Source organism: Gorilla gorilla, chromosome X, assembly GCF_029281585.2.
Source record: "Gorilla gorilla gorilla isolate KB3781 chromosome X, NHGRI_mGorGor1-v2.1_pri, whole genome shotgun sequence".
In the NCBI taxonomy this organism is placed as follows: domain Eukaryota; kingdom Metazoa; phylum Chordata; class Mammalia; order Primates; family Hominidae; genus Gorilla; species Gorilla gorilla.
Window position 1 is genome coordinate 51,172,325 of NC_073247.2, and position 60,825 is coordinate 51,233,149.

Consider the following 60,825-nt stretch of genomic DNA (forward strand, 5'->3'; position numbering starts at 1 on the left):
ATGACTGCCTCCTGTTGTCAGAACCCAGCTGCAACCCAGCTGCCAAGGGAGTCTGGGAAATGTGGACTGTAGGCTTCCAGCCCTAGTGGTATAACACAGAAGGTTAGTATGGAGCTGAAGGACAACAGACATCTGGGATAGATGATCAGGTGAGTGCTGATTCCACTGAACCCCCTGCAGTGGAAGAGGTACGTAGGAGAAGAGCTGATCTCCACATTAGAACTTTGCTGCAGTCCCATCTTGGGGTCTGAGGCAGGAATTGCCTAGCAGCTGTCAGTCCTGACCACTTTGGAATAGCAGAGCCAAGTGGAGGCAGAGTTCCCTAGTCCCATCAACAGTCACTGATGCCTCCTCACATGAGAGCCTGGGACTCTAGGGTGAGTCATCACCTCTTTCCTCGGAAGTTCATCACTTCAGTTAAAAGGCAGAGAGAAAAGTGGCAGATGGGAACACAGCAGGTGCAGTAATCCCAACCTACTGAAAATGTAAGTTCAAACCATTTAGCAATTTAGACCATAATGATCTTTTACTTTGCCCCCTTTCTACTGTTTCTGAGATTGGGAAGGTTGGCATTTATGGAGTGAATCTGGGAAGTGGAAAAAGCTGGATCTAATCCCATCCATATTTATTGAGCGGAATTATCTAGTCTGGTTGTCTCTACATAGCTTTATCTCATGAGATAACAATTACTGCTTTCCTTGACACTACTCATATGGATGTGGCTTTGTGGAACCAATTGTCTCTTGCTAAAGCAGTGGTAGACGCAGGAGGAAGATAAGGGAAAGGGTACCCAGAGAACCTGCGACTGGCCTGTGCCCTGGGAGAACAGGGTGGAGCCAGAGGAAGTTTACCCTGTTTGCAGTGGGGAGGAGTCTGGCCTCTTCAGTTCCTGTGTGGTGGCCTGGGATTCAATCTGTGAGGTGGGGGGCCTGTCAGCAGGACTCCATCTCACTTTACTGGGTTGTTTTTTTTTTTCATTTTTTCCCTTTTCACCCAATAAAATCCTGCTCTACTCACCCTTCAATGTGTCCACATGCCTAAATTTTCCTCGTTGTGGGACAACCACCTGGTTTTAGCTGAACTAAGGAATAAAGTTCTGCAACAGTGGGGCAGGGAAAGCAGAACTAGGTATGGTTGCTCTGGCATTGACAGCAGAGATAGTTTTCCCTCTCTGTGTCTGCCTGTTGCCAAGCCTTGAACATAGGCTACAGAGCCCAAAGAGATTATGACAGAGCCTGGAGCAGTATGTGACCAAGACACCCTTATTTGTCTTTGGCATACACCATTTTTGAAATAAATGAATAAAAAGAGATTTGAATTCCCCTCCCTTAACCAGAAATGTTTTACTCTGGTCTGTCAAGAGAGAAAAAAAAATGTGTAGGCCAGGTGCAGTGGCTCATGCCTGTAATCCCAGCACTTTGGGAGGCCGAGGCAGGCGGATCACAGGTTCAGGAGATCGAGACCATCCTGGCTAACAAGGTGAAACCCCGTCTCTACTAAAAATACAAAAAATTAGCTGGGAGTGGTGGCAGGTGCCTGTAGTCCCAGCAACTTGAGAGGCTGAGGCAAGAGAATGGCATGAACCCAGGAGGCGGAGCTTGCAGTGAGCCGAGATCGCACCACTGCACTCCAGCCTGGGCGACAGAGTGAGACTCCGTCTCAAAAAAAAAGATGTGTAAATTTCCTTGGCAGTGTCTTTAGTCTACATGGAATTGATTTTTGTGTGTGGTGTGAGATAGGAATACAATTTATTTCTTTTTCTTTTACACACAGAGATCCAATTGTCTCAGACAATTTATTGAAAAATGCATCTCTTTTCACTGATCTGAAATAACCACCTCTGCTGTATATTGTGTTTGTGATTGTGTAGGCCTAGTTCTAGGCTTTCTATTCTGTTCCATAATCTCTTTATCTGTAGTACAATACCATACCGCCTGAATTACTATACCTTTATATTGACTTTTCATCTGGTAGAGCAGTTCTCCTTGCCTTGTTTTCCTTTGGGAATAATTTTGATATTCTTGTCCATTTGCATTTCCTTATAAATTTTAGAAGCAGCTTCTCAGATTCCACAAAATGCTTCTTGGGGTTTTGATTGGGTTTGCATTGAATCTAAAGATCACTTGGGGAAGAAGTGACATCTTTACAATATTAGTCTTCTAACCCATGAACATGGTATATTTCTCATTTCATTTAGATCTTTAATATTTCCTAATAGTTTTATAATTTTTTTCCACAGAAAATCAAAACATTCTATTTTCTTTAATGTTCCCTGAAGTTGAGGTATACTTCCTGTTCACCTTTACGTTAAAGGAATAAATTCTTTGGGTGGGGGCTCCATATTGTTTCACTCCAGAAAGCACCATATTCACATTTTCAGTGAACATGTTGTAGACTACAGTATGAATGGAGGTGCTTTCTATTGTTCTATTGTTGGGCAACATGGTGGTACTGCCTGTAGGGTCCCAGTGTTATAGAAGAAGGGTTTCCTATTCAATGTTCCACTTTGTGTGTGCCCTGATCATAGTCATCTCTTCTTTGCACTCCTTGAGACAAGAAGTTCAAAAAATTAAGTAATGTTGTTATAACAAAACTTCTTTCATTACTATTACTATTTACTTATTTATGTGGATAATTTTTCTCAACACTTTCATCTACAAAAATGAAAAATAGGGATAATTGATGTTCAACATGTCTCATTTTAGCAATAAATACTAGTCATCCATGGATACATAGACTATTAAAAAAGCCCATCCAACTTATAAGCAATGTGTTTTAAATAAAGGTTTAATAATTAATTTTTAAAATCTATAATAAATTTATGTAGTTTTGATCAACTGGGTATGACTAATTATTGTAATGATAACTTAATCTAGAAGAACAAGTATTTAACACTTGGAGCCTTTTGATCACAGAAAAACACTTATTTTAATTTTCAATATATCTATATTTGTATATACCTATGTACACATACATGTGTAAACACATGGTTTTGCTTTCATAGAAGTATGATAGGATGATTAATAAAAGTTTTTTAAACCTAAAATATATTACATTAGCATAACATTTTGTGGAGGAGGTGAAATAGAATTATGACTTCTAGGAGAGAAAGGAATAATATAACATATCCAGCTGTTAAAGAAGAGCTTGTTCGAGTATTTACAAAAATTGACAATGGTGGATATTAAACCACTACAGAATTTAGTGGTGGATATTAATCACTACAGAATTTAGCAACCATTGGATACATTTGATAAAATGATGTATATTTCATTTTAAAATGTTGGAAATTGTATCCTGTGATGGAAATTGCTGGCTGTCCCCCAAAATCTATTCTCTCCATTATAGTAACTGATATACGGCTACCCAAGTAGGGACTAAATTTCCTAGTCTCCCTTTGTTACCAATGGAAGGCGTCCAGGTTCTTGGAGTTTTGAACAAAGAATTGGACAAAATACACAAACAAAGCAAGGAAAGAATGAAGCAACAAAAGCAGAGATTTCTTGAAAATGAAAGCACACTCCACAGGATGGGAGTGGGCCTCAGCAAGCATCTCAAGGGCTTGGTTACAGAATTTTCTGGGGTTTAAATACCCTCTAGAGGTTTCCATTGGTTACTGAGTGTACACACTATGTAAATGAAGAGGATGAAGTAAAGTTACAATGTCATTTACTTGGTGTACAACCTAGGTAAATGAAGAGGATAGTTCCTGTCATAGCTGACTTGGTCTTAGACAGTTGGGGTTTTTCCGTTTAATTTAGTTCTAGGAAGTCCTTAGGTTCCCTGACCCCAGACCCTATTCTCCTGCCTCATTTCCCCCCGAGAGACATGATCCCCATAAATCTTCATGGGACGCAGAGGGACCGATCGTCTTTCTTCTGCAACTGCTTCATGCTGGTTTGGAGCATAGTCCCTACCTACTGGGGATCAGGGAACTCTCACCCTGCTCTGTCTAGTGGAGATAGGGTAGCTCCTTGATGGCCAGGGGTGGTGTCTTCACCTGGAACTGGTGATCATCTGAAGCTTGATGGTCTCCAGGCGGGAGGAAAGCAATTTGGTTAAAAGATTTAATGGGGGCCAGGCACGGTGGCTCATGCCTGTAATCCCAGCACTTTGGGAGGCCGAGGCAGGCGGATCACCTGAGGTCAGGAGTTCGAGACCAGCCTGACCAACATGATGAAACCCCATCTCTACTAAAAATACAGAAAATTAGCTGGGCGTGGTGGCGGGCACCTGTAACCCCAGCTACTCAGGAGGCTGAGGCAGGAGAATTGCTTCAACCCAGGAGGTGGAGGTTGCAGTGAGCCAAGATTGTGCCACTGCACTCCAGCCTGGGCAACAAGAGTGAAACTCTGTCTCAGGAAAAACAAAACAAAAAAAAGATTTAATGGGAACTTCAGGGGTTGGATACCTATGCTGTCAGGAATGTTTGTTATAGAGATTTGCAGGAGAAAAACAACCTGGTCTGTTCTAGGATCTAAGTGTTTCCTTAAAGTCTTAGCACAAGTGACTCCACTTTGGTTTGGTTTGTTGGGGCCTAATGTATGAACTCAGTACAAAACAATGGCCTCCCAGAATTTTGTTTCAAAAAAATTGCCCCTTTTTGGTCAGATTCTCACTTGGGCGAGAGTGTGACCAAAACTTAGGGCCTTAGCATCACTCTCAGTTACCATCGTTTTGGGTTTCCCAACTCAGCATGTCATTCATAGGTTACAACGTCCTCCTGGTCACACATTTCTTTCAGCTCTTGTCATTCCAGTTGAAGAAAGACCAATTTGACATTCTAGACATCTCTAGAATGCATACAAACATTTAAAACCTTTGAGAAAATACAGCTAACAAGGGAGACTATTATTATGACTATCAGGAGGATAATAATAAGAGTTTGGAGTTTGATCCTTACCCAGGGTCCCCATAATCCAAACCATCTAAAATCAAATAGATCAAAGAACGAGCTAGATAAAGAGTCTACTCACTTAACTAAGCAATCTCTTCATTAATCCCCTACCACTGAATCTATAATTTTCATTTGATGTATATCTCCATAGGCCACAAGTGCCAGCAGCTGCACAGATACTTCTTTATTCAGCCAATTCTATCATAACTTTCACAAAAGAATTTAAAGTCTGTTGTGTAACTATAGCCTTTACGGTAGATGTTCTCAGAAGATCCACTCTTTGGGTTTGAGATTGTGAAGGGGTTGATTGTCCTCCATGAACCACAAAAACCTTTGTTTACCTGGTGAAAATACAAAGTAGCATAATAATCTACTGTTATAACATCAGCCAGAGCGAGACTCCATCTCAAAAAAAAAAAAAAAAGAAAAAAAAACAGAAAATGACAATTGAATGAAATCCCTTTGTAAATGTTTAAGTGGCCCACCCATCAGATAGCCAAATGTACCTGAAGCTTTGATTGTCTTCCCAGGAATATGGATTTGACAAACCAAACATTGGTTATAAACTATTTTAGGCTGCGTATGGTGGCTCACACCTGTAGTCCCAGCACTTTGGGAGGCCAAGGTGAGTGGATCACTTGAGGTCAGGAGTTTGAGACCAGCCTGGCCAACATGGTGAAATGCTGTCTCTACTAAAAATACAAAAATTAGCTGGGTATGGTGGCACATGCCTGTAATCTCAGCTACTCAGGAGGCTGAGGCAGGAGAATCACTTGAACCTGGGAGGTGGAGGTTGCATTGAGCCAGGATCATGCCATTGCACTCCAGCCTGGCAACACAGTGAGACTTCACCCCTCCACCAAAACAAAAAACTATTTTGGCAACTTATACATCACCACACCAATATGTATTTAATTTGGAACCTTTAATAACAAAAGTTTCAGTGGCTGTCCTGGTTCTCCATGAATCTATGCTTAACATTGGACTTACGTTCACTTGAATCACTTGCTAAAATATAACCTGAAGAAGATTAAATATTATTTTTTATTTTGACAATGCTTCCCATGTAACTTAACATGTCAAATAATCCTGCTTACCTCTCTTTTGGATGCTTCAGGGGCCCTCTGTAGCATCTCAAAGTTAGAGGTCAGAAAATACAATCTTGAAGCTGAAATTTGATTTTGGGAAGCCTATTAAATATGTTAAATGTTTAAAATACTTCATATTATGACATATTGAGATGAATTAAGAATATTCACAAATAGTTTACAAATTTTGGAGAAATTAGGCAGAGAAAGAGAAATATGACACAACTTCTATTTACAAAAGTATACTTAATCCTTAAGTCCAGCATTATCACCATACATCCTGTGCAATCAAGAAATTCACTCTAGGCACATGACCAATAAGTACTACAGTGCCAGCACTATCCATGCAAAACAGTAAACATAGTGTGAAGCAATGCAAGCATGTATGTGAAATTTGGCTCCACACTTAGTGGAGCTGGCTTCATGCTTAACTATATTAAAAAAAGAATTGCCAAACTGATGATGCATTTCTTTACAATATTTCTTGTTTTACTTTAATCAAGACTAAGAGGTTTAACTACGAAAATGTTAATTAGCCAAATGTCTCCAATTCTTTATCAGGTTTTAAGGAATATTTTATTATCTAAACTTTTTCCATAATTTTAGAAACATATTTCCCCATATTGCAACCCTTTTTTTATTGGAAATTACCTTGATATTCAATGAGCATCAAAAATAGTTTCAAGATTATAACTTACACAAAAAGTTTACCTAAAACATTTATCTCATTTACCATACTCAATTCTTTCATTTTTAACAGTTTATCTAGATTACTTCTATAAACTGAAATATTAGACACTATCATTGTTTTTAATAGCCATTGAACATCAGGTGCTCACCTAATCCTAAGTTAGAGTCTCAAAGTTAAATACATAGGTATTTTTGCCAGTAACTCAGAAGATTTAGCTAACATTAAATTACTCTCATTTGTCAAAAAAAAAAAAAAAGGGCATGCAAACCAAGATAATTTCGTTTTGACTGGGTTAGTAGCTTTATAACCTTCTATGCCCAACATTGACATCTCAAAACACTTAGCAAAGACAAACATAAAATCCAGACAAAAATGTATGCTGACAATTCTGAAGGTATTTCTATTTTTATTTTACCAATAATTTTAAAACCAGCTTGTTTAGTAAAGTTATACTTAAGTCACATGAACTTGAAAATTGCTTAGACTTATTTACTTAATTTATGAGTACTCTTACTTATAAGCCAATTTGGTAGATGCAATATATAACAATAAGTGTACATACAACTAAACACATCTAGACATGTATACACACACACACAAATAAAGATCCAATAGCTTTTACCTTGGAACTCTAGCCATGAGATAGCAATACAGGCTTAACAGTTTTACTTTGTTTGCCCTAATAGATAATCCAATAAAGGCTCTGAACCAAAATTTTGGGTAAAGCAGTTTCCATGGCAGTTTGATTTTTAAAGGCCAAACCTCCCCAGACTGCAAAGAACACTGGGGGCAAATAGTACCAAAGGAGAGCATCACACATAAACCAGGCCCTGCTTAGAACAGCAGCACAAAAGCCTGGATACATGCAACTCCATCCCACTTTCCATTCAAAAGCAAATTCCAGATTCTAAACAATATGGGAGCCAAACAATATTGCAACTGTGAGAGAAAATTCTAAGGAGGGCTTAGTACTAGGCCTCAGAATCTCTGCCGAGGGCATCCTCTTTGGGGAGGTTGAGATCTGGAGGATCCCCTGGGGTGTCCCCCTTTGGGGTCCAATTTTCTAGTGTCAGAAATCGCTAACCTTAGGTGGGGTGGGCACTGGTGCCACTTTGCATGCGTTCCCTCCAGAGGGAACGGCCTACTATGAGCTTTCCTTTGGTTCCTGGGTGTAATCCCGACTTTTAGCATCCTTATAATTTGATAAGGCCACACTTTCCCGTGTTTCCCATTCACTAGAGTGATAGCCATGAACTGTAATGACAGGAATTGGAGGCTGGGTAAGTTTCCTTTGTCCTTAGCCAATTGAGTAGCGGAAGGGAAGAATTTAGCATAAGAAAAGAAGGTTTAAGTCACCTGAAATGCGTGTGAGTTCCCCGCCGGGGGAGCGACTCCACAAGTAGGGATCAGGGACCAAAACTGGAAAAGTCAGAAAAGAGTCCTTCCCCTTTCTGGGCAGGGCAACTACCCTGTTTCACTCCTTGGCCTTCAGGCAACACTGGAGAGTGGCCCCAGCCAGAAACCTGCAGTTGCCTCCATGTTTAGGCGCTGCCCACCAAGGGTCCTGAGTTGGAAAGGAAGAGAGAGAGAGAGATTCCCCTGTACAGAGCAGAAAGAAAGAGGAGAAAAATAAATCCCACACTTTGGGCTTATCTCCTGGCTGGCTCACTAAAATATGTACCAGTGGAGGGTGTCCAGGTTCTTGGCGTTTTTAACAAAGAATTGGACAATACACACAAACAAAGCAAGGAAAGAATGAAGCAACAAAAGCAGAGATTTATTGAAAATGAAAGCACACTTCACAGGATGGGACTGGGTCTAAGCAAGCAGCTCAAGGGCCTAGTTACGGAATTCTCTGGGATTTAAATACCCTCTAGAGGTTTCCACTGGTTACTTGGTATACGCCCTATGTCAATGAAGAGGATGAAGTAAGTTACAAAGTCATTTACTCCGTGTATGCCCCCTATGTAAATAAAGAGGATATTTCCTGTCGTAGCTGACTTAGTCTTAGAGAGTTGGAGTTTTTCCATTTAATTTAGTTCTAGGAATTCCTTAGATTCCCTGCCCCCAGTCCCTATTCTCCTGCCTCACCTTGAAACTAGATGTTGAAAAAGAAAAGAAACTTTTTATCTGAGGAATATGAGCCCCTTTAAATTATCAAGTCCAGAGAGGCAGTGAAATATGACAGTAGTCACATCTCACTCTGTTTGAGATAAGTAATCACCTCTTGAAGTCACTTGCTATGTGGGTTCTAGACTGACGGATGCCAAGTAGCCATAAATTAACCTAACAATGCCATATTCTGGACACCATAACTCATACCTTGTAGTTCAACAATGTATAGCTAATTACTAATCAATGTTATTTCTGTAAACCAATGAGATTCCTATCAAACAACTTTATATCAACCCACTCTTTGTTTCCTTTTGCCTTTAAAATCCTACTTGTAACAAAATCGAAACAGAGTACTTCCCAGTGTTTCCTGGGCCACAGTCCTCAACCTTGGCCCAAATAGACTCTCTACTTGTATTAATTTTGCTTGAGTTTATTTCTTTAGGTCAACAATGTGACCATAGGTCTGAGTTCTCATCAGCAGAATTTGAGCAGAAATAATGAGTACAAGTCTATTGCTTAAGAGACAGTTCCTGGCCCTGGATGATTCCTCCTTCTCCTGTTCCACTGGCTAGAATGAAAATGACTACAGTGACCTTGGAATTATCATATTAAACATGGCAGATCTGTCAGAAGCCTGGATCACTGTCTGACTATGTGGAAACCTAGAAGCCTCAGGTTACAATGTGACATGAGAGAAACAGACTTCTTTGTTTTTTAAGCCTCTAAATTTGATAGAGCCTTTTTGTTACAGCAGCTAGGCCTGCCTTAACTACCACGACAGTTGGTACCATGAAAGTGGACCACTACTATAACAAAAACCTAAATTTTACAGCACTTGCTTAATTCTCAGGCAGTGAGTGATGAAGAAATAGTGTGAGCCAGAAAGCTGGGAACCTCAAGATAACTGGTAAAACTGTTACCTATATTATTTAATAACTTAGAAGACAGACCACATGCCTACCAGTAGCTCTCTGGTAAGATCCTGAATGCTAACTGGTAGTGGTTTAGCAAGGTATTACAAGAAAGAGATAAGCTCAGGCAAGAATTGGTCAGTTTGCAAACAGAAGTGAAAGAGAATACAGAGAATCTTTATATTAAAAGCCTGACGGGATTGGAAAATCTAATTGTTTCTGGACCCAAGAGATAAGCCTCTTATTCAAAGTTTATTTCAATACGTAAGCAAAATATTTATGGGGGAAAAAAAGAAAACAAAGTTCATTAGGTTGGTGCAAACGTAATCGCGGTTTTTGCATTGTTGAAATTTGCCATTTGATATTGGAATACATTCTTAAATAAATGTGGTTATGTTACACATCATTTTAAGGCACTTTTTTTTGCTTTTTTTGGTAATGACTTACTGATTGCTGTTTATTTAATATTTATTTTAGACTATGAAAATGATGTTAGACAAAAAGCAAATTCGAGCAATTTTATTCAAATGGGTCATAAAGCAGTGGAGACAACTCACATCAACAACGCATTTGGCCTAGGAACTGCTAAGGAATGTATAGTGCAGTGGTGGTTCAAGAAGTTTTGCAAAGGAGACAAGAGCCTTGAAGATGAGGAACATAGTCACCAGCTATTGGAAGTTGAGAACAAATTGAGAGCAATCATCGAAGCCGATCCTCTTACAAACTACACAAGAAATTGCCAAAGAACTCAACATCGACCATTCTATGGTCGTTTGGCATTTGAAACAAATTGGAAAGGTGAAAAAGCTCAATAAGTGGGTGCCTCATGAGCTGAGTGAAAAAAAAATCGTCGTTGTGAAATGTCATCTTCTCTTATTCTATGCAACAATGAACCATTTCTTGACCCGATTGTGATGTGCGACAAAAAGTGGATTTTATACGACAACCAGTGATGACAGCTCAGTGGTTGGACCAAAAAGAAGCTTCAAAGCACTTCCCAAAGCCAAACTTGCACCAAAAAAAGGTCATGGTCTCTGTTTGGTGGTCTGCCGCTGGTCTGATCCACTACAGCTTTCTGAATCCTGGCAAAACGATTACATCTGAGAAGTATGCTCAGCAAATTGATGAGATGGACTGAAAACTGCAATGCCTGCAGCTGGCAATCGTCAACAGAAAGGGCCCAATTCTTCTCCACAACAACACCCGACTGCACATCACACAACCAATGCTTCAAAAGTTGAATGAATTGGGCTATGAAGTTTTGCCTCATCTGCCATATTCACCTGACCTCTCACCAACTGACTGCTATTTCTTCAAGCATCTCAACAACTTTTGGCAGGGAAAATGCTTCCACAACCAGCAGGATGCAGAAAATACTTTCCAGGAGTTTGTCAGATCCCGAAGCATGGATTTTTATGCTACAGGAATGAACAAACTTCTTTCTCGTTGGCAAAAATGTGTTGATTGTAATGGTTCTTATTTTGATAAACAAAAACGTGTTTGAGCCTAGTTATAATGATTTAAAATTCATGGTCCGAAACCACAATTTGCATCAACCTAATATTTCAAGACTCATTGAAACCTCCATGTCAAGCTTAAGACAAACAATGGATCCAGCACTGAGGTAAGAATCAGATTATGATAATCACCCCTCCCCCCACAGAGTCTATTGTTTCATATCACATCAAGTTAGCTGCCTTTAATAAGAGATGAGAGTCATGGAAACAATAAGGAAGCAAAGAGTAAAGCAGATCTAAGAATTATGTCCAGGAAATTACTTTGATTGTGGATCCTGCCATATAAAAGTGACTGGAAGCAAACTAAATGGACACCTACTTTCATATTTCATCAATTTTAAGACACACTTTTTTTACATTTTAACATTCTAGAAAACAGGAGTATTTTACAAGTGATGGTGAATTACAATCCCTGTTCATCAAGCATCTGTCCTGATGTGTTTGTTGAAACATACAGGAATTTAGCCATAGCAATTCATATTGTCATCACTTAAGTTGAATTATATGTACTGTTGGCTGGGCACAGTGGCTCTCACCTGTAATCCCAGCACTTTGGGAGGCTGAGGCGTGTGGATCACTTGAGGTCAGGAGTTCGAGACCAGTCTGGCCCACATGGTGAAACCCCATCTCTTCTAAAAATACAAAAATTAACCGGGTGTGGTGGCACACAACCTGTAGTCCCAGCTACTCGGGAGGCTGAGGCAGGAGAATCACTTGAACCCGGGAGGCAGAGGTTGCAGTGAGCCAAGACTGCATCACTGCACTCCAGCCTGGGCGCCAGAGTGAGACTCTGTCTCAAAAAAAAAAAAAAATTATATGTACTGTTGATACAATACATGTTCAGTTGCCATTTTAAATATTTTCAAAAACATTACACCATCATTTGGCATTGAAATGAAAATGTACTGTATTTGCAAAAAGGTGCAGAACAGCAAGGCATGAATTTTATATTAGTAACAGTTCATATTTTCTCGGTAGGATCAAGAAAGTGTCAGCATCAAAACTTGCAAAGTAAGTACCAATGGCTGGGGAAATCACAGAGACAATAGTGGAACATTATTAATTCAGCACTGCCAACTCTACATGGCACAGAGGATGGTAATATTTGAGAAAACTTGGAACAGCAAGGACCGAGTTGTGAAAATCATACAGCTCCCAAGAAGGTTATTTCCTCAACTCCTTCTTCATATGTAATGATGGGGAATAATGGACAAAGAAGAACATCCCAGAGAGCAAAGCCAGACTCCCCAGAGGATAGTGGTCAAGATATTTTTTTTTTCCATCAGCAGAATCCAGGACAGTCAGATAATCTGGTCAAGGAATTTAATCTACTGTCAGGGCTGGGAGTCTTTGCATTTCCTGCTAAGTGGGCTTAACAATCACTATGGACCAATGACTACTAGTGTTTCTAATTCTTCTTTTTCCAAATAGGACTTTCCTTATGGTTATCCTATTCCACATCACCACTGGATATCGGGGAGGGAGGGAACAAATAACTAGTCTTTAAGTTTGTAGATCTACGGACCATGAGGAGAGTCACACTCACTAAAACCCAGTCTCCCTTCTTCCATAACAATAGAGTTGTAGCTCAGATGTGGCTGCCCAGCCTGCAACTATAATTCCCAGCCTCCGTTGCAGGAAAGCCATGGTCATGTGACAAAGATTTCTCCAAGGGAATGTGAGCGGAAGTGATATGGCAACTTGAGCTTCCCTTGCTTAAGAGAAATTCCCTGGCCATGGGATTCTGCTCTTTCTTTCTGCTGTCTAGAATAGTAACCACTAGAGTGATCTTAGAAGCCACATGTTGAGGATGAACCAGTCTGAAAGTTGAAACCATTATATAAGAGATTGAAACTGCTGTTGCAAAATTATAACTGAGAAAATTATTACAATAAAAGAGATCTGACCTAACCAACTCCATCTTGCTTCTAACCTCCAAGCTGTCCTTGCTCATTCCTGTGCGTAGGCCAATCTAACTTTGGGCGGAACTTATAGTTTAACTTTGATACAAAGATGGTAACAGTCCTTTTCCAAAACAAACCACCTTTCTACCTGCGGACTAGACTGCCTTCATAGGACTAACAAATTAGTCACAAGATTAGAAATTATGGTTTAGAAGTCATGCAGCTGGAGGCTACAAGATTCTGACCCTCCCTAAATTGCTCCTGGGGTTAACATCACTATTGTAAAACCTAAGATCAGTGCTTCAGATATTTTGCAGACCCTGCACTTGATTGATCAGCTGGCACCACCCAGATTGATAAGCTGGCTCATCTGATCTTGTGGCCCCCACCCAGGAACTGACTCAGCGCAAGGGGACAGTTTTGACTCCCTAAGATTTCATCTCCGACCCAACCAATCAGCACTCCCAACTCACTGGCCCCTACCTACCAAATTGTCCTTAAAAACCCTGATCCCCAGCCAGGTGCAGTGGCTCATGTCTGTAATCCCAGCACTTTGGGAGGCTGAGGCAGGCAGATCTCTTGAGCCCAGGAGTTCGAGACCAGCCTGGGCAACATGGTGAAACCCTGTCTCTGCAAAAAATACGAACACCAGCCGGGCATAGTGGTGCACACCTGTAGTCCAAGCTATTCAGGAGGCTGAGGCGGGAGGATAGCTTGAGCCTGGGAGGTAGAGGTTGCTGTGAGCTGAGATCGCACCACTGCACTCCAGCCTGGACGACAGAGTAAGACCCTGTCCCTGTCTCAAAAACAACAACAAAAAGCCTAATCCCCACTGATTTGAGTCCTAACAAAACTTCAATCTCCCATACAGCTGGCTCTGTATGAATTAAACTTTCCTGCAATTCCCATGTCTTGATAAATTGGCCGTGTCTAGCCAGTGGACAAGGAGAACCTATTGGGCTCTGTATAAAGTAAAGTAGAGGTTCCTCTTCAAAGACTTTCCTCCCCATTTAATTAGGAATAAATAGTAACTTCTCTTAGAAGCAAAATTTATTCAAAGACCTCTGCTAACTTTCTTAAATATCTGCTAGCCATGGTAAAGAAATCAATATACTTTATGTTCTTAGCTCCCACAATCTAGCCTAAGTATTTGTCCTGGCATGCTTATACTGGTCCAAGCAAGCATTAGGTCATAGCCTGTTCCTCTTCCTTATTTGAAGGTGTTCTTACTTTTCTCAGCATTCCACAAGTTACTTCCTCCTTCCTTTGTTCTCCTCTGCCTTTGCCTCTTTTAAAAAGTTCTAAGTTGCTAGCCAGTCGGGACAAATACAGAGTGTAAGGTCCCGTTCCAGCCAATGGAAACCGGACACAGCAGCAGGGTGGACGTGTCAGGTTATAAATGTTTGGTGTACTCTCATGGCAAAACTGTTGGCAAGTGTACCCTTTCTGCAAGAAGTAAAAATGGCCTTGCTGAGAAAATTAAATTTATGTTCAAGTGCTATTTCTTTACAGCACCGGGGAAAAAGCATTTCAAAGAGACTCCTTAGGCCCATCCTGGGACTATATTAACTTCTTTATTCTTTAAACTACTAAATGTTGGGGACCTCTTTGTTATAACATGTAGCCTTTCACCATAACTAACATACATAATTAGCAACTGTTTAAAGTTATAATGAAAAATATGAGAAAACTTCCAAATGTATGAAAAGGTAAATAGTTTGTTTTAAAATGCTTTTTTCTTTTAAGGAGTCATAAAAGAAAAAAGTTTAGACTCCTAGAATAGTTTACACTTGATTGTCTACACTTCTTCACCTTCTAGTCACTCACCAACCTATTGTACCTTGCTCCCTCCCTCTCCAGAAAGAGAAGATGGAGATTCCAAAGAGGTTGATATACCAATCACGTGCTCTGCCCAGAGCAACCTCTAGATATATCCATTGACTTCTCTGCCCATAGTCCCTTCTAAGGGAACCTACCCCACCTTCAGCTCCTATTGAGACAGCTTCCTATTTTGTTCCATGTGACCTAGTGTGCCCCCTTCCCTACCACCAATCATGATGATAGCAGACTTGGCCAGGGTGGGCACCTGACCAATGAGTGATAGTCAATCCATAGGTAGACCAGGAACCTATGATGTAGCCTGGCCCAAAAGCCAAACTGGCTTTATCATATTACCTCTCTTGGGTATCTGAACTGGAAAACATGAAACAGATGGCAAAGGAAGCTAAAGATGAGCACGTGTTTAGAGAAAGGCCATGAATTACTGCTGGGACCATTAAGGGTCAGAACAAACTCAGATTACAAAGAAGCATAAACTGTGAATTGGCAAAAGCTAGGAGTTAGAGCTATGCAGAAAAGAAGAAAGGAGTAAACCAGAGAAGGCATTCTGTTTCATGCCAGTTATTTTTATTTTTATTTTTCAGTATTTTTGGGTTGTTTTGTTTTGTTTTGTTTTGTTTTGTTTTGAGACAGAGTCTTGCTCTGTCACCCAGGCTGGAGTGTAGTGGTGGGATCTTGGCTCACTGCAACCTTTGCCTCCCAGATTCAAGCGATTCTTCTGGCTCAGCCTCCCAAATAGCTGGGATTACAGGTATGTGCCAACACTCCCGGCTAATTTTTGTATTTTTAGTAGATACAGGGTTTTGCCATGTTGGCCAGGCTGGACTCAAACTCCTGACCTCAGGTGATCTGCCCGCCTCAGCCTCCCAAAGTGCTGGGATTACAGGTGTGAGCCTCCGCACCCAGCCACAAGCCAGTTATTTTTAAAAACCTTCAACTACAAATATATGGGAATTCTGGATAAACATAACAAATATCCCTTAAAATGCATAGCTGAGGTGAAATAATTAAATGTGAGGGGAGACAGGACAAACAGAAAGTTGAAACCAAGTTGGCAAACTTGCATTCATATTTTGGCTGCCCTGGGGTAAAAGCAAACAAGAAGCAACGCAGAGATGAGAGATAAAAGGTCCCTCACTGAAAGGATGAATTATTATTCTACTCACCAGCAAGGGACATGATGAAGATACTTGTCAATATAAGCTAGACAATTTTTGCCCTTCCTCCTGCAAGTAGAACCTACATCAGTTGGGGAACACAGATGAACAGTGTCTCCAATGTGGCCTTCTGGGCAGGTGATACACCTTAGAGTTCTGGGTTCTGTCTGAATAATTGAGTCTGGTCCTCATTTTTGGAGAGCTTGACTGTAGGGCAGTCAGTCCAGCCTATTCTATTTGTCCACACCACCAGCTTGAGGGCATGTGTCACCTCATGGAATGACCGAGAGATAGCTATAAGAATGGGATTGGGGAAGACATCTGAAGATGCTGACAGATGGTTTGTGTGAAAGTTAGCTCTTTGTGTTAAAGTCAGCTCTTCCACTGTTTCTGATAGACTTCTCAGTAGGACAAAGGACAATGGTGACCAAATTGTAGTTAAAGCTGTCTAGCAGAGGACAGCAGACATAGAAGTCAGTTTAATTTAAAGTGTACAAGCAAAACAGTTATGGAGAGCCACACCAGGGAATTTTTCCTTCAAGAGGAAGGCTCCAGGGGTGACTCTAAAAGATGAAAGATCATTAATGTTCCTCCCTCCCCTGTTCGCCTTGACATCTGGGGTGTTTCCTCCCCAGGCACTGGCATTGTTGTTCTCCCTCCACCTCCATAAAATTGGTGTGGCCTATTCCAGCAGTTATAACTTCACCTTTTCCCAGTCATCCATTACGCATATCCAGACCTTTTGTCCACAAAGGTCAGATGCAAGAGGGACAAGGATATTTTAATAAAACTTATAGAGACCCAGTATGTTCCCCCACTTTGGCCCTCCCATGTGGGTCATTGTAGGGTGGGGGGCCGGTGAGCAGTGTACTCAACCAAGTGGTCATTATCCTTATGATCTAGATGATGGCAGTCCAGCAAGAGAATCCAGATGGCTGAACTAGAATTAAGTTTCAATACTCTAGGTCCATTTTGAGCTGAGCTGTCATACAGAGAGTAAACCAACCAGGCTGGCTTGGGTTTCCCTTAAGGGAAAGAAAGAAGCAGCATGCCTAGAAATGATTACAAAAGTACTGAATTTTCAAAATAGATATCTATAAACCTGACCCCTTTGTCCTGATCATTACTTAGGCAATAGCTGAGAAGGGACAGTTTTTTTTTTTTCCTGGGGACAACTGCATTCAATGACAAATTGCCTTATTAAGGCATGTAGACCAGGAGGAGGTGAGGGAAGTAGAGTCAGAAACCTTTTTTTTTTTTTTTTTTTTTTGAGATGGAGTCTCGCTCTGTTGTCAGGCTGGAGTGCAGTGGCGTGATCTCGTGATCTCAGCTCACTGCAATCTCTGCCTCCCAGGTTCAAGCGATTCTCCTGCTTCGGCCTCCCGAGTAGCCGAGATTATAGGCGTGTGCCACCATACCCAGCTAATTTTTTTGTATTTTTAGTAGAGACGGGGTTTCACCATGTTGGCCAGGATGGCCTCGATCTCCTGACCTCGTGATGCACCCGCCACAGCTTCCCAAAGTGCTGGGATTACAGGCGTGAGTCACCATGCCCGGCCAGAAATCTTTTAAAGTAGATTTTGGAGGAGGTTGGTCAGACTCCACAATACCAGATGCCTTTGGATGGTAGGGAGCATGGAAGGTCCATTGAATACCTTGACAATCAGCCCATTGTGTGTGGCTTTTGCAATAAAAGGGGCATTATTGTCGGCCTGCAAATGGTCTGGGAAGCTGATCACATGACATAGATTAGTTTCAAGGGTCACAGTGATCTGTTTGGACTCTGCTGATCAGACTGGAATAGCAACACAGTAACCTGAAAAAGTGTCAACAGCAGTGAGGCCCTGCTGATAGGCCCAAGAGGGGATCAAAGGTCCAATGTGGTGCGGTCAATCTTGCAGGAGCAGTGCCCTGTGCAATGTGGGCTCCTTTGCTATGAGACAGGAGTCCCAAGTCTGGTATGCCACGACAGCCTCGGCATCAGAAACATAAAGTCCTTCATTTTGTGCCTAGTTTATGAGGGTGGCTGTCTTGCCGTGTCTAATCCAGGCAGCAATGATGGTAATCTGGGCAGTGCAGGTTTGATTAGCAGCTTGCTTGGTCTCATCAGAGAACAGGCCTTTCCATGGGCATCTACATGAGTGACCCAAATGGTTTGATCAGCCAGCCATTTGTTTCCACAGTACATGGCCCCAGAGAAAGATGTCTTTAAACTGTCAGGCTATCATTTTCCATGTGGCAAACCAAACAAATAGGCCATCGGCAATAGTCAAGAAGTCAGTAAAACCATAACAAGGTTCATCAAAGGAAGTATTGGTCGGAGCTATGAGAATGGCCTTGACTCTGCCCATTAAGTGGAGCCACATTCATTTTTGCTTCTGCATAGCTGGTGGTGAGGTCAAATAGCTGCAGCATTCCAGTAGACACTACTGGGTTTCAGTTTAGTTGAACCATCAGTGAACCAGGCCCAGGCATTAGAGAAACTTCTATGAATCAACGGTCCCATGGAGTCAGTGGTTTTGCTTCAGGCAACCAAGTGGGGGATAATTGAATGGGGATAACTGTTACTTTTTCATCTAAGTCAAGATGCTGCTTGGACCAGGTCAGCTGCTTTCTTGAATACATTTCCTTCTGACAAGGGAAGCTTATTGGGCCCATTCCGACCTGTTAGTCACTGAGTTTGAGTTAACCCACCCCAAAATGGGGATATAAGGCTGGAGAGTCACAAGGCCTCCATGAGGCAGGTGTTCAGTTTTGACAAGAGCCGTAGCAAGCTAATAGCTGGTTTTCAAAAGGGTTGTTTCTAGTAACCATATCAGGGAGACGACTAGTCCCAAACCCCAAGGGGTATTTCTGGGTGGAAGCTGCCTCCCTTTGTCAGAGACTTCAATCAGCAAAATCATCTGCCATGATCATTAAGTTTATAGCACCCTAAAGGTAGAGAGCATGCCACAGCTTGCAGGACAGCTTCAAACACAATTTATTGGTTTAAGCCCCACTCAAAGGATGCTGATTTGGCAGGTTCACTGATATAAAGATCAAGTAGCATGACTGAGTGAGGCACATACTGTTTCTAATACTCTAAGAGTGCAGTAAGGTACTGGACTTCCTTTTTGATTTAGGGGACCAAAGAGATAGCAGTTTTTCCATGACCACCACAGGGACTGAGTGTTATAAATCCATCCACATAGTTCCAAGAAATTTTGCTTGGTAAGCCAACAAGTCACCATCTGTATAGTGAAAGCTTCGGACATCAAAAGGTAGAAGAACTCATGCTAAATCCGGACTCACCCACTGGTGACAAATGGCAGGAGAACTTAGGTACCCCTAGGGGAATGCCTATAAACATATATTGGAGGCCTTGCTACGTGAATGTGAACTGATATTGATCCTCAAGTGTCAGTGAGAAGGTGCTGGTAAAAGTCTAAGACAGCAAACCAGGTGTTATCAGCCTGTGTAATGGATTAATTTGTAGTTGCAATATCTGGAACAGCCATGGCTATGAAAGCAATGACAGATCAGTCAGCAATAATCTACTGTAAGCCTTCACCACCTGCTTCACTGGCCATACAGGGTTATTATATTGAGATAATGCCTTATTTTCCACCTCTGATGCCTTTAAGTCCTTAATCAAGGCTATGATTTCCCTTTCTCTTCCTGGGGTTCTTTAGCTTCTGTTGGACCATCAGGGAGGAGACAGAGAGGTGGGCTGAGAAGCAATGTATACCTCCCATAAACATTTCTCTATATGCCACTCCTCTGAATCCTGAAAATCTCCCCTCACTCAACCCTGGCACTTATGGGATGGGGATACAATACATCAATTCCTACTGTACATTCAGATGCAGAAGTAAAAACCACAGTGCATTGAATTGGCCCAATGGACCCTACCCACAAGTTAGATTTCTTTCTTCACTGTGAACCCTGCCTAAGCACCATTAGCTGGATCTGAGGGCTTTTGCCTTCCCCAGGTCTGGGTAGGATAGTGACTTGAGCACCTGTATTCAACAGAGCCATAGCAGTTTGAATTCCTCACTTTCCCCAAATTCCCCTTGGATGAGTAGACATGGTTTTCAATTTTCTTTAGGGTCAGGAAAATCTTGGCCCCACCTCTAATAATCTTTCTTTTTAAAGTAGCTGAGTTTGGGGTAGAGGAGTGGGGAGGGATCAGGGACATGGAGGGAGAGAGTGGCTCTAAGCTATTAAATAAAAAACTTTGCATTTAGGGAGTGTGGCAGAAGCTTATGGTGCAACCAAAAATCTTTCAGTGTTTTTTCCTACTCACACTTTATACTGACTGAGTAGAGATCCTGATGGTTGACACTACCAATTTCAGCTTTGGAGACCCCTTCACTCAGTCATAGCTGCATGTTTTCTAGCTGAAGCTATTGGGTTTGTGACCCCTAGCTGACTTGACCCAGGCTTGCACAGCAGCAACCTTCTTTGAGAATTCCACTTTAATTCAGGGCCTCTGCTGCCCCATCACCAAGATAACATCTCTTATGCTCTCACCTGGTTTCAACACAAGCGAAGTTTTCCAGGGCAGCAGCATCTACCTAGGTTTGATGGGGTCAGCTTCTCATTCTCCAGTGGGTCACCTTTGCCAGCACTGTAAACCCAAATTCAAGGCAGTGAGAGCCTGAATACTACTCAATGCCTCATCTACGGTTTCCCATAGGAGTTTGTCTGTTTCAGGGAAATCTCCCTGAAAGGCCCACAGCTCCCTTATTGCAGCCAGGATCTATTGCAAAACAAACAAACAAACAAACAAACAAAAACAAAAAAAAAACTTCTAAGACCTTCTACTGTTCTCTCCTAGTGGATCTAAGGCAGACACGATGGACCGCAGGAGGGGCTGAGCCATAAGACCCAGTTTACGTTGCCATTCTTCCTTGACAAGCATTACTAGCCGCACTTCCTCATCTCCCAAGTGAACCAGCCAAACTCCTAATGATGTGCCTGGTTTCTGCCCATAGTGGTCATGAATTTCCCTCCTTCCACACATCTCTGCAATTGTTGTCTAAAAGAGGGCAGAATCTTTTATGTGCACCAGACAATACCTAGTACTAGTTGTTACAGTGGGGCAGACCTGAGGGTAACTCCAAATTGTTCAGGAAGTTCTACACCTGCATTAGAGTTAGCAAGAACCAGGGCACCATTTGAGCAGGGGTCTTTGAATCTGCTTCCTGGTACTCAGCCTGCATCCACCTCTTCAATCCCCATCATGAACAGGCAATAAAGTGAAGAACTATTTATGGCCTAGTTGAGCAGATAATTTGGTCAACATATTTCAGCGACTTTCTTCAAATTTGTTTTCTTTTTTTTTTGAAACAGGGTCTCGCTCTGTTGCCCAGGCTGGAGTGCAGTGGCGCGCTCTTGGCTCACTGCAGCCTCGACTTCCCAGGTTCGAGCGATTCTCCCACCTCAGCCTCCCGAGCAGCTGGGACCACAGGCACACGTCACCATGCCCAGCTAATTTTTGTATTTTTCGTAGAGGCAAGGTTTTGCCATGTTGCCCAGGCTGGTCTCAAACTCCTGAGCTCAAGCAATCTGCTTGCCTTGGCCTCACAAATTGCTGGGATTACAGGTGTGAGCCACCACGCCCGGCCCTCAAATTTCATTAAATTTACCCACAATATCCTCATCCTTCTCCTTCTAGAAAGCCATGTTTCTGTCAGTATCCCACCCTCCTCACTAAAGCTGTCAAGAACTATAAAAGGTCTGAGATTTTGTCCTACTCAACAAGCTAACAAGTCAGCCCACCACAGTTTCATGGAATCTGGTAGAAAACATGACACTCAGAGATGGACAGTGTTTTACTGTAGAAAGGCCAGTCACCAGATATCAACATTTTGGCACCAGTTTCTTGAGGCCCGATTATGTAGGGGAACTCCTCTGTGCTGGTGCCCTGAAAACCGTGCATATATCCTCATAGGCCATGTAAGCAAAGCTCAACTGCAAGCCGATCCATGCCGTGGCAGAAGGCTCTGTGATCCTCCCCAAGCATGAGAGGATAGGCAGTCTTGTGAGGAGCTGCCATACCGCCATTTCTCACTTGCCTTTCTATTTTTTTTTCACAGTAGCAAGAACATTTATTATAAAAATAGGTGGATAAAATAAGTGTGCTTTAACTTCTGGATATATGACAAATGCTATTGTGATGCAGTTTTTCAGTGCAGACATGTGGCTCTGCAATGATGGGGATGGGCCCCCTAGTGTGATGTGCAGCCACAATACTCCATTTGACAAACCTCCTGGTTCAAGGCAGAGAGGAGACACCTTATTCTATAGAACAGGATGGGGCTTCCACCCTGGGGACCATACAAGTGGCTCCCATAGGCAGCCACCCCTTTCTGGCAAGCTGTGGCATACCCAGGTGCAGGCTGGGGGAGGGGCTGGCACACCAGCCCCAGATTGCTCTGGCTTCAGCCTGATGGAGACACAAGACTAGGACCTCCCTCTGCCAGATGTTCCTGACCCCATCTCCACCTCCAGACTCTAGCCTCGCTGGGAGTTCCCTGTGACCCAGCCTGTTCCATAGCCAAAGGGAGACCAAAGTGAACGATCACAGTGCCCCGCACCTATTCTAGGGGACTTGGATCTCAGTAGAGCTTAATCCATGGCATCTGAGAGCACCCACCCTGTCCCTGAGGGCAGCTGTGCCGGGCCAGGGGGCCGCAAGGGCATGGGTGGAATCTTGGTCACTGGCAGCACTCAGCCACGTGCCTGAGGAGCTCTTCACCTTGTTCATCACTGAAGCACTGCAGGCAGTGAGGGCACTGAAGGTCCCCCTGGCCTCTCTGGGCTGCGCCAGGATGCCCGCCCTCTGCAGGGGGTTCCAACTGCCTGGGACCCAGTCCCAGGCCTCCAGCCACCAGGCACCATAAGCTCCACTGCATCGGTGGCCAAGTACTTGGCAGTTTTGCTCCCAGCGTGAATCCAGCCGGCGTCTGGCTCTTGAGAATCCTGTCTCCAGGACACCTGGTGCAGCAAAGAGGTGACCTTTTCCTCCAGTTCCTGAATCCTACCTTGAGCCTGTTCCCGATCTGCCCTTTCTGACATGAAGTCATCCTTGTACGCGAGAATCTGCTATTCCAGTATCTGCACCCATTCCAGTGCAGCATCCCGTGCCGTCCTCGAGGCTGCCAGCTTCTACTTCAATTCTGCACAGTCGTTTATTTTCTCTTCCAACTATCTGTTGAGCCGGGAGATCTCTTTCCTCATCAGCTCGGGCTCATGGGGGGTCTGCAGCCCCCTGAGCTGTGCATGGAGCCCCCTCATGTATTCGTCCCTGCTGGCATCGTATAGCTGCCACTTGGCATTGAGGTCTTCAACGTGAGTCACGTTCTGTTTTAACAGTTCATTTTCTTCCTCAGTAACACTCTGGACAGAGGTGTCCCTACCTGTATGTTCTGACTTTCAGGACTTCTCTCCCCCACGTTCCTTTGTGCATGCTGTCGTTCATCCAGACACTTGGCCAGATGCTGACACATGTGGGCAGTGGAGGTCAGCGTCCTCCGCAGCTGGTGGGTCTCATTGGCCAAGGAGCTGCACAGAACGTCACTGGCGGGGTGGGCCAGTTCGCCCTCCGCCATGCTCCTCCGCATCAGGACGACTTCCTTCTCTCGCTCGTGCTGTGGCTGGCTCAGCAGCTGCTGCATCTCCCTCTCTTTCGCTTCTAGTCGTTCAGTAAGCCTCTCAATTTCCTGGCGCATCTGGGCCTCCGCGGCGCCGTTCTCCTGCCGCTGCAGCTGCTCCCGGAAGTGCGCCACCTGCTCCAGCAGCGCGTCCACCAGGGACGGCGCAGTGTACCCCTCCAGCGCGGCCAGCCTGGCGCGGAGGCACGCGATGAGGGAGTCGCGGGCGGCCAGCTGGTCCTGCAGGCGCCGCAGCCGCTACCCGACCTGGTAGCACAGGCCGCAGAGCTCTGCAGCTGCGCGCGGGGCCCCCTCCCGGCCTCCCGACCCCGGGTCCCCGCACGTGACTGTGGGCCTGCCTGGGAGGCCGCACGGCGGCCGGCAACTTCGGTGCCCGGGCCCTGTCGGCTCTCTATCTTGAGGGAGTTTCTCATGGCCTCTTGGTTCCAATGAGGTGTGGGACTTTCCAGCTTGTCCCCTCTCCCTTAGGGAGGCTAAGCTGCAGGCTATAAAACTACTTAGCAGCAGTATAGAAATGGCTCCTCTGGCGCGGTGGCTCATGCCTATAATCCCAGCACTTTGGGAGGCCGCAGCGGGCGGATCACTTGAGGTCAGGAGTTCCAGACCAGCCTGGCCAACATGGTGAAACCCTGTCTCTACTAAAAATACAAAAATTAGCTTGGCGTGGTGATGTGTGCCTGTAATCCCAGCTACTCGGGAAGCTGAGGCAGGAGAATCACTTGAACCCGGGAGGTGGAGGTTACAGTGAGCCAAGATCATGCCCCACTGCACTGCAGCCTGGGCAACAGAGCAAGACTGTCTCAAAAAAAAAAAAAAAAAAAAAAAAAAGAAAGAAAGAAAGAAAGAAAGAAAAATGAAATGACTTCTCAGCAACAGGGTGCCCCAACACTCATGTTTCTTGTCATTTGGCCTCTTTTGTTTGGGTGTCCTATTGTGGGACAAGGAATGCAGGGAGCTGACACCATGCTGTTGTTTCTTTTTCTGTCTATGTAATAAACTGTCTGAATCTAATCAGTGCTTGTTGTCCTCTTACCAGCCAAATCTGTAAGCCTGCTCAACACATTCTCACAGGGCAACTCTAAAGAGGACCAGGTAACACCTGCACGTGCAGTGGATTACATTATAGGAGAGAAACCCTGGACTTAGGGAATCTGAACCTTTCATAATGGGCAGTAATCATTCCTGCCCTTCACTCCAGAGGGAGGCTATTTTTATTACAGTGGACAGTAAGCATGCTTGCCCTTTTTTTTGGAGGGAGACACTACCTCTGTCTTTCAAGGATGCACTGTATACAAATATCCTGGAAAAGATAGTCCAGAACAAAGGACAGTACAGTGCCTTACTTGCAAGATGTGCAAGCACACAAGACCTATGAAGAACTGTCTCCCAACAAAGGATACATGCAGAAGGAGAAAAAACTCTCTTAAACAAAAAGAGGCGGAGCCGGCAGGGACCGAGCGGATGCCTCAGTCTCCTTCCCCTCCCCTCGCCTGTCCTCGCCATCTTCTTCCCACAGCCGGACCGGAACTATGTGATCCCGGAAGTTCCGGGTCCTTTGGCCCTATATGATCCCGGAAGTTCCGGGGCTTTTGGACCTCTGTGATCCCGGAAGTTCCGGGGCGTTCCGGGGCGTTCTGGGGCCTTTGGAGCGTAGGATAAGCAGTAATGGCGGAGGCTGCAGCTCCCGGAACAACAGCCACAACATCAGGAGCAGGAGCGGCAGCGGCGGAGGCGGCGGCAGCAGTCTCCCCAACTCCGATCCCCACAGTCACCGCCCCGTCCCCGAGGGCGGGCGGAGGGGTCGGCGGCAGCGACGGCAGCGACGGTAGCGACGGTAGCGGCGGCAGGGGCGATAGTGGCGCGTATGACGGCAGCGGTGCGTGCGGCGGCAGCGACGCATGCGATGGCAGCGGCGACAGCAGCGGCGACAGCTGGACTAAACAGGTCACTTGTAGATATTTTAAGTATGGGATTTGTAAGGAAGGAGATAACTGTCGCTACTCCCATGACCTCTCTGACCGTCTGTGTGGTGTAGTGTGCAAGTATTTTCAGCGAGGGTGCTGTGTTTATGGAGACCGCTGCAGATGTGAACATAGCAAGCCACTGAAACAGGAAGAAGCACCTGCTACAGAGCTAACTACAAAGTCATCCCTTGCTGCTTCCTCAAGTCTCTCATCAATAGTTGGACCACTTGTTGAAATGAATACAAACGAAGCTGAGTCAAGAAATTCAAACTTTGCAACTGTAGTAGCAGGTTCAGAGGACTGGGCGAATGCCATTGAGTTCGTTCCTGGGCAACCCTACTGTGGCCGTACTGTGCCTTCCTGCACTGAAGCACCCCTGCAGGGCTCAGTGACCAAGGAAGAATCAGAGGAAGAGCAAACCGCCGTGGAAACAAAGAAGCAGCTGTGCCCCTATGCTGCGGTGGGACAGTGCCGATATGGGGAGAACTGTGTGTATCTTCACGGAGATTTATGTGACATGTGTGGGCTGCAGGTCCTGCATCCGATGGATGCTGCCCAGAGATCACAGCATATACAAGCGTGCACTGAAGCCCATGAGAAAGACATGGAGTTCTCATTTGCTGTGCAGCGCAGCAAGGACAAGGTGTGTGGGATCTGCATGGAGGTGATCTATGAGAAAGCCAACCCCAACGAGCACCGCTTCGGGATCCTCTCCAACTGCAACCACACCTTCTGTCTCAAGTGCATTCGCAAGTGGAGGAGTGCTAAGGAATTTGAGAGCAGGATCGTCAAGTCCTGCCCACAATGCCGAATCACATCTAACTTTGTCATTCCAAGTGAGTACTGGGTGGAGGAGAAAGAAGAGAAGCAGAAACTCATTCAGAAATACAAGGAGGCAATGAGCGACAAGGCATGCAAGTATTTTGATGAAGGACGTGGGAGCTGCCCATTTGGAGAGAACTGTTTTTACAAGCATATGTACCCTGATGGCCGTAGAGAGGAGCCACAGAGACAGCAAGTGGGAACATCAAGCAGAAACCCAGGCCAACGAAGGAACCACTTCTGGGAATTCTTTGAGGAAGGAGCGAACAGCAACCCCTTTGACGATGAAGAAGAGGCTGTCACCTTTGAGCTGGGTGAGATGTTGCTTATGCTTTAGGCTGCAGGTGGGGACGACGAACTGACAGACTCTGAAAATGAGTGGGACTTGTTTTGTGATGAATAATTTTATGTCTTAGATCTATAGAAACCTTGCGTGGTGTGTGAGCTGGTCTGCTGACCCCAGATAGCAGCTGTCCCCTGTGGTGGTGTGGCAGTGCCTATGTTCTCTCCTAGGCAGGCCTATCAACTCCAGGTGCTGTGGTAAGAATATATACCCAGGGCCTGTCTTCTCAACCCCTCACCTTTCCCCAAGGAGTGTGTTGTTTTCCCTGTTGGAAAAAGTTACAAAAATAAATGTTAAAGGTTTTTTTTGTTTTTTGTTTTACTGAGACAGAGTCCCACTCTGTCACCCAGGCTGGAGTGCAGTGGTGCAATCTTGGCTCACTGCAACCTCCGTCTTCCGGGTTCAAGCCATTCTCCTGTCTCAGCCTCCCAAGTAGCTGGGACTACAGGTGCACGCTACAATGCCCAGCTAATTTTTCTCATTTTTAGTAGAAATGGGGTTTCACCATATTGGTCAGGCTGGTCTCAAACTCCTGACCTCAGGTGATCCACCTGCCACTACCTTCCAAAGTGCTGGGATTACAGGCGTCAGCCACCATGCCCAGCCTTAAAGTTAGTTTTTTGTAACAGGCATGAGCCACCGCGCCTGGCTTTAAAGTTTGTTTTTTGTAACAGGCATGAGCCACTGTGCCTGGCCTTAAAGTTAGTTTTTTTGTAACACGAATTTAACTGTTGGACAGTTAGTTTAGGTGTGTTGCGCCATCTGTTTTCAACCAGATTGTGTTTATGGACTTTTCACACACTAATTTTGAGGACCCCAGGTTCAAAAGTAAAAGCAGTGGCCCTGCTTTGGGGTCCAATAATAGGAGTGATGGGTGAAGGGACCTAAGCTGGCCAGTAGCCTTCTGCTCCAGACATGGGACGTGGATCCTTGAGGTTTCTGGTTAAATCTGCACATCTGTGTTTTTATATTTGTTCCCTACCCATGTAATCCCTACCGCATGCACTAGTTCTGTAGTTTTGGTCTCTCGTTTAATTGTATACAAGTAGTACTACTGGGTAACCAGAGCCAAACATGAATGTGTTCAGATTTCTACTGTTTTGCATGATAGGAAAATTGAGAAAGAATACATATAAAAGATACAGAGGCATAACATCAATGCAGAGTTGGAAGTTGACCTCCACGGGGTGACATGGTGTGTGTGAGTGTGGGTGTGTGATAAGCTTCTCAAACCTGCATAGATGCAGTATTCTTGGCTTTGGTAGAAAACCTTGGTTTAAGGCTGGGCGCGGTGGCTCACGCCTGTAATCCCAGCACTTTGGGAGGCTGAGGTGGGCGGATCACAATGTCAGGAGATCGAGACCATCCTGTGAATGGTGAAACCCTGTCTCTACTAAAAATACAAAAAATTAGCCGGGTGTGGTGGCGGGCGCCTGTAGTCCCAGCTACTCTGGAAGCTGAGGCGGGAGAATGGCGTGAACCTGGGAGGCGGAGCTTGCAATGAACTGAGATTGTGCCACTGCACTCCAGCCTGGGCGACAGAGCGAGACTCCGTCTCAAAAAAAAAAAAAAAAAAAAAAAAGAAAACCTTGGTTTAGGGGTTTAAGTCTTATGTGGTGGTTAGATCTTAAAGGACAAAGCAGTATATTGGTAGTTGTCAATATAGCAGTACTAGCTCTGTTTATATAAATAGAGAAATGGAGTTAGCCATAGAGGTTAAAACTACCTGGTTATCCCATATATTAACCCAAACTGGGTCTTGGATACACAGTTGTATTTAATGTTTTACGATCTAGCCTTTCCAGTATAGGCACTTTCTGAAAAACCTTTGTCCTCATTTGGGGCATTTTGTTGTCGGGTTTCGCCATGTCGGCCAGGCTGGTCTCGAACTCCTGACCTCAGGTGATCCACCTGCCTCAGCCTCCCAAAGTGCTAGGATTACGGGCATGAGCCACCACACCCGGCCAGGAAAAGGTATTTTATATCTATCATTGCTGTGCTGTTTATTCATTTGTATAAATTTAAGTTCCCATCTGATATTATTTTCCTTCAGCATGAATAACTTCTTTGAACATTTCTTGTGGTTCATGTCTGCTGGCAACAAATTCTCTCAGCTGTTTATCTGGAAAAGTCTTTATTTCACCTTCATATTTCACCTGTATTTTCTTTGTGTACAGAATTCTAGGTTGACATTTTTTCCTTAGTGTTTTAAAGATGTCATTTCATATTCTTCTGGTTTGCATAATTTCTGATGAGAAGTCTGCAGTTTATTTTCTTTCTATTTCTCTCTCTTTTTGCTCCTCTGCAAAGCCAATTCCTCTTGCTATTTTTAATATTTTCTCATTATCATTGTTTCATAGGAATTTGATTATGATTTTCCTTGGTATGATTTCCTTAATATTTATTCTATTTGGGACCATTGAGCTTCTCATAGCTGCATATCTGTATGTTTATAATTTTCATCCAGTTTAAAAAAATTTTTTTGAGAAAGCGTCTCACTCTGTCACCCAGTCTAAAGTACAGTGACACGATCTTGGCTCACTGCAACCTCCGCCTCCCTGGTTCAAGTGATTCTTGTGCCTCAGCCTCCTGAGTAGCTGGAATTACAAGTGCATGCCACTATGCCCAGCTAATTTTTCTATTTTTCGTAGAGACGGGGTTTTGTCAAAACTCTCGACCTCAAGTGATCCGCCTACCTCGGCTTCCCAAAGTGCTGGGATTACAGGTGTGAGCCACTGTGCCTTGCCCAGTTTTAAAAATTTTGACCGTTATTTCTTCAAATATTTTTTTCTGCTACTACCCTTTCTCTCCTCTCCTGAAAGTCAATTTTGAGTATGCTAGACTGCTTGATATTGTCTCACAGGTCAGTGAGGTTGTTTTCCTTTCTTCTTTTTATTCAGTCTTTTTTTCTGTGTCTGCTGCATTTTGGATAGTTTTTATTGTTATGCCTTCAAGTTCACTAATTTTTCTTCTGCAGCATCTAATCTGCTGTTAATCTCATCTTTGCAGACTTCAAGTACACATCTGTTAGATCATTAATATTGTTTCTCCCAGGCCACTGAGGCTCTGTTCATTTTTAGCCTTTTTTTCTCCTTATACTTCAGTTTAGACAGTCTCTATTGCTATTTTTTAGAATTCATTGACCTTTTCTTCTGTAGGTTCTAATCTACTGCTAAGTCCATCCAGTGAATATTTCATTTCAAATACTGTATTTTTTAGCTCCAGAAGTTCCATTTGGCTCTTTTTTAAAAAAATTGTGGTACAACATACAGAACATAAAATTTACTATTTTTACCATTTTTAAGTGTCCAGTTCAGTGGCATTAAGTACGTTCACATTGTTATACAACCATCACTGCCATCCATCTCTAGAACTTTTTCATATTCCCAAATTGAAACTCTGTATCCGTTAAACAAAAACACCCAATTTCTCCCTCCCTCCCAGCCCATGGCAACTACCAGTTTACTTTCTGTCTCTGTGAATTTGACTATTCTAACTGCTTCATATAAGTGGAATCATACAATATTTGTCATTTGGTTCTTTTTAAAAAGTCTTCTGGCTGGGCATGGTGGCTCACACCTGTAATCCCAGCACTCTGTGAGGCTGAGGCAGGTGGATCACTTGAGGCCAGGAGTTTAAGACCAGCCTGGTGAACATGACAAAATCTCATCTCTACTAAAAATACAAAAATTACCCAGGTGTGGTGGCGCATGTCTGTAATCCCAGCTACTCGGGAGGCTGAGGAAGGAGAATTGCTTGAACCTGGGAAGTGGAGGTTGCAGTGAGCCAAGGTCACGCCACTGCACTCCAGCCTGGGTGATAGAGCGGGACTCTGTCTCTAAATAAATAAATAAATAAAAATAAAAAGTCTTCTATTTTTCTCCTCTTTATGTTATGTTTTCCTCTAAGTATATTAACATACTTATAATAGCTGTTTAAAGTCGTTGTCTGCTAATTCCCTCATCTCTGTTGCCTCTGGGTCTATTTCTATTGACTGATTTTTCTCCTGATATGGGTCATATTTTTATGCCTTTTAGCAAGTTTAGTAATTTTGACTGGATGCTGAACATTATGAATGTTACATTGTTGAGGTCTGGATTTTATTGTCTTCTTTAAGGCATGCTGAGTTTTGTTTTGACACACAATTAAGTTCCATACAGTTCAGGCTGATCTTTTCATGGCTTATTTTTTAGCTCTCTTAATGGCAGGTCTAGAATAGCCTTTCATCTAGGACGAGTTTAGACCTATTATTGAGGCTTAAACTTTCTGGGCTCTACTGAATACCCTGGTGTTTCTCCACTCTGAGTGGTCAGAACTCAAACATCTCCCAGTCCTATGAAAGCTCTGAGAATTGTTCAGCTAACAGCTCCTTGGTGGTACTCCTTTCTGTGGTAGTTATCCTTTGCCTAATCTTGTGGGGTCTTACCCTATTATGTATGCATTGATTTATAGTCAGCCAAAGGAAGTCAGCCGATCATTTTAGCTCTCTCTGCATAGCTCACTCTTCTCTGGTAGTCTTCTCCCCAAATTCCAGCTATCTCAGCTTTCCTGAACTCCAATCTTCATCTCTTCAACTCAGCAAGACTTCTGTGCTATGCTTGGATTTCCCCTCTCACACTGCATTCTGGAAAGTGCCCCCAGTCAGTAGGTATCTCTTCATTTGGTTCCTTTCTTTCAGATATTGCAATTCCATGCTGCCTGGTGTTCAATGTCTAGAACAAGTTGTTTCATGTATTTTGTCCAGTTTCTAGTTGTTTACATTAGAAAGGCAAGTCTTGTACTTGTTGCTCCATCATGGTTGACAGAGGAATTTACCCTATCTTTTTTATATAATGCTGGCAATTTAGTTCCTTTTATACGCTCCCTTCATGTGTGTTTAAAAAAAAAAGAAAACTTTAGGCCAGGCACAGTGGCTCACACCTGTAATCCCAAACTTTGGGAGGCCAAGGTGGGTGGATCATTTGAGGTCACGAGTTCAAGACCAATCTGGCCAGTATGGTGAAACCCCGTCTCCACTAAAAATACAAAAATTAGCCAGGCGGTAGTGGCATGTGCCTGTAATCCCAGCTACTCAGGAGACTGAGGCAGGAGAATTGCTTGAGCCTGGGAGGCAGAGGTTGTGGTGAGCTGAGATGGTGCCACTGCACTGCAGTCTGGGCGACAGAGTGAGACCCTGTCTCAAAACAAAACGAACAAACAAAAAAACTTTAGACAAATGAAATGTAACAGAGTTTAGTTGAGCAAAGAACAATTCACAAATCAGTCAGCCCCCAGAACCAGAATAGGTTCAGTGTGACTCTGGAGCTACCACATTGTCAGATAATATTTGTGAACAGAAAAAGGAAAGCAATGTACAGAAAATGGAAGTAAGGTACAGAAACAGCTGGATTGGTTCCAGCTCAGTGTTTGCCTTATTTAAACACAGTTTGAACAGTTGGCTGCCTGTGATTGGCTAAAGCTCTGTGATTGGCACAGAGTAGGTTATAGTATATTTATATATCCAGTGAGGCTACAGTTCACTGTGTATGGAGAAATGTTTAGGCTGAACTTAAAATATGTTAGGAGGCAGCTTTAAACTTAATTTAACATGTTTTTATGGCCAGGCATGGTGGCTCATGCCTGTAATCTCAGCACTTTGGGAGGCCAAGGTGGGTGGATCACCTGAGGTCAGGAGTTTGAGACCAGCCTGGCCAACATGGTAAAACCCTGTCTCTACTAAAAATACAAAAATTAACAAGGTATGGTGGTGTGTGCCTGTAATCCCAGCTACTTGGGAGGCTGAGGCAGGATAATTACTTGAACCTGGGAGGTGGAGGTTGCAGTGAGCTGAGATTGCGCCACTGCACTCCAGCCTGGGTGACAGAGCAAGACTCAGTCTCAAACACAAACAAACAAACAAAGACACGTTTTTACAACCAATTCATCGCCAATTTTTGCCATATTATTGCCTACATATCTCCACCATCAATTTCTTCCCTCCAATACCATTGCTACTTCTTCAGTTGAGGTAATCTGCAGTTTGTAGTGTGGAGTGCTTCAGAGTTTTCTTTCTTTTTTTTTTTTTCCGAGATGGAGTCTTGCTCTGTTACCCAGTCTGGAGTGCAGTGGCGCAATCTTGGCTCACTGCAACCTCCGCCTCCTGAGTTCAAGCAATTCTCCTGCCCCAGCCTCCCAAGTAGCTGGGATTACAGGCACCCGCCACCACACCCAGCTAATTTTTGTATTTATAGTAGAGACAGGGTTTCACCATGTTGGCCAGGCTGGTCTTGAGCTCCTGACCTCGTGATCCATCCACCTCAACCTCCCAAAGTGCTGGGATTACAGGTGTGAGCCACTGCACCTGGCCTCAGAGTTTTAATAAAAGCTTCACTTTTCTAACATTGTGTCCCTCTGTACCATCTGCCACACAATACTCAGAATATTTGTAAAATACAAATATGACCCTATTGTTCTTCAGCTTATGAAACTGCCTTTGCAAAAATTGTAACAATGAGAAAATTATGTCAGTGAAAGACATCTAACCTAACCAACTCCATCTTGCCTTTAACCTCCAAACTGCCCTTGGTCACTCTTGGGCATGGGCCAAGCTAACTTTGGGAGAAATTTATAGTTTAGATGATAATAGCCCTCCCCAAAATTAAACTGCCTTTATAAAACTAATAAAAGGCCACAAGTTTAGGATTATGAGAGGGGCCTGAATTCTGCTAAGATGTAGGTATAGCATCTACATCTTAGCTTGTGATCAGCTTGTGGCTGGTTAAACTATTACCAGCCATTGTTCTGGAGCTCATAAGATTTGTAGCTCCCCCAATTACTCCTATAAATAACATCACTATTATAGAACCTAAGATTGGCCTTTTGAGGCATTTTTTCTGACCTTTGCATTTCTGACAAACAGGTGACTCCACTCAGACCCGAGACTCAAGACTCAACTGGTCCTGTGGCCCCCACCCAGAGGCAGACTCAGTGCACAAGGACCATTTTCCATACCTCTATGATTGCACCTCCAACCAATCAGCAGTACCCATTCCCTAACCCCCTGCCTGCCAAACTGTCTTTAAAAATCCCTAGCCTTTGAATGTTCAGAGAGGCTGACTTGAGTAATAATAAAACCCCAGTCAAGGCGGAGGTTGCAGTGAACTGAGATTGCACCACTGTACTCCAGCCTGGGCAACAAAGTGAGACTCTGTCTCAACACACACACACACACACACACACACACACACACACACACACACACGCACACACACACACACACACACACACCCCCAGTCTTCTGTTTAGCCAGCTCTACATGTATGAAACTCTTTCTCTATTGCAGTTCCCCTGTCTTGATAAATTGGCTCTATCTGGGCAGTGGGCAAGATGAACCTGTTGGTGGTTACACATAAACCTTACAGTGGCTTCTCACTGCCTGTGATAAAGTCTGTTCTCTTTAGCTTAGTTTATGAGGTCGTTCCTTTAGGGTCCCAAACTAGATATGGACATCTCTTCCTGGCCCACCCTTCTTCCCTTTACCCTCCAACAACACTAAACTACTGGTAGTTCCTTAAACACTGTGTCAATTCAAGGACTCTGAAAAGCAGAGGCAATGACAGACGTAGATGCACATGAGGTTTATTCAGGGAAACACCTCAGAAGGATAAAGGGCAGAGGGAGCAGGAATAGACAGACAGAGCCTTCAAACTGTGATAGAGTTCTAACACCTGTGAAAGAAGAAAAGGATAGAAGGAAGAACTGGATAGGAGGAGCTTAGGTTGCAGTACAGCTCTCTGAGAAAGTCTTTGTCAGGCAGGTTGAGAGCCCCAGGGTAAACATTGACCACTAGGGAATCCCTCATCAGCAAGAAATGGCTCAGTTCTAGAACTCCTGTCAGAGGCAACCTAACCAGAGTGACTGCATCTTGAAAACAGGTGGGATAAAGCCAAACCTGCTGGGTTACATTCCCAGGGAATTGGACACTCTTGGTCACAAGATGTTTATGGTCAAGGGAATGAGTTAATGATGCTGACTAAATAAAGAACCAGAGCTTATGCAAATGTCCAAATATTTTAAGAACAAAAAGCAGCCGGGCAGGCACAGTGGCTCACGCCTGTAATCCCAGCGCTTTGGGGAGCCGAGCGGGCGGATCACCTGAGGTCAGGAGTTCAAGACCATCCAGGCCAACATGGCGAAACCCTGTCTCTACTAAAAATACAAAAATTAGCCGGGTGTGGTGGCAGGCACCTGTAATCCCAGCTACTTGGGAGGCTGAGGCAGGAGAATCGCTTGAACCCAGAGGCAGAGGTTGCAGTGAGCCATGATCAGGCCACTGCACTCCAGCCTGGGCAACAGAGTGAGACTCCGTCTCAAAAACAAGAACAAAAAGCATTCTTAGTTTAAGAATAGGTTTTGTTTTGAAGATAATAGTACACTTGGAAATTCTTGTTGAAATCAATAGTGACATAGGAAAATCATGATACTAATAGCCTAGCACAAGCTGATCGCAAGCTTTTGTAATAAAGTACACTATTCTTAACAGCCTATATAAGCAAGTACCATGCTTAAGATGGGGGAGTTTCTCCTCTTGCTTTCTGAGGATGCCCTACTCTGTAACAGAGTAATCTCTAATAAACTATCTTAACTTCACTATACTCTGCGACTCACCCTGAATTCTTTCCTGTGTGAGATCCAAGACCTCATGGGGTTTGGGGCAAGACCCCTTTTCCAGTGACACTCCTGCCATGCTATGTCATTGGCTGGGAGTAAAGCAGAAAAAATTTGGCCTCAGCATGAATGCAATGGCAGATCCTGAAAGTGAGGTATCTGGAAGCTGTTGACCAACTACACTTCCTATAGCAGGTTTTCTTGAAGGGAGATCTTAGGAGCATGTTCACCTCCGTGGCTGCCTAGTGTGATTTTTCCCACTTCTTTGTCTTTGCTAACACAGTTTCTGCTATTTGAGATGCCTGACCTCCCCGTCTATTTCCCCCGAGACATGCATACTTATCTTTCAGGACTGACTTACCAGTCAGTCTTCCAAGAAGCCTTCCCTGACTGTCTATCCCAGCCCCCATTAGATGTCCCACCTTTTACATAGTTTTATCATAGCACTTAGCATTCATATTGTAATTGTCCTTCACGTATTTTGTCCCTTGCCCTTTATTGTGAGAAACCATTTCTTTGTATCTCCAGTACCTCATTCAGTGCCTGAAACATGGTAGGTGCCGAATTGTACTTTACCTTAACATTATTGCACTTCATCAGCGTTGCTCCACAAATGCCAGAAAGTACGTGTCCAAATGAAATTATTCTCTATCAATAGGCTATAGAGGTCACCGTCCTTAATGCAGTCCTTTATTCATACAATTTCCATTTTGTATTATATTTGTTCCTGTGAGAATCCATTGATAATCTCTGACAAACTGATTTACATTACAGTAAGTGGCACCCCCACTCTGACATTATTTGCATTTAAAAAAGTGAAGTCTGAAAGGGGGAATTCCTTTTACCAAAGAGGAATTTCAAGCATCTGCTGCTGGCCACTGAGGTGAATTTTTTTGAAGGGGCCAGAGGCCGTTTCAGGGAGCAACTACCAAATCATCCCATAGAAGGAGGTGATTTTATTTTGGTCATAACTAGCGACAAGAACTATCTTGAAGACTTGAGCAAAGTCCCTAAGGAGGCCTGAATTTGGAAAGACAATGGGAGTGACCGCACTAGCATTTAAAGAGACATTTTTCGTTTTCCATTTTCCGTAGCTAAATGCTCTGGTTGAATCTCTGCCCCTTCCCCCCATGTTTTTGTGTGAGAGAAATTCTGCTTCTGCTAGCAGTGCCTGGGATTCTGTCCAAACAGTGTGCTGTCAGCAGCATCAGCCAGCAGGAACGCATAATCCTCCCACCCTTTGGTTTTAGTGGGTAATGTTAACTAAGAAAATACTCCAGATTTTCCTTGTTCTCATGGTGTAACTCACTCACTTCAGACATGCCCCTTTCTCCAGTAGTTGCCCCCTATACTTGAGGAAATTTTTTTTTTTTTTTTTGCAATACAATAGCCAATTCAGGAAACTAGTCAGCATCTCCCAGGACAAAAAGGCAGCTTTTCAGACTGCAATGTCACTTTCTTTCATTACTGTCATTCCTTGGGTCAAAGGGGCACAATGACCTCAAGTTTTTAAGTTTTTAACATTTCTGAGATCGAATTGTTACAGGAAAGGGGTCCCGATCCAGATCCCAAGAGAGGGTTCTTAAATCTCGTGCAAGAAAGAATTCAGGCTGAATCCATACAGTAAAGTGAAAGCGAGTTTATTAAGAAAGGAGAGGAGTAAAAGAATGGCTACTCCATAGAGCAGCCTCAAGGTCTGCTGGTTGCCCATTTTTTGTGATTATTTCTTGATATATGCTAAACTAGGGGTGGATTATTCATGCCTCCCCTTTTTAGACAATATGGGGTAACTTCCTGATGTTGCCATGGCATTTGTAAACTGGAATGGTGCTGGTGGGAGTGTAGCAGTGAGGACGACCAGAGGTCGCTCTCGTTGCCATCTTGGTTTTGGTGGATTTTAGCTGGCTTCTTTACTGCAACTTGTTTTATCAGCAAGGTCTTGATGACACATATCTTTTGCTGACCTCCTATCTCATCCTGAGACTTAGAATGCCTTACCCATCTGGGAATGTGGCCCAGTAGGTCTCAGCCTCTTTTTACCCAGCCCCTATTTAAGATGGGGTTGCTCTGGTTCACATGCCACTGACAACACTATACTACAACCTAGTTCAAGCCAACAAAATTTATTGAAGATTTATTATATGCCAAACTGTATGATATACATAGAGCAGAAAGATTTAATTTGGCCAAAGCATACTGAGGCTCACATGGAACTGGCACTAAGGCTATAAAGAATAAATCATGGCCCCTACCTTAATTAGCTCAGTGTGGTCAGAGAGACAGTCTACAATTAGAAAATGTGATAGGCCGGGTGCAGTGGCTCACGCCTGTAATGCCAGCACTTTGGGAGGCCGAGGTAGGTGGATCACCTGAGGTCAGGAGTTTAAGACCAGCCTGGCCAACATGGCAAAACCCCGTCTCTACTAAAAATACAAAAATTAGCTGGGCATGGTGGTGGGTGCTTGTGATCCCAGCTACTCGGGAGGCTGAGGCAGGAGAATCGCTTGAACCCCTGGGAGGCAGAGGTTGCAGTGAGCCGAGAGAGACTGCACCACTGCACTCCAGCCTGGGCAACAGAGCAAGACTCCATCTCAGAAAAAAAAAAAAAAAAGAAAGGAAACAATGTGATAAGCACTATAGTGGAAGTACAGAGGAAGAAACAATACAATTTTGTTTGGGGAATGAGACTTTAAAGTTCCTTACACAGCACTGTAATAGCTTTCAGATCCTTTGCCTTATCCTACAGTAAGTAATCCACATTTTTAATTGATGTTTTTATTGAGATAATTGTGGATTCACATGTAGTTGTGTTATGTAGCTAGCTAGTCAGACATAAACAAGGCAGGAGAGGGCCTTCCCAACCAGGAATGTCAGGTGACCATCAGGTGAGGGTCAGGCAGTTGTGAACTGTCTCTCTAAAATAATAATTGGTTGCAGCCAGTGCCAGGGAAAGGCAGTCTCCCTACAGAGAGGAAAAACCTGAAACTGGTGATCAGTAGTGTCCCAATAAGATCTCAGAAGCTGGGCGAATGGGCTCAAGCATGCACACAAAATGGCAAAATGGCAAAATGGCAGAGTTTAACTGGTATATATGACTTCCTAGGGACATTTGGCTGGTAAGGGAATAATGCCTCAAGTGAGCATGCATACAACTCCAGTAAACACACGGTGCATGCTCCTCTCCCAAGTGCTGGGAAGAATCAGGGGAGAAGGGATGCAAGACCCTGGAAGTATGCCAGCATATAAAGCCCCAAGTCAAAAGGTCAAAGCACGCACTTGTCTTTCAAGTCATCCGCTTGGTCCTCTTTCAAGTGTTCTTTCCTTCCTTTTGTTCCTACTCTAAAGCTTTTTCAAGTGTACTTTCCTTCCTTTTGTTCCTGCTCTGAAGCTTTTTTCACTCCTGCTCTAAAACTTGCCTTGGTCTCTCCTTTTGCCTATGTCCCTGAGTCAAATTCTTTCTTCTGAGGAGGCAAGAATTGAGGTTGCTGCAGACCCATACGGATTTGCTGCCAATAACAGTTGTAAGAAATAATATAGAGCGATCCTTATACACTTTGTTCAGTTTCCCTCCAATGTTAACATTTTGGCAAACTATACTGTCATATCACAACTAGGATTTTCTTTTTCCAAGAGTTAGGGCCTTGCTCTGTTATCCAGGCTGGAGTGCAGTGGTACAATCATAGCTCACTGCAGCCTCCAACTCCTGGCCTCAAGCATCCCAAGTAGCTGAGACTACAGGTATGCACCACCATACCCAGCTAAGTTTAAAAAAAATTTTTTTAGAGACGAGGTCTCACTATATTGCCCAGGCTAGTCTCAAACTCCTGGCCTCAAGCAATCCTCCTGTCTCAGCCCAAAGTGCTGGGATTACAGGCATGAGCCACTGCACCTGGCACAACAATTAGGATATTGATATTGATACAATACCCTGAACCTTTTCAGATTTCTCTAGTTTTACTTGTACTCATGTATGTGTATCTGTGTATGTATGTTTGTGTGTTGTGTGTGTAAGTTCTAAACTATTTTTATTTTATTTATTTATTTATGTTTGAGATGGAGTTTCGCTCTTGTTGCCCAGGCTGGAGTGCAATGGCGCGATCTCAGCTCACTGCAACCTCTGCCTCCTGGATTCAAATGATTCTCCTTCCTCAGCCTCCCAAGTAGCTGGGATTGCAGGCATGTGCCACCACACCCAGCTAATATTGTATTTTTAGTAGAGACAGAGTTTTACCATGTTGGTCAGGCTGGTCTCGAACTCCTGACCTCAGGTGATTCACCTGCCTTGGCCTCCCAAAGTGCTGGGATTACAGGCGTGAGCCACTGCGCCCGGCCCTAAACAATTTTATCACTTGCGTAGGCTCATGTATCCACATCATTATCCATCACAGTCAAGATACAGACCATTTCCATCACTATAATGATCCCTCCTCTTGCCCTTTTATAATTATACCCACCGCCCTCTCACCCCCATTCCCCAACCACCTGCAACCACTAATCTGTTCTATGTTTTGAAAATGTTGTCATTTCAAAAAACGTTACATAAATGGGATCACACAAACCTTTTGGGTTTGGCTTCTTTTCATTCTGCATAATTCTCTGGAGATTGATCCAGGTTGTTGTGAGTATCGATAGTTTGATCCTTTTTATTGTTAAGTAGTAATAAAATACTACACAGCATAGAATTCCATGGTGTGGCATTGTTTGTTTAACCATTCATCTGTTGAAGAACAGCTGGGCTGATTCTAGTTTTAGGCTGTTACAGATAATACTTCTAAGAACATTTGTGAGTTTTGTTTGGACATGAGTCTTCATTTCTTTGGGATAAGTGTTCAGGAATACAATTACTGGGTTGTATGGCAGTTGTATATTTAGTGTTTAAAGAAACTGACAAACTGTTTTCCAAAGTGGCTATATCATTTTTGTATTCCCACCAGTAATCTATGAGTGATCTAGTTTCTCCGCATCCTCCCCAGCATTTGGTGTTGTCAGTCTTTTTAATTTGTATCCAGTCAGATATATGTGTAGTGATATCTCAGTGTGTGTTAATTTGTATTTCTCTAATGGCTAATCATGTTCAACGTCTTTTTATATGCCTATTTGCCATCTATATATCCTCTTCAGTGAAGTGTCTCTTCATGTCTTTTGCCTATTTTCCAGTTGAATTGTTTGTTCTCTTACTGTTGGGTTTGAGAGTTGTTAAAAAAAGATGTTCTAGATGGTAGTCCTTTGTCAAATATGTGGTTCACAAATATTTTCTCCCAGGCTGTAACTTGTCTTTTTATTCTCTTCACTTGGGCTTTCACAGAACAAAAGTTTTTTTAATTTCAGTGAGGTACAGTTTATCAATGTTTCCTTTTATAGCTTATGCTTTTGGTATCAAGTCTAAGACTCTGCCTAGCTCTAGATCCAGAGGATCATCTCCTATTTTTTTTCTCTAAAAGGCACTTCATGAAAGCCTGTTACTAATTTCAGAGAAATCACACCAGAGCTTAGGGAAAGACAGGCAGTAAGCTAGAATTTAATAACAACACTGTATTAGTCAGCTTGGGTTGCCATAATAAAATACCACAGACTGGGTAGCTTAAACAACAGAAATTTATTTTCTCACAGTTCTGAAGGCTACAAGTTCAAGATCAAGGTGCCATCAGGATTGGTTTCTAGTGACGCCTCTCTTTCTGGCAGGTAGATAGCGGCCCTTCTTGTAATGTCCTCACCTGGCCTTTCCTCTGTGTGCATCAAGAGAAAGAGAGAGACAAAGAGAGAGATAGAGAGTCAGAGAGAGAGACAGAGAGAGTGAGAGAGAGCACTCTGGTTTCTCTTCCTTTTCACATAAGGCACACGTCCTGTGGGATTAGGGCCCCACCCTTATGACCTCATTTAACCTTAATTACTTCCCTAAAAGGCCCTATCTCCAAATACAGTCACATTGAGGATTAGGGCTTCACCATATGAATTTGGGAGTGGGGGCACAATTCAATCCATAACAAACACTTGCAGTTACAGAGCACTGACAGAGCTTCTTTGGACCATCTGTGCTGGTTCCCACAGCCAGCACTATGTGCGGGCATAGGTGCCAGTTATGTGCTCATCTGCTTCGTGTGTTTCTATTCCCTTCTCCCTCCCTGGTTTTCTGGGAATCACCCCTGCCCCTCCCACTTTGGTAATGAGGTTATTACCCTAAGAACTACTAACTTAGTACAGTGTGCCCATGGCACCCTGGGGACAGTTGATGAATCCAGGAAAGGGATTAGATGCAAGCTGTACCAATCACAATCCTTCTCTGGAAATTGTGGCTTTTATTATTTTTTTCATTTTTGGTATTGTCTATAGAGACTCTTAACACTTAAACTCACTTTAGCTCTTCTATCTAACTAAGGAAATCTAAATTTGTGGGCCTTTGGTGGAGGCCATTTTCTGTCATATAGACTAGGAAACAGGGATGACAGGGTTGCTGTAAGAAAGAAAATGGAGCAGGCTGGATGCAGTGGCTCATGCATGTAATCCCAGCACTTTGGGAGGGTCGAGGTCAGGAGTTCGAGACCAGCCTGGCCAACATGATGAAACCCCATCTCTACTAAAAAAAAAAAAAAAATTAGCCAGGTGTGGCAGCACATGCCTGTAATCTCAGCTACTCGGGAGGCTGAGGCAGGAGAATCACCCGAACCTAGGAGGCAGAGGTTGCAGTGAGCCGAGATTGTGCCATTGCACTCCAGCCTGGGCAGTAGAGTAAGACTCCGTCTCAAAAAAAAAAAAAAAAAAAAAAAGAAAAAGAAAATGGAGCAGATGGAAAAAGAAAGAGGCAGAAACAAGGGACAGAGAACATTCTAGCCCTAACTTCTTTCCCGCTTTATCCTGCCCTTGTGTTTTATGAAACACCCAGGAATAAATTGCCCTTTTTGCTTTAAGGAAGTTGAAGGAGTAGGAAACGATGGGGAAGAAAAAGAAACCTCACTTGTAACCGTAATAGGTTTGCTGCCCAATGTGAGGGACAAATCAATAGGCTGTGACACTGGGTTGCAGCAGAGAAAGAGGTTTAATCGCAGGGTCACCAAATGAGGAGATGGAAAGGAACCTCAAATTCATATCTTTGAGGAGTTTGGGGCTAGGGATTTCAAGGGTGTTGGAGGAGGCCGAAGTGTTGAATTGTTGATGGGTTGAAGAGTGCAGGGTGAAGTCATGGGACAGGGAGAAGAAACAGCTGTATTCTCATGCTGATTCGGTTCCTCTGTGGGGGTCTTCAAACTGGTTGGCATCAGTTGTCCTAATGGAATTCAGAATCTGAAAAACACACTAAGCAATTATTATTATTATTATTGTTTTGAGACAGAGTCTCGCTCTGTCACCCAGGCTGGAGTGCAGTGGGGCGCAATCTCGGCTCACTGCAACCTCTGCCTCCCGGGTTCAAGCAATTCTCCTCCCTCAGCCTCCCGAGTAGCTGGAATTACAGGCGTGCACCACCACGCCCGGCTAATTTTTATATTTTTTGTAGAGACGGGGTTTTACCATGTTGGCCAGGCTAGTCTCGAATTCCTGACCTCAAGTGACCCGCCCGCCTCAGCCTCCCAAAGTGCTGGGATTACAGGTGCGAGCCATTGCGCCTGGCCTTAAGTAATTCTTAAACAAAAACCTTATGATTCTAATGTCAGAAATCCTATCTATAAGAACAGTGGAGATGAAAATGGTCAGTATCTAGTCCTACATGACTTTCGGTTGCAAGGAAATGGGCCAAAGTGCAGCCTGATTAATGCTTAATTATAACTACATTTCTGTCCTGAATTATTCTTAATTCTGCCTGTGAAGACAGCTTCACACTGAACTCCTGTCCCATCTCTTTTCCCTGCCTATCCCAGTGACACTTTTAGTACCTTTAAAACTAACCTTCTAAGTTAGCATATTCTATAGAGCACCTCTTTCCAATAAAATATAATGCAAGCCACATATGTAGTTTTCAGTTTTCTGGAAGCCACATTTCAAAAAGTAAAAAGAAACAGGTTAAATTTTAATATTTTATTTAACTCAGTATAACTACAATATTATCATTTCAACATGTAATCATTTCAACATGCACTCTGAATTTTAAAAATTACCCCAGGTGATTATCATTCAAAAGGTTTGGCAAATAGGATTGTCCATTGCCTCAAGAGCCTTAGAAATTCCTCTGGGAAGTAGAAGCTGAAAGAGGAAGGGTCCCCAGCCAGGCTAAACTCTGGGCTTTAATGGGGCTTCTTTGTGGCAGCTCTGAGCTCTGGGAACCAGGGCAACCATGTGAGAATTCCAGGTTTCAACTTGTAACCAACTTGACCACCTCCCTAAATAAGTCTGATTCTCGTTAACCACTAAGAGCTAAGAGTAGACACTCTCTTCCTCATGAACATCATTTATCTGTCTGTGCATCTGTTTGTTCATCCATCTGTCTACATATCTACTTTATCTACTATCTAATCTTTTGATGGGCTCTAGTGTCAGAAATCTCTGTATTTTTATCTGTGCCTCTTATTAGCTCTGGGACTTTGGGCAAATTCAACTTCTCTGAGTTCCTCTTTTTACACCTTAAAAATGGGCATAATAATGTTACTACCTGCCTACCAATCATAGAATGAGGATTAAATGAGTCAAGTATTCTTAAATGTGAGGACGAAAGGCACAGTGGCCTATGTTAAGCGTTCCATGAATGGTGGCCACTATTATGCAGAGATCTCCTCTCTGCAGGACTCATAGCTTTCTAACAGCTAATGGGAAGAACAGAAAAGGCCACATACAAGAGATTAAGAAACAGAGACACTTCAAATTTTGATGTGTTACAATACCTAAGGCTTAGCACAAAACTTCCATGGGTCTCCACGTAAAGACCAAAATAAAATTAAGGTCCTTTCCTTGTCTTAGCATCTATTTGCATTGTAAATTTTAGCTTGGGCTATTCAAATGAAATTCTTCTTGTGCAGTTGGTCTTTCTCTTTCTGCAGCTCTTTTAACATTTTCATTGAACACACCTACTTTCCATTCTCTCTACAAGTCACGAGCCTTTGCTTCTGTCATTCCAAGTGATTTTCTTCTGGAGCATACATAAGTAATTTTAAACAGTGGCCCTGGAAACGGCTTTTACTGTGAGAAAAAACTCCTAAGGTGATATGTAAGTAGGTTTAGCTGGAGTCCACCCACATCCCCACAGAGCTAAATCCCCCTGTTACAGTAGAAAGGAGGACTTCAGAAAGAGAAATAAACTGCAGAAATTTCAAACTAAAAGGGACTTTAGAAAACATTTAACACAATTTTTCCTAAATATTGCACCACCAAGCACCTGCCCAGCCCACACTTGCACAGTAGCCCTCATTATGTTGCAATATGGTTGGTAGTGTGCCTATCTTGTCTGCTACCTTCTGAGATTGTGAAAAGAGGGATCAAGTCTTACTCATCTGAACCCCCAGCACCATACTCGATACATAGTAGGTAGTGAGTAAATGTCTGATAAATGAGTGAAAATGCTTTGGGACTTGTAACAATCTATTTCTAAAAGATCCATTAATAAAAGATCAGAGTGAGGTCTTTATGTCCCATCATTTTTGCTTTCCAGGGCTTGTCTTTGTTCTCTGTTATGGTTTTACACTTCCTGGGGCTCAGTTTCTGTAACATGTGGCTGACATTTTAAGTGGCATTTAAAATGTGGCTGACTGAGGACCCAGGCATAATGTGAAACATAATTATCTGGTGAGGATTTCAAAGTATTACAGAATTAAAAATTCTCAACCTATCGCATCTTTAGAATGGCCATTTTCACTACCAAGTGGAAAGAACCTGCCTGAGAATGAAGCTTACACAGAGGAAATCAATATTAAGTGAAGGAGAGAAAGGTGTCTTTCTGATGACATCATCTGAGTACCTGGATCCAGCCATACTTGAATGAAGTCAGTACACCTGCACTTTTCTCTTATATGAACTGATATATTGGCTTTCCATTTAAGCCAGATCAAGTTAGGCTTTGGTCACCTGTCACCAAAAGAACATTGATGAATAAACATCAAACAAGCCCAGTGCTGTGGCTCACACCTGTAATCCCAGCACTTTGGGAGGCTGAGGCGGGTGGATCACTTGAGGTCAGGAGTTCCAGATCAGCCTGGCCAACATGGCGAAACCCTGTCTTTACTAAAAATAGAAAAATTAGCCGGGCGTGGTGGCACACGCCTGTGATTCCAGCTACTTGGGAGGCTGAGGCACAAGAATCACTTGAACCCGGGAGGCGGAGGTTGCAATGAGTCGATATTGTGCCATTGCACTCCAGCCTGGGTGACAGAGTGAGACTCTGTCTCAAAGAAAAAAAAAAAAAAAGACCAAACAATTAGAGCACAATAAAAGCTAACATATAATAGGACTTGGGCAGGGCATGATTACTGTTGTAATCATAAAAAAAAAAAAGAAGGACTTCGTGGCTGGTAGACTATAACAGAACAGTATAGTATAGTATAGTACAGTACAGTACAGTACAGTATAGTATAGTATAGTTTAGTATACAATAACAGCATATTAGACAAGAAGGGAAGAAGGGTTGGCCAAGCACAGTGCTAGCCTTTATCCTCTTGTAAGGTTAAGAGGGCTGGTAGAAGGGGAGGAAATCAATATTGTGCAAGACTGTTAGATTTGGACAGTCATCCAAGCATACCCTAGCATCTGGACTGAAGGTACTCTATTCTCTTTTTTTTAGGGGCAGGGGCAGGGTCTTGCTCCATTGCCCAGGCTGGAGTTTTATTCTAGTCTCTAGTCTAGAGCAGTGGTTCTCAACCTTGGCTGCACATTAGAATCACTTGGTGAGTTTTAAAAAAAATCCAGATACCCAAGCTGAACCAGACCATCTGAATCAGAATCACTGGAAGCAAGACCCAGATATCATTATTTTTTTAAAAAACTCCCCAGATGATTCCACTGTGCAGCCAAGGTTGAGAACAAATGCCCTGGGGCAGTACTTCTCAAATTTTAATGTGTATTTGAATCTTGTTTTAACAAGATTCAGACACAATAGGTCTGGAATGAAGCCCAGAATTTAGAGTGTTAAATGTAGTTTAGGATGGTGGTGCTGGTGGTAGAAGGGTGTTCTTTCCAACTCATCCAGCCAGATTTCCCAGAAATAACCTTGGACAGCTAAGTGTGGTGAAAGATTGATGGACTGCATGATTATACCAGGTCTGACACAGGATATAGGGTGACAAACTGTCCTACTTTGCCTAGGACCCAGGGGTTTCCTGGGACACAGGGCTTTCTCTACTAAATGAGGAAAGTCCTGGGCAAACCAGGATGGTTGGTTACCCTATCCATCTCTGACCCTCAGTGAAGTTCTGATCACTGTTATAAAGCTTTTCCCACCAAACAGACACCATTGGTAAAGGGGGCAAATTGGACCTCAGAGGATGATTCTAGGAAAAGAGAAGGGAATCACTGGGTATATAATTTTCCTTGAGGCCATCAATAGATGGGCAAGAGAAGGAAAACAGGCTTCACCTGGCTCACAGGCACCTGTCAAAGAACAAAATTTCAGCAAATCGAGTTTTTAAAGACGAATTGGCTTTTATCAGTGATTCATGAACTGGGCAGCATCCAGTCTACAAAATAGAAAAAAGCTCTAATGAGCTGAGAAGAGTGGGTGGGCTTTATAGGCAGAAAAGGTTGAAGAAAACAGAAACAAGGGACAGAGAGTTGGTTATTTCAGTTACTTTCCTTATAGGGAATCATGTTGGCTTAGTGGGTTTGGGCTATCATCTTTCTCCTGATTCTTTGGAAGGTCAGATCTTACACAAGTAAACAGCTTAGGTTTCAGTTTGGTGATGTGGAACCCTAGCATGAGTGATTCCATTTTGAGTTGATATGTTGGAGCCTAGTGCAGGAGCTCAGTCCAAATCAATGGCCTCCCATAAATTTTATTTAACACACCTATGCAAAATAGGGCAGACCTGGGGATAGAATAGTCTTTGTTTAGACTAAATGTTTGTGTCCCCTCAGAATTCATATTTTGAAATCCTAACACCCAATGTGATGGTATTAAGAAGTGGAACCTTTGGGAGATGATTAGGTTATGAGGACTCTGCCCCCATGAATGGGAATAGTACCCTTATAAAAGAGACCCCAGAGAGTTCACTTGTCACTCATGCCATGTGAGGACACAGCAAGCAGACAGCTGTCTAGGAACCAGAAAGCAGGCCCTCCCCAGATATTGATCTGCTGGCACTGTGATCTTGGACATCCAGCCTCCAAAACTGTGAGAAATAAATTTCTGTTGATTATAAGTCACCTAGTCTGTGGTATTCTGTTATAACAACCCAAATGGACTATGAAAGTCTCTTGTCTTGGTTTTTTTTTTTTTTAGATGGAGTCTTGCTCTGTCGCTCAGACTGGAGTGCAGTGGCGCAATCTCAGCTCACTGCAACCTCCACCTCCCGGGTTCAAGTGATTCTTGTGCCTCAGCCTCCCGAGTAGCTGGGATTACAGGCGCCCACCACCAAGCCCAGCTAATTTTTGTATTTTTAGTAGACACGGGGTTTCTCAATGTTGGCCAGGCTGGACTCCTGACCTCAAGTGATCCGGCTGCCTCAGCTTCCCAAAGTGCTGGGATTACAGGGGTGAGCCACCACGGCTGGCCAAGTTTTTTGTTTTAACATGGAGAAATTGGAGGCTTCTTACTAATAAGGAGATTCAAACTAGAGTGTACAGCAGAATTACCTGGAGAGCACGTGAAAAATGAAAACTTGACCCCCCACCAAGAAATTATAATTTAAAAGGTTAAAGGGCTTTTTAAACTAGCATTCCAGGTGATTCCAGGCCACACTCTGAGAAACACTGAACTAAAGGGCATATCTGCTGGTGGTTTGGTCTGTTAAGAAAAGCTTTCCTGCTCAAGGCATGAGTTGACCCAGAGAGACTCAGCAGAACTGGTAGGTGATGGTAAAGTTTCACACAGCAGTTCCAGCAAATATTTAATGAATGGATAATTCTAACGCTTTTAGAGTTCCAGAGCATAGACAAAGAAGGAAATAGAATTCTATTAAGCTATAATACTGAAATAAAATCTAGCAAAAATAACACACAAAATAAAACTGCAAACAAATCTCACCCATTAATATCAATGTAAAAATCCTAAATAAAATATTTGCAAACAAAATTCAGCAGCATATTAAAAAAAAAAAATTATTTGGCCAGCCCCGGTGGCTCACGCCTGTAATCCCAGCATTTTGGGAGGCCAAGGCAGGTGGATCACCTGAGGTCAGGAGTTCGAGACCAGCCTGGCCAAACCCCATCTCTACTAAAAACAAAAATTAGCCTGTCGTGGTGGCACGTGCCTGTAATCCTAGCTAGCTACTCAGGAGGCTGAGGCAGCAGAATCACTTGAACCAAGGAGGTGGAGGTTGCAGTGAGCCGAGATGGCGCCACTGCACTCCAGCCTGGGTAACAGAGCAAGAAGACTCTGTCTCAAAAATAAATAAATAAATAAATAAATTGCTGTCGCCAAGTGGGGTTTATACTAAGAATGGAAGGATCGTTCAGTGTGCAGAAATTTATTACTATGATGTGATATTAATAGAGCAAAAAAATCACACACTTATCTTTATGATCATGTAACAGCATTCAATAAAATTTAGCATCTACTCTTACTGCTTTTGTAAAGGTCCGTTATGAGCTGGGTATTAAATGATCTACCAAGCCACAAGCTTGGACATACGTAGCATTTTTTCATTAAAAAACTGAAGTGGAATATATGAAACCAGGCAGAAGCGTACTTACTGAGTTTTTCAATGTTTAATTTTTGCGGGTACATAGTAGGTGTATATGTTTATGGAGTACATAGTTGTTTTGATACAGGCATGCAATGCATAATAGTCACATTATGGAAAATGAGATATCTATCCCTTCTAGCATTTATCCTTTGTATTACAATCAAACTATATATTTTTAGTTATTTTTAAATGTACAATTAAATTATTATTGGCTATAGTCACCCTGTAGTGCTATCATATACTAGGACTTATTCATTCTTTCTATGTTTTATATACCCATTAACCATCTTCACCTTCCCCCAACCCCCAACTACCCTTCCCAGCCTCTGGGAAGAGTATCTACTCTCTATTTACATGTGTTCAATTGTTCTGATTTTTAGCTCCCACAAATAAGTAAGAACATGTGATGTTTGTCTTTCTGTGCCTGGCTTATTTTACTTAGCATAATGACCTCCCGTTCCATCCATGTTGTTGCAAATGACAGGATCTCTTTTTTTTTTTTTGAGACAGAGTTTCACTCTTGTTGCCCAGGCTGAAGTGCAATGGCGCAATCTCGGCTCACTGCAACCTCCACCTCCCGGGTTCAAGCAATTCTCCTGCCCGAGTAGCTGGGATTACAGGCATGCACCACCACACCTGGCCAATTTTTTTTGTATTTTTTTTTAGTAGAGACGGGGTTTCTCCATGTTGGTCAGGCTGGTCTCAAACTCCCGACCTCAGGTGATCCACCGGCCTCGGCCTCCCAGAGTGCTGGGATTACAGGTGTGAGCCACTGTGCCCAGTCAATCTCATTATTTTTTATGGCTGAATAATACTCTACTGTGTTTAAGTACCACATTTTCTTTATCCATTCATCTGTTGCTTCCAAATCTAAGCTATTGTGAAAAGTGCTGCAACAAGCATGGGAGTGCAGAGATATCACTTCAATGTACTGATTTCCTTTCTTTTAGGTATATAGCCAGCAGAGGGATTGCTGGATCATATGGTAGCTCTAGTTTTAGTTTTCTGAGGAACCTTCAAACTTTTCCCTATAGGGGTTGTACTAATTTATATTCTCACCAACAGTGTACAAGAGTTCCCTTTTCTCCACATCCTCATCAGCATTTGTTATTGCTTGTCTTTTGGATATAAATGATTTAAGCTGGATATCCAGTTTTCCCAGCACCATTTATTGAAGACACTGTCTTTTCCTCCAGTATATGTTCTTGGTACCTTTGTCAATGAGTTCCTTGTAGGTGTGTGGATTCGTTTCTGAGTTCTCTATTCTACTTCATTGGTCTATGTTTCTGTTTTAATGCCAGTATCATACTGTTTTGGTTACTACAGCTCTGTAGTATAATTTGAAGTCAGGTAATATGATTCATCCAGTTTTGTTCTTTTTGCTTAGAATAGCTTTGGCTATTCTGGGTCTTTTGTTGTTCCATATAAGTTTTAGGATTGTTTTTCTATTTCTGTGAAGAATGTCATTGGTATTTTGATGGGGATTGCTTTAAATCTGTAGATTGCTTTGGGTGGTATAAACATTTTAACAATATTGATTCTTCCAATCCGTGAACATGGAATATCTTTACTGTTTTGTGTGTCTTTAGTGCCTCTTTCAGTGATATGAAATTAAAACTATGAGGATTCACAGATACTGTGAGTGCTTATCTGATTTTTGGTTCACATGAAGGTGCTCTTTTTGTGTAGTTGTTAATTTGGTGTCCTTGCAAGGGGGGACAATTGATGCAGACTTCTATTCCACCATCTTGCTCCCTATGTGTATCCCAAGCATGTTTGGAAAGCAAGAGAAAACTACACTAGCAGGTGGCTCAGACTCCCATGGTATCTGCTCTTACCACGGTTGTGTCTCTCCTTCAGTCCATACTTCATGGCTTCCATTTCCTATGACCTGTTATCAGAGGAGGAAAAGGCCTGGGTCTGCCTCCCTAATGGATCTGTATATGTCTTAGTCCATTTTATGTTGCTTATAACAGAATACCTGAAACTGGGTAATTTATGAAAAAAGGGAATTTTTTTCTTACAGTTATGGGGCTGAGAAGTCCAAGGCCAAGGGGCCACATCTGGTGAAGACACTCCTGCTCCTGCTGGAGAGGACTCTCTGCAGGGTCCCAAGGCAGTGCAAGGCATCATATGCTGAAGGGGCCAAGCATGCTAGTGAAGGTCTCTCTTCCTCTTCTTATAAAGCCATCAGTTCCCCCCACCAAAAGAAAAAGAAAAAAAAAAGCCAACAGTCCCACTCCTGTGATAATCCATTAATCCATTAATGGATTAATCCATTTATGAGGGCAGAGCCCGCATGACCTAATCACCTCCTAAAGTCCCCACTTCTCAATACTGCCACATTGGAGATTAAGTTTCAACATGAGCTTTAGAGGGGATAGTCATTCAAATCATAGCATTTTGTTCCTGGCCCCCAAAACTCATGTCTTTCTCACATATAAATAAATTTCTTCCATCCCCATGGCCCCAAAGTCTTAACTTATTCCATCACCAACTCAAAAATACAAAGTCTAGAGGCTCATCTATGAGCCTGTGAAATCAAAACAAGCTGTCTACTTTCAAGACACATTGATGGTACAGACGTAAAAGGGAGAATAGGCAAAAAGAAAGAAGTAACGGGCCCCAAGCAACTCTGAAACCCAGCAGGGCAGACATTAAATCTTAAAGCTGGGGAATAAACTCTTTTGATTCCACGTGTTACCTCCTGGACACACTGGGGCCTCAGGCAACCCCACCCCTATTGCTTTGCTAGGTACAGCCCCTGTGGCTGCTCCAGGTTGAGGTCTGGTGCCTGAAGCATTCCCAGGTGGACATTTTATGCTGCCAGTGACTCCACAGTTCTGGGGTCATCATGGGAGTCCTAGTCCCATGGCTCTACCAGACATGACCCTAGTGGGGACTCTCTGTGGTAGCCTCACTTCCACAGCTCCACTAGACATTGCCCTGATGAGGACTCTCTGTGGCAGCTCTGACCCCACACTTCTGCACAGCATTGCTCTAGTGAGGGTTCTGTGCAGTGGCTCTGCCTCTGACAAGTCATTGCCTGGGCCCCCAGGCTTTCAGTGACATTCTTTCAAATCTGCATGGAGGCTGCCAAGGCTCCGCAGCTCTTGCTTTCTGAACGCCTGAAGAATTAGCACCATGTGGATGCTGCCAAGGCTTAAAACTTGTATCTTTTTGGGTAGTGGGTCGATCTGCACCTGGGGCTGCTTGAGCCATGGCTGGGGGGGCCAAGAAGCACTGTGCCAGAGTGTGGGGAGCAGAGTCTTGAGGCAGCCCTGGGCGGCAAGCCCGTAGAGGGTGCCTCAGGCCCATCCCCTGAAGCCATTCTTCCTTCGCAGGCTTCTGGGCCTGTGATGGGAGGGGCAGCCTCAAAGTCCTCTGAAATGCCTCTGGGGGTCTTCCATTGTCTTGAGGAATAGCACCTGGCTCCCTTCTAGCTATGCTAATTTCTTTGGCAAACAGTCACTGGGCTACACTCTTGGTTTCCTCTGCTGAAAATGCTCTTCCATTCTCTACTACATGGCGAGGCTGAGAGTTTTCCAAACCTTTTCAATTTGCTTTCCTTTTTATTATAAATTCCATCTTTAAGTTATGTTTTCCCTCTTGTAGCTTAATGTAAGCAGTTAAAAGTAGCCATGCCGCCCATCGTCTGGAATGTGAGGAGCACCTATGCCCGGCCACCCCGTCTGGGAAGTGAGGAGCGCCTCTGCCCGGCCGCCACCCCGTCTGGGAGGTGAGGAGCATCTCTGCCCAGCCGCCACCCCATCTGGGAGGTGAGGAGCGTCTCTGCCTGGCCGCCCCGTCTGGGAAGTGAGGAGCGCCTCTACCTGGCCGCCCCGTCTGGGAAGTGAGGAGCGCCTCTGCCCGGCCACCCCGTCTGGGAAGTGAGGAGTGCCTCTGCCTGGCCGCCCCGTCTGGGAAGTGAGGAGCGCCTCTGCCCGGCCACCCTGTCTGGGAAGTGGGCGCCTCTGCCCGGCCGCCCTGTCTGGGAGGTGAGGGGCGTCTCTGCTCGGCCGCCCCATCTGGGAGGTGAGGAGCGCCTCTGCCCGGCGGCCCCATCTGGGAGGTGGGGAGTGCCTCTGCCCGGCCGCCCATCATCTGGGATGTGAGGTGTGCCTCTGCCCGGCTGCCCCGTCTGGGAAGTGAGGAGCACCTATGCCTGGCTGCCCCGTCTGGGAAGTGAGGAGTGCCTCTGCCCGGCCGCCCCGTCTGGGAAGTGAGGAGCGTGTATGCCCGGCCGCCCCGTCTGGGAAGTGTACCCAACAGCTCCAAAGAGACAGCGACCATCGAGAACGGGCCATGATGACGATGGCGGTTTTGTCGAAAAGAAACGGGGGAAATGTGGGGAAAAGAAAGAGAGATCAGATTGTTACTGTGTCTGTGTAGAAAGAAGTTGACATAGGAGACACCATTTTGTTCTGTACTAAGAAAAATTCTTCTGCCTTGGGATGCTGTTAATCTATAACCTTACCCCCAACCCCGTGCTCTCTGAAACATGTGCTGTGTCAACTCAGGGTTAAATGGATTAAGGGCGGTGCAAGATGTGCTTTGTTAAACAGATGCTAGAAGGCAGCATGCTCGTTAAGAGTCATCAGCACTCCCTAATCTCAAGTACCCAGGGACACAAACACTGCTGAAGGCCGCAGGGACCTCTGCCTAGGAAAACCAGAGACCTTTGTTCACGTGTTTATCTGCTGACCTTCTCTCCACTATTATCCTATGACCCTGCCACATCCCCCTCTCTGAGAAACACCCAAGAATGATCAATAAATACTAAAAAATAAAAATAAAAATTTAAAAAATAAATAAATAAATAAATAAAAAATAAAGTAGCCATGCAGCAGCCTAAATGCTTTGCTGCTTCAGTATTTCTTCTGCCAGATACCCTACATCATTACTCTCCAGCTCAGCCTTCCACAAAGCCCTTGGGGATAGACACAGTTCAGCCAACTTCTTTGTTCATTTATAACAAGAACAGCCTTTACTCCAGGTTTCAATACCTTGTTTTTCAGTTCCATCTGAAACCTCATCAGAATGGCCTTTACTGACCATATCTTTATCAATATTCTGGTCACGACCACTTAACCAATCCTAAGGAGTTCCCAACTTTCCCTAGTCTTCTTGTTTTCTAAGCCCTCACCAGAATTGCCCTTAATGCTCTGTTCACGGAAATACAGGCTTTTTCTAGCTTGCTCCTCCAAACTTTTCCAGCCTCTCCCCATTATCAGTTCCAAAGATGCTTCCCCATTTTTAGGTATTTGTTATTAGCAACAACTCCACTTTTGGTACCAATTTTCTTAGTCCCTTTTTTCTATTGCTTATAACAGAATGCCTGAAACTAGGTAAGTTATTTTTAAAAGGAATTTATTTCTTACAGTTATGGAGGTGGAGAAGTTCAGGGTCAAGGGGCTGTATCTGGTAAGGGGCTGTATCTGGTGAGGGCCTTCTTGCTGGTGGGGACTCTCTGCAGAGTCCTGAGGCAATGCAGGGCATTACATGGTGAAGCAGCTGAGCATGCCAGCTCAGGTCTCTCCTCCTCTTTTTATAAAGCCATCAGTCCTACTCTCATAACTCATAAATCCACTAACTCATTAATTTATTAATCCAGGGCAGAGCCCTCCTGATCCAATCACCTCCTAAAGGTCCCACCTCTCGATATTGCCACATTGGGAATTAGGTATCAAGATGAGTTTCAGAGGAGACAAACATTTAAACCATAGTAGCATGCTATGCTGGCATCAGCCAGAAGTGGACGTCTATTATACCACAGCCATATTCTGAAGTGGCCCTGAAAATGGTGATGAAGGAAAATCCTCCCAGGAGGCAGAACTTCAGTGATTCATTTGGTTGTTCATTTTGTTGGGACTGAGAACAGCCAGATGACTGGATCCACACTGCCTCATAAGCAATGGCTAATGGGTTATCCAATTGGTCGGGGACTTGGAAAGAGCAAGACTGGAAAACTGGTGATAAGGAGGTATTGGGGCAGGTATATGGATGGACCTCTGGGACTAAGCCCAAAATATGAAAATATCCATGTCCATATAAATCCTGAGTAGAGGGCATCTACTGCAGAGGAGGCTGTCAATAATTAGGTGGACTAGAGAATCCATCCTTGGATGTCAGTCAGACTCTTTCCCCACTTATCCTGGTGTTTCCTCGATGATCTTATAAACTCAGTGTCAGAGCATCCACAATATAGGCTTCCCTTACAAAGCTCACTGCTAGATGCTTGACTGGCCAACAGCAGAGGCCAACTCTGAGTCTTTGATATGGCACCACTCCCAGAGGGGATCAGACACATGAAACAGACATGAATGGAACTTGAAGTCTGGAGTTAGCCTGGTCCAGCTGCACCCAGCCTAAATCAGCTGAATCACAACCAACCCACACACTTGTGGCCAAGAAATAAAATGTTTGCTCTATTAAGCCACTGAGGTTATGGTTCTGTTTGTTATGCAGCAGGAACCTAATAAACTCCTTTTATTAATCCTAATTGAATTATCCTAATTTGATTGTACCATCTGTTTTCTTTTGAGATCCTGACTAAATCACTGCCTATTTGCAGATGTCTTAAGGGTATACAGTTGACCCTTGAACAATTCAGGCTTGAAATGAACAACGCAGGTCTATTTATACACAGATTTTCTTGTCTCTGTCACCCTTGAGACAGCAAGACCAACCTCTCCTCTTCCTCCTCTCCTCAGCCTACTCAATGTGAAGACAACAAAGACAGAGACTTTTATGATGATCCACTTCTACTTAATGAATAGTAAATATATTTCTCTTCCCTTTAATTTTTTAATATTTTCTTTTCTCTAGCTTACTTTATTGTAAGAATACCATATAATATATATAAAGAGATATATATATATATATATATATCATACAAAATACGTGTTCATTGACTGTTTATGCTATTTGTGAGGCTTCAGGTCAACAGTAGGCTATGAGTAGCTGAGTTTTTCAGGAGTCATGGATTTTCTACTGTATAGGGGATTGATGTCCCTAACCTCCAAGTTGTTCAAGGGTCAACTGTATGTAGATTTCCAGCTCAGACCTCTTCTCTCAGTCCCAGATCCAAATGTAGTCAGTGATCTGCTTGATATCACCTCTCGGATATCACAAAAGCACCCAAAACTCAACACTCAATCTTCTGTCACAAACCTGGTCCTATTTCACTTGATAGTACCAACAATTGAAGAAACCTGTGAACTGTCCTTGACTTCCACCTCCCTGTCACCCCTATATTTAAGGCATCACCAAGTCCTATTAATTTAACCTCCTAAATATCTCTCATATTTGTTCTCTTCTTTTTTCCACCACCACCAGCCCCACCTCAGCCCAAGCCACCAGTATCTCTCACTTAAAATATCCTCCCAATTGGCCCCTTTCCAGTTTGTTCGCCACACGGAGGTCAAAGATATCTTTGTGAAAATTCAGTTTTGATTATGTCCCATCCCTCAGTTGAAGCTTCTCAATGGCTTCCCATTGCTTTTAGGATAAAGACCAGAATATTTAACATAGGCTTCAAGGTTCTAAGTGATATGGCGCCTGCTCCCCTGCTTCATCTCCCCATCTCTACTTTGGCCACATGGCCTCTTTCTGCCCTTCAAATTTGCTGTGCTCCATCTTACCACTCACTGTTCCCTCTCCCCTAAAGCTCTCTCCCCCTTCTTTGCTGTGTTAATGCCTGCTCCTGCTTCACATGTCAGCCTAAGCCTTACCTCTTTGAGGTAACCCTTCCTGACCTCCCTAAATCTGCCTCATAGCATTATGTATTTTACATTTGTTTGTGTGATTGCTTTTAATATTGGTCACCCCCTACTCCTACCCACTATAATGTAATCTTCAAGAGGGCAGAGGCATGTTTGGTTTTGATCATCGCTGTATTTGCAGTGCCCAGCCAAGAGTCTGGCACACTGTAGGCACTTGGCCCCTATTTGTTAAACTAATAACTTGATAAATCAGGTGTTGGGCTAGAACATCTCTAGGGTTCATGTTAGCGCTAACTTTCAGGGCTTCCTTTTCAGATCCTTCTTGTAGATCAGAGGGGTGATGGGGAAAGCAGCCAACTGTGGTAAATTAACAGCTTCCACACAGTCAAAGCTGTTGGTTAGAACTCAAAGGAGCCCTTTTCCTACTTCAAAGATACTGCATGGCAGGCACCAGCATTGACCGGCCAGATAGTTTTCAAGGAATGCTTGATACAGGCCAGCAAACTAAGTGCCAGAAATCCTGGGACAGAGACTTTTGCCAAGAGATTCCCTGCTCTGGTGAGCTGAGCTGAGCTGAGCTGAGCTGAGAGATGGCTCTAAATGTCACTGATTAATCATGAAGGGTGCTTCTCAGCCATTCCAACACTCTGCTTTTGCTCCTTTTCAGGTCTTCACCCTTCGGCCCCTTCTAGAAAAACCCCAAGTGACTGCTGTCTAGAAATATCCTCAGATACTTGGCTTGGCTGATGCCCAGATGTCCCTTGTCTTATATTAAGGTGTTGAGGAAGGAGGCAGGGACAAGTTACTCTTCTAGCTCTTGCATTGTATGATTCTGTTATTCTAAATTTTGAGAATTTTTTTCCCTTTTAAAGAGTGAATTAATTCTATTTTGACAGCATGACTTGGATCCCATCCAGAGAAAAGAGGTAGGAAGTTCCAGGGATGTGAGTCATCTAGCCACCGGGGCTGGAGGCAGTTCTTCTGTTCTTATCCCATGACAAGGACAAACCCTCTGTCAAGGTCAGATCATGTTCTGAATCCATACTCACCAGGCAGCCTGCCATTTCCAATGGCGGCTTCTCCTGGGGCTCAGGAAGGAGGGCTTAGGTGAGGCACCTGGACAATTTGGTCCTTAGAAAAGGGTGTTCCTCTGACTGTGAGTTAAGAATCTAATATCCTGTATGAGGTGGGAAAAAGAAGTGCATGGCTGGGTCCTGAGTTTGGGTGGTAGAAAAGGTCTGTTTATAAGATGGAATACTATACAGCAGTATTGACATGGATGCCCTAGAGCCATATTAGCAACATGGACTAATTTTTTTAAGCTTTATTTTATTAATTGACACCAAAAATGGTACATATTTATGGGGTACAATGTGATATTTGAATACATATATACATCGTATAATGATCAAGTCAGGGCAATTAGCAAATCCATCACCTTAAACATTTATCATTTCTTTGTGGTGAGAACATTCAAAGTCCTCTTTTCTAGGAAATTTGAAATATATAAAATATTGTTAACTATAGTCACCCTACTGTGCCATAGAACACCAGAACTTATTCCTATCTAACTGTAACTTTGTCCCCATTGACCAACCTCTTTCCATACCCCATCTCCCCACCCTCCCCAGCCTCTTGTAACCACTACTACTGTCTACTTCTATGAGATCAACTTTTTTAGATTCTGCCTATGAGTGGGATCATGCAGTATTTATCTTTCTGTGTCTGGCTCATTTAACATAATATCCTCTAGGTTCATCCATGTTGTTGCAAATGACAGAACTTTATTCTTTTTTACAGCTGAATAGTATTCCATTATGTATATATACAATATTTTCTTTATCCATAGTATTCCATTGTATATATTTTATTTTTATTTATTTGAGACAGAGTCTTGTTCTGTCATCCAGGCTGGAGTGCAGTGGTGCGATCTCAACTCACTGCAACCGTTGCCTCCCAGGTTCAAGCAATTCTCCTGCCTCAGCCTACTGAGTAGCTGGGATTACAGGTGCCCGCCACCATGCCCAGCTAATATATATATATATATTTTTTGTAAAGACAGGGTTTCACCATGTTGGCCAGGCTGGTCTGGAACTCCTGACCTCAAGTGATCCACCCTCCTCAGCCTCCCAAAGTGCTGAGATTACAGATGTGAGCCACCACGCCTGGCCCCATCATGTATATATACAACATTTTCTTTATCCATTCATCCACTGATGAACACAGGTTGACTCCATATCTTGGGTATTATGAATACTGCTGCAATAAACATGGGAGTACAGATAACTCTTCAACATGCCAATTTCATGTCCTTTGGATATATAACCAGTAGTGGGATTGCTGGATCATATGGTAGTTCTATTTTTAATTTTTTGAGGAACCTCCAATACTGTTTTCCATAATGACTGTACTAATTTACATTCTCACCAACAGTATGTAAGGGTTCCCGTTTCTCCACATCCTTGCCAACACTTATTATCTTCTGTCTTTTTAGTAACAGCCATTCTAACTAGTGTGAGATGATATCTCACTGGTTTTGATTTGCATTTCCCTGATGATTAGTGATGCTGAGTATTTTTTCATATACCTGTTGGCTATTTGTATGTCTTCTTTTGAGAAATGTCTATCCAGGCCTTTTACCCACTTTTTAAGCAGATGGGGTTTTTTTGGCTATTGAATTGAGTTCCTTCCATATTCTGGATATTAACCCCCTTGTCAGATGCATAGTTTGCAAATATTTTCTCCCATTTTGTAAGTTGTCTCTTCATTCTGTTGTTTCCTTTGCTGTACAGAAACTTTTTAATTTGATATAATCTTACTTGTCTATTTTTGCTTTAGTTGCCTGTGCTTTTGAGATTTTATCAAAAAAAATCCCTGCCCAAACCCACACCCTGAACCATTTCCCCTGCTTTCTTCTATCAGTTTCATAGTTTTGGGTCTTACATTTAAGTTTTTAATCAATTTTGAATTGATTTTTGTATATGGTGAGAGATAGGGTTCTAGTTTCATTCTTCTGCATGTGAATATCTAATTTTCCTAGCACTATTTATTGAGGAGACTGTCCTTTTCCCAATGTGTGTTGTTAGCAACTTTGTTGAAAATCAGTTGGCTGTAGATGTGTGGATTGATTTCTGGGCTTTCTATTCTGTTTCAGTGGTCTATGTGTCTGTTTTTATGCCAGGACCATGCTGTATGCTGTTTTGGTTACTATAGCTTTTTAGTATATTTCCAAGCAAGATAGACTAATTTTTAAAACATAATGTTAGAAGGGAAGAACAAGTGACAGGACACATAGAAAGTGCTACCATTAGGCTGGGCATAGTGGCTCATACCTGTAATCCCAGCACTTTGGGAGGCTGAGGCAGGAGGATTGCTTGAACCCAGGAGTTTGAGACCAGCCTGGGCAACAAAGTGAGACCATATCTCTATAAAAAGTTTTTAAAAAGTTAGCTGGGCATGGTGGTGTGCACTTGTGGTCCCAGCTGCATGGGAGGTTGAGACAGGAGGATTGCTTGAGCTCAGGAGGTCAAGGCTGCAGTGAGTCATGTTTGTGCCACTGCACTCCAGCCTAGGTGACAGAATGAGACCATGTCTCAAAAAAAAAAAAAGTGCTACCACTTATAAAATGTTAAAATATGCAAAAATATCAAATCATTTAGTATAAACATATATCCCTAATGATTTATAATAGGATATAATGTCTATAGATTTATAATATACGTATATGTGATCTACATGTAATAAAATAATAAAAATACACATGGAAATGATAATACCAAACTTGTAGCTGTTTTG

General features: G+C 43.4%; 1 protein-coding gene and 1 pseudogene across 1 annotated transcript; one reads left to right on the plus strand and one right to left on the minus strand.

Annotated features, from left to right (window-relative positions):
- Nucleotides 1–22,820: 22,820 nt before the first annotated feature.
- On the minus strand, nucleotides 22,821–24,317 carry LOC101131966 (TNFAIP3-interacting protein 2-like; annotated as a pseudogene).
- A 1,061-nt stretch (nucleotides 24,318–25,378) lies between these two features.
- LOC101132325 (putative E3 ubiquitin-protein ligase makorin-4) lies at nucleotides 25,379–54,222 on the plus strand. Its single transcript, XM_019019088.3, has 2 exons — nucleotides 25,379–26,877; nucleotides 52,922–54,222. The coding sequence occupies exons 1-2, from the start codon at nucleotides 25,443–25,445 to the stop codon at nucleotides 52,924–52,926; spliced, it is 1,440 nt and encodes a 479-aa protein (XP_018874633.2). The 5' UTR covers nucleotides 25,379–25,442; the 3' UTR covers nucleotides 52,927–54,222.
- The last annotated feature ends 6,603 nt before the right edge of the window (nucleotides 54,223–60,825 follow it).

Coding starts and splice junctions, on each gene's coding strand:
- LOC101132325 (XM_019019088.3), top strand. CDS start 25,443: ATGGCGGAGGCTGCAGCTCCCGGAACAACAGCCACAACATCAGGAGCA.